This window comes from Salvelinus alpinus, chromosome 5, assembly GCF_045679555.1.
Source record: "Salvelinus alpinus chromosome 5, SLU_Salpinus.1, whole genome shotgun sequence".
Taxonomy (NCBI): domain Eukaryota; kingdom Metazoa; phylum Chordata; class Actinopteri; order Salmoniformes; family Salmonidae; genus Salvelinus; species Salvelinus alpinus.
Genome location: NC_092090.1, coordinates 52,861,929 through 52,920,551, shown reverse-complemented (window position 1 = coordinate 52,920,551; position 58,623 = coordinate 52,861,929). Strand labels below are relative to the sequence as shown.

The 58,623-nt window shown below is 40.3% G+C and overlaps 2 protein-coding genes across 2 annotated transcripts; both read right to left on the bottom strand.

Moving 5' to 3' along the window:
* Nucleotides 1–1,221: 1,221 nt before the first annotated feature.
* nudt12 (nudix (nucleoside diphosphate linked moiety X)-type motif 12) lies at nucleotides 1,222–12,210 on the bottom strand. Its single transcript, XM_071400080.1, has 7 exons — nucleotides 12,055–12,210; nucleotides 4,893–5,116; nucleotides 3,733–4,301; nucleotides 3,464–3,631; nucleotides 3,203–3,316; nucleotides 2,912–3,111; nucleotides 1,222–2,744 (listed from the first exon to the last, which is right to left on the bottom strand). Exons 2-7 carry the CDS (start codon nucleotides 5,096–5,098, stop codon nucleotides 2,634–2,636), a joined length of 1,368 nt encoding a protein of 455 aa, XP_071256181.1. The 5' UTR covers nucleotides 5,099–5,116; nucleotides 12,055–12,210; the 3' UTR covers nucleotides 1,222–2,633.
* A 110-nt stretch (nucleotides 12,211–12,320) lies between these two features.
* Nucleotides 12,321–47,862, bottom strand: LOC139575075 (solute carrier family 12 member 2-like). Its single transcript, XM_071400058.1, has 26 exons — nucleotides 47,196–47,862; nucleotides 42,675–42,806; nucleotides 42,333–42,408; nucleotides 41,819–41,914; nucleotides 40,764–40,903; nucleotides 40,536–40,646; nucleotides 40,277–40,385; nucleotides 39,868–39,995; nucleotides 37,933–38,017; nucleotides 37,652–37,803; nucleotides 36,285–36,392; nucleotides 34,523–34,646; nucleotides 34,246–34,347; nucleotides 26,291–26,446; nucleotides 25,945–26,044; nucleotides 19,450–19,561; nucleotides 19,168–19,308; nucleotides 18,473–18,579; nucleotides 18,175–18,254; nucleotides 17,661–17,810; nucleotides 15,568–15,690; nucleotides 15,222–15,333; nucleotides 14,907–14,993; nucleotides 14,367–14,502; nucleotides 13,689–13,756; nucleotides 12,321–13,543 (listed from the first exon to the last, which is right to left on the bottom strand). The coding sequence occupies exons 1-26, from the start codon at nucleotides 47,664–47,666 to the stop codon at nucleotides 13,408–13,410; spliced, it is 3,342 nt and encodes a 1,113-aa protein (XP_071256159.1). The 5' UTR covers nucleotides 47,667–47,862; the 3' UTR covers nucleotides 12,321–13,407.
* Nucleotides 47,863–58,623: the final 10,761 nt, after the last annotated feature.

The following is a 58,623-nucleotide window of genomic DNA, read 5'->3' as shown; positions in this document are numbered from 1 at the left end:
ATAGATTGAATCAGGTGTGTTAGTGCTGGGCTGGAATAGAAGCCTGCACACCCAGCAGGGTTTGACGGCTCTCTATACTGTGTCTGAGGACAGAAAACATTACAAAGAAACAGAGATGTTGCTATATCCTCAGTTTTTCTCGCTAGGGACTGGAACTGGGGAATAGTTTCATAATGTCCTCCCACAAAGTTACCTGCCATATCCAGGGTAACAGTAGCCTACTCTCCCTTCTTTGACCGCGGGAAGTGCTAGCTAATCATTTCACCCTCTTCCATGGCTGTTAGCTAGCTACCTAACTACAAATGCATTTGGAGTAACAATGATAAATACATCAAGATAGCTAACTAACGTTAGCTAAAATGAAGTTAGCAGCTGGTGACATTGAATTCACGTAGCTAGCTACTGTAACTATAGAGTATGTAAAGTTAGCTAACTAGCGAACATAATTTACATGTTAGCATTTGAGTTAGCCTGGGTCCTTAGAAAAACTAAATAATGGTCAACGTTTCGGGTGGTAGCAAAACACAGCAAGCCATGTAGACGATTGGAGGACTTTCAGACTGACGCTTGGTGCGGTTGCTAAATGATTTGTGACGCAACTGCAAACCCTAATTGACTGCATGTACAATATGTATTTTTGACAACAGGGGTAATATTCTTTCATATGAACAATTTATAACATTGAATGAGTTTACAATACCTTTCAGAGAGTTTATTTCTGTGATCAAAGCCATTCCCAGTGATTTAACTACACTAATGAAAACTCATCTTAGCTTTGGTGATGATCACAGAGCTTATCCAGAAATCAGTTTGGAAGGCGTGGGCTTACTTGAGAAATCTTGTTGTACACTTACACAAGGCACATTTTCCATTCACAGAAACAATTTACGCCTAGAGGAAACATTTTCTGGAACATGCTTATTCCTGACATTGTCTGGAAAAAAGCTTGCTTGACGCCTTACAAATATTGTATATATACACATTTAAGGAAGTGCACTTTAAGACTCTACATAAGATATATCCATGTAATTCTATGTTGTCCACATTTGTTGATATCTGCACTTTCTGCTAAAAAGAAGGTTAACATCTGACTCACTTGTTCTATGAATGTAAATCTGTGATCGATTTTTGGAAAAACCTTGCAGAAAACGTATTTACCCTTTTGAACACTACCTCTGTTTTTGACATGAAGAATATGTTACAATTGCAATGATAACAAGATTATTGAAATGATTGTGCTTTTTTTATTTTATTCTTGTTGTCAAATACTTTATACACAAACAAAAATTCCAGAATTCTATACCAAAATTACAAATATTTTTGATCGAATTTAATCATCTTGTCAAGACATCCATAGTGAAAAACAAAAATAATATCTTCCTGAATCATGAGATTTTTTTCTGAGTGAATACAATTGCACTAGAATTGTCATATTTAAAAAAAAATTTTTTTTTTAATGTTATTTCTATGAATCCAATCATGATAATGGCGCCGAAGGATGTGTTTTGCTGATAAATGTTTTGCTGATAAAACCACTAATTCCTATGATTAACAGTGTTAATATGTGATATGTGAAAACAATATTTGTTGTGAAACTTTTTTACATTTTGTTTTAATTAGAACGTTGGTAGAAACATGTGAAAATCATTGTGGAAATATGTTGTAGCTTAAGTTGACGACACAACCCAATGCTCTCTCTGGGCTAGCTAGCAAATATAAAGTCAATATCAGCATGTGAAGTAGCTAGCTAACTGTAAAATCGCCTAAACAAACTGTACTATCAATTTAGGAGTCCATGTCACAGAGTTCAACTTGCAGTTCGCCTCTGCCCAGAGCAGTGGATAGTATGTTGCCATAGCAACATACTATCCACAACGGCCTTTTCCCATGTTTCCCCGACACAAAAAGCGCATTGCGAGATGGTACTCGAAAAACTGAGTTGAATAATTTGGTACACTGTTTAGATTTAAATATTTACTTTGTAATGACCATATAAACGGATAGATGTGTTCTAGACAAGTAAGCACATACCATCTATTGGCTGATTTGGCGATCTGGAGTGCAGGTATTTTTTTCCCTAAGTGTTATGAAATGTGATAGTGTGTTATCTCCAGTGACGAGAACCATGTAGCTATGACACGTTCCTACACAATTTCCTAATTTCACAGTTGGACCACTTGGAAGTTAAATCATGGGTAAGATTTTTATTGTACTCACTGATAGAACATAGGCTTTCACAAAATTGACTGGAGTTTCATTTTTTTCTGGGGGTCGATTATCCCTTTAAAATGCCTACTTTTTCTTGACCTACTTTTAATCCAATTAAAATACTGCAATGATGAAAAAGTATTCCATATAAAATGATAGATTAGTCGTGTTCATATCTAAGGCACAGTGGAATAGTGGAAATAAAATAAAATCTACTTTGATCACTTTATGCCAAATTTTACACAACCATTATAATGTCTTAAATGTGATTATGCCTTAGGCGTTATAGTAAACACTACTTTGATTGGATGGAAAATCAGACATGAGAATGTTTTGATAATTCATTCATAGATTTTTCTATTGTATTTCATTATTAATTACATTTAGTGGTGTAATCCATCCTGGAGAAGTGCCCTTCATTAGGCTTAAAGATTTGAGCTCATACCAATCCAATGTTTCACCAACTGATGTGCAATGGCCTGTCTTGGTGGCATGGTAAAGGCTGGTTTTGTTCCCTTGACAATGACATCTATAACCTGCATTACACAGACATAGCACTGAGTTAATACATTGTAATAATACAAGTTCACCGACATAGTTTACATGACTTCATTCACCTCTTATTACATTCAGGTGATGTTTTGTTTCTATCTAGGCCTATGTTATAACATGTAAATCACAGATTAGGAAAACTAGCATTTACCTGTTGCCGTGTAAACCAACGAGCTTCTTCAATTTCCTTTTCATCGACTTTGATGTCTGTTGACATGGCAACAGCCAGGCAACCAATCATTAGTGAGGAGGGCATTGGCCAGGGCTGACAGGACACATACTGAACAGGACCCACTTTGACCCCACTCTCCTCCTCCGTCTCTCTCCTTACTGCATCCTCAATGGCCTCACCTGCATAGAGAGATGTCACTGGCATCTATCTGCACACTCCAACATCAGAGTAAATGTTAAGTGTTTTGTTTAGTGTGTTGAGATCAACTACCTGGTTCAATGAATCCAGCAAGACATGAAAACATCCCAGCAGGAAAAGTCTTCTTTCTGCCCAATAAGCATTGGTTGCCATCTGGGTGAATGACCAACATGATCACCACAGGATCTGCATGGATAATACGACACATAACATTACATAAGTTAGATCATTTTGACCTGATATTGAGGTTAGAACATTATAATAATGATTAAGATAAAAAACATGCAGTAGTTCCGTTTCAATTAACAAATTCAAAAACAGGAGGCTCTTTACCAACTCGTGGGTAACAAGTGTTGTGTATGCCTTGTCGGCTTCTGCAGTCTTTGTTGAAGCAGGTCCTCTTATAGCCTCCTTCCTCCACATTGGTGTTACTCCCACATGTTGGGCAGAAGCTGTATCGGTTGTGCCAAGCGAGGACAGAGCTGGCTTGAGCTATGATTCCTGAGGGGAAAAGGGATCATAATTTTTTTTGGGGGGGGGTCCACATTTTGTATGCTGTTTCAATAATATTTTGATGAAGAACCTCCCAGAGAAATACTCACCAGCCTCAGCCTCACTAAGTTTCAGAAGACCTGGCATGGGTGGTTTGAGGAAGAAGCTATTTGGATTGGTGAGTTGGAGATGATTCATGGGATTGTCATCAGTATTGAGAGCAAACCAAGCAGTGGGTTCATTCCCTTCGTTTGGAGGAGAGGATGAGGAGCTTCTCTGCTTCTCTACCCCGAGGAAGATGACTGTTGTTCCAGATTTTTGAAGTAGTTCTTTATTAACCGAGCTTGCATCAAGTCTACACAGTTTTATACCTGGATGGGCTGTGTTGCTCTCCTCGGAAGCAGACACAAGAGGGTTCAAGTTAAAGAACAAGATGAACACTGTGTCTGGAGAAGACTGTTTTGCTTCTAGCCACTTTCTGTCAGGCCTCTTTTCACTCATTCTGTTGAAAACTTCTCTGTTGAAGTAGTTTTCATGCTCTTCCATTCTGTCGCTGGGTAGAATCCGTTGACATTTGTTCTCAGTCTTTGCCAATAACCTGGCAATATGTCGGTGTCCCCAGAATTTGGCAATGTCATAGGCAGTTTGAGCAGATTTATTGACTAAAAACTTATCACACCTTGAGGGAAAGAGAAGTGTGATCAGTACATCTAACTAGGGTGTTATCTTCCATGTTTACACGATTAATCGTCTGTTATCAGGTAATTAACCTAGGGTGTATTCACTAGGAACCAAACGGAAGCAAACAGGACAAAATGGGGAGGGACATACCTGAATTCATATAATAGAAACTCTTGTTTTTATTACAAAACTTTTTCCATTGGGAAACATTTTGCTACGGTGTGCCCTAATGAATACACCCCTGCGGTTATTTTAACCATATGTTTAGACATTTAAAAGGCACCCTCTCTAAGATGTGAATACTCAGTGGGCCAACATAAAAACATAAACAAACAAATGCATCCCATGCCATTTTCAAATACAAAAATAACTTGATTTCTATGATCTATCTGTTGTGTTCAAGAATGACATTCCATGAGCGCATCATTACTTGTTTGAAATATGATTTTATCCTAATAGACCTACAATCTCCTGTGACAACAAAAACATACAATGGAGTAATAGTTCTTACTTACTTAAACAATGTAAAACAGCTGTAATAATCTCATGTATCCATGTCATTTTTGTTCAGTAATGTTTTGATATTTACCCATTTGAAAGTAGGTTGTCTACAATATCAGTGTGTCCATTCCTTGCAGCTAGCATCAACGCAGTCCAGCCATTCTTCCCACTTTCATTGACCAAAAAGCTGGAATGAGAGATCATCCCAGAGACTTTTGCCAGGTCTCCTCTGGAAGCATAATCCAGGAATCTCTCCAACAGCTCCTCTTTGGGACTCATCTGAATATTTGCCATTTGAGTGTGATAGTATACCTGTATGAATATGATAGAACATACATTATGATAGTTTATTTTATGTTTTGCTATGCTGTGTATGCACTGCCATGTGTTTAATATACTGTATGTGTTTTTATTGAACTGGCTTCTTGGCCAGGTCTCCCTTGTAAAATAAGTATTCTGACCTCAATGGGACTTCCTGGATAAATAAAGGTTAAATTAAACAAATCTTTACTCATGTGTTTATGTGATATTTGGTTATTTGAGACTGAGATTGAATGAAAGAAGTGGGCCTACATCAATTTGCCTATGTCTAGCAATTTACTGACTGGGATTAATGCCACGTTCACGTGCTGGTCGGAACTATGAACCTCACAAATTTCCGACTTGCTAACTGGTTGTACTGAGTTCAACCAGTTAACAATTTGGAAATGTCCTAGTTCTGACTAACACGTGAAAGCGGCATAGAGAGCAATAGCAATGGCGTCTTTTTGTAAGCACCAACGGAGGCTAACTCCGCTATGGATCGTTGGCCAAAGCCTATGGGGAAATGAATGGGGTTTCGGAGGGTTTTTGGATAAACGCTGAAAATAAGGTCTGTGGAAACACAGGCTTAAGAGAGCTTATATGTTTTGTTCTATGAGATAATCTTCATCAGCTAACAATAATTAATAATAATAAATTACATTTGTAGAGCGCTTTTCTTTTACAGACGTCATTTTTTCAGTATTTTGAAGCATTTATGTAATCAAAATAAGCACAGAAAGCACAAAGGCTTCATAATTCTGTCATAAAACTGACTGATATTCAGGGTCATAATTTGGGTTTGAAAAGTTGAAGCTCATTTGCTGCATTTCTATACAATTAATTAAACTTTAATATTCCATTATCACCTTGGCTGCTGTAAGTTCATTCACCTCAGACGATCTACAAACACATAGCCTATTAGCTATACTATTGTAATGTTATACCCTTAAGGGAAAGCTTGGCTGGAGCTGTCACCAAAAAAATGCACCACCCAAAAATGCACCACAAAAAAAATGCACCACCCTCTCCAATAGGGCTGGGCGATATGGCAAATAAATTATCATGATATATATATTTTTTTCATTCGATAACAATAATTATCAAATAATATTTAAAAGGTGCTTCAGACTCAAGAATGCCTAATGCTTGCGCATTAGAGCGTTGGGCCAGTAACCGAAAGGTTGCTAGATTGAATCCCCGAGCCGACAAGATAAAAATCTGTCATTCCACCCCTGAACAAAGCAGTTAACCCACTGTTCCCCGATAGGCCGTCATTGTAAATAAGAAGTTGTTCTTAAAAACTTCTTATGGCTGGGGGGCAGTATTGAGTAGCTTGGATGAATAAGGTGCCCAGAGTAAACTGCCTGCTACTCAGGCCCAGAAGCTAAGATATGTATATTATTAGTAGATTTGGATGGAAAACACTCTGAAGTTTCTAAAATTGTTTGAATGTTGTCTGTGAGTATAACAGAACCCATATGGCAGGCAAAAAAACTGAGAAAAAATCCAACCAGGAAGTGGGAAATCTGAGGTTTGTAGGTTTTCAAGTCTTTGCTTATCCAATATACAGTGTAAAATCTGGTCCGATTGCACTTCCTAAGGCTTCCACTAGATGTCAACAGTCTTTAGAACCTTGTTTCAGGCTTCTACTGTGAAGGGGGAGAGAATAAGAGCCGATTGACTAATTCTATACATCGTTTGACATGTTTCTATGAACTGTAATGGAACTGTCGTCTGAATTAAGTGCCTGCGCCGTGTGAATTTGGATTTGTGAACTAAACACGCAAACAAAAAGGAGGTATTTGGACATAAATGATGGACTTTATCGAACAAAACAAAAATGTATTGTGGAACTGGGATTCTTGGGAGTGCATTCTGATGAAGATCATCAAAGGTAAGTGAATATTTATAATGTTATTTCTGACTTCTGTTGACTCCACAACATGGCGGGTATCTGTATGGCTTGTTTTGGTCTCTGAGCGCTGTACTCAGATTATTGCATGGTGTGCTTTTTCCGTAAAGTTTTTTTTTAAAATCTGACACAGCGGTTGCATTAAGGAGAGGTTTATCTATAATTCCATGCATACCACTTGTATCTTTTATCAATGTTTATTATGAGTATTTCTGTCAATTGATGTGGCTCTTTGCAAAATCACCGGATGTTTTGGAGGCAAAACATTACTAAACATAACACGCCAATGTAAACTGAGATTTTTGGATATAAATATGAACTTTATCGAACAAAACATACATGTATTGTGTAACATGAAGTCCTATGAGTGTCATCTGATGAAGATCATCAAAGGTTAGTGATTAACTTTATCTCTATTTCTGCTTTTTGTGACTCCTCTCTTTGGCTGGAAAATGGTTGTGTTTTTCTGTGACTAGATGCTGACCTAACATAATCGCATGGTATGCTTTCGTCGTAAAGCCTTTTTGAAATCGGACACTAGGGTGGGATTAACAACAAGTTTATCTTTAAAATGATGTATAATACTTGTATGTTTGAGGAATTTTAATTATGAGATTTCTGTTGTTTGAATTTGGCGCCCTGCACTTTCACTGGCTGTTGTCATATCGATCCCGCTAACGGGATTTCAGCCGTAAGAAGTTAACCTCTTGACGCTAGGGGTCAGATATATATATATATATATTTTTTTTTTAATAACGTTCCCAAGGTAAACGGACTATTTCTCAGGTCCAGATCGTAGAATATGCATATCATTTACAGGTTAGGATAGAAAACACTCCAAAGTTTCCAAAACTGTCAAAATATTGTCTGTGAGTATAACAAAACTGATTCTGCAGGCGAAAACCTGAGGAAATCTAACCCGGAAGTGATTTTTTTTATTTTTTTATCTGTGTTTCCTTGCCCGTCTTTCTTCCATTTAAAGGGGTATCAACCAGATTCCCTTTCCAATGGCTTCCTCAGGCTGTGACCAGGCTTTAGACATAGTTTCAGGCTTTTATTTTGAAAAATGAGCGAGATTTTTCAAAAGTAGTCAGGTGTCCTTTGATTAGTTCCTGCGCGCCAGAGGGGTAGCTCTCCATTTTCTTTCTCTCTTTTATTGAATAGGTTACAGTCCGGTTGAAATATTATCGATTATGTTTATTAAAAACAACCTGAGGATTGATTATAAAAAAACATTTGACATGTTTCTACGAACATTACGGATACTTTTTGGAATTTTCGTCGAACGGAACGAGGCTTTGGTTTTCTGAACATAACGCGCAACCCCAAATGGCGTTTTTTTGTTATAAAAGTAATATTTATCGAACAAAAATAACATTTATTGTGTAACTGGGAGTCTCGTGAGTGCAAACATCTGAAGATTATCAAAGGTAAGCGATTAATTGTATTGCTTTTCTAACTTTCGTGACCATGCTAATTTGGGGCTAGCTGTTCTAGCATTGATTGATACACTCACAAAAGCTTGGATTGCTTTCGCTGCAAAGCATATTTTCAAAATCTGACACGATGCATTTTCATCAGAATGATATTTGACAACATGAGTACAAAGGAGGAACTACTCGCCATTTTGCCACTGAAAGGACATACAAGGGGCAAAGATATTTTTCAAGCTTTTATGGAGTTTGCTAGGCGAAGAGCCCGGATCTCAATCCCATTGAGCATGACTGGGACCTGTTGGATCGGAGGGTGAGGGCTAGGGCTATTCCCCCCAGAAATGTACGGGAAATTGCAGGTGCCTTGGTGGAAGAGTGGGGTAACAACTCACAGCAAGAACTGACAAATCTGGTGCAGTCCATGAGGAGGAGATGCACTGCAGTACTTAATGCAGCTGGTGGCCACACCAGATACTGACTGTTACTTTTGACCCCCCTTTGTTCAGGGACACATTATTCAATTTCTGTTAGTCACATGTCTGTGGAACTTGTTCAGTGTATGTCTTAGTTGTTGAATCTTATGTTCATACAAATATTTACACATGTTAAGTTTGCTGAAAATAAACGCAGTTGACAGTGAGAGGACGTTTCTTTTTTCCTGAGTTTGTTATTTCCGTGGCAAAATGGCAAGTAGTTCTTCCTTTGAACTCATGTTGTAAAATACCATTCTGATGCAAATGCATAACTGTGCAACATCTACCATATCTGTGGACTGTTCAAACTGGAGGGAATAACACTCGCAGTTGTCAATATCCTTCTTTAGTTGATCTTCGAGGTTCTCCGCTATTCCCTCCCATCTTCTTGTCACCGTATTTCTGGACAACTGAATGTCATTGATGGCAGCCACAAACTCAGTCTTATTCTTAAAATCCCCAAACAGCGAGTCTGCAGCCTTAGTTAAGAACAATGCTGCAATAGTTTATATTTTTCTAGGGGCCTTGATCAGCTTGCCTCAGCTGGTGTACTGTGTTTTATCTGATGTAACAAAGCATGTTCCCACTAACCCCCTTATTTTGTCCTTTTCTACATCTAATAACTCCTGGATGTGCCTGGCCCAAACCTACCTGGACGTGCTGCTGATCCTGGACTGGGGCTGAGGACCCTTGGCCCCAGCCCCTCCCCGCACCCCCTAGCATGCTTGTACCTAAGCTAAATACTGTATATTCCATCTCACCCTCTTCTTCTCCTCTTCTGTCTTAAGCCTAGTCCAGGACAAATAAACAATTTTATATTGAATTTATATTTAACATGATTTTTTGTCAAGGACAAGGTGTAATCTGAGTCTGGGAAACCAGACCATACTGTAGACAATGAAATTATTCCAGAATACTATCAAAATAAAGATTGTTTTCTATGATTATCTATGGTACATTAAACATTTCCATTCTACAATATGGCATCTGACAAAGAAAACTCTCAAAATCCTATTATATTTGTGGTGTGGTCTGTCCCTCACAGAACAGGAGGCAAAGGAGAAAAGCACAAAAATAAAAAAATAACATCAGTGGGAGTTAACACACACATCTAAATACAGCAGATAAAGCACATTTAGGACTACAGACTAACCAATCAAACAAGGGTTAGGGTTGTTTTAGCCATTATCATACTACTTAAGCCTATCCAAACATCTCCACAAATTCATAGGGGATAGGTCTAACATATCCATCTGCAGACACAATTTTTTACTTTTCAGGAGAAGAGAAAAGAGAAAACATTTAGGGGGAAGGTAGGAGAGGAGTGGTGAAGAGAAAACAGAGATGATGGGGTGGAGAGTGTTCGACTTTATATTAGGAGAGGGTTCTTTGTTGTTTTTGGTGTTTTTAAAAGGAAAGATTTCATTTTAATGATTTTAAGCAGCCAATGACTTTGTTTCCCCCCCCCCCCCTCTCTCATGCCATATTCCCATTGCTAACGTTAGTTATTGCTATCCCATTGCTATAGTTTCTGTAGTCTAGTGGCCAGTTTGTATATGGGAAAAAATGCCATTCTTCCCATTATGGACTAACGTAAACTCACCTTATTCCGTACAAATGTGCGCAACCGCAACATTTAAACAAGGCTACAAAGAGAACTAATGGGACTGTAGCAACTGTGTTGACTTCAAAATCGGGGGTGTGAACTAGGTTTCTATTCAAGTGTTGATCGACATGGTAATGGCTCTATAGTATTGGAGAAAAGTTGAAAAAACGGACCCTCCGTTATATCGTGACGTGTCATGTCGTAACGTACAGCACGCATAAAGCAACTATTTCTGTCTTACAATCTCTCTCCACCAGGTGTAGCACTTCTCTCATCGTTTAAAAACAAGAAATGGACAGTGACGGGGGTAAGGGGGGGTACCTAGTCATTTTTTGCATCATCATTGCATGTGATCATCATTCTCAAAACAGCTGTTTTACTTCTAAGATCACTTTAGCATCGCCCTAAAAACCAGATTCAAATTCGACACAAACCTTCAAATAGGTATGTAATGACACATTATATAAACTCTTTATAGTGTTTTATTTACATTTTAGAGGCGATTAGTTTCACTTCCCCACCCGCCATATTTAAAAAGACCCGACGGGGCTCATTGCCTGCTTGAATTATGCAAAAACGGGCAGCTTTTAGGTCATGTAATTGATAATGTTGGAAAGGGGAGAAATTGTGCTTTACAATGTTATTGACATTACAGTTGATCTGGAACTATTACGTTTTTGGGGCGCTAAAATAAGGGCAATTGTACGGACCAAGGCGATGTACGAGTTTACGTTAGTAGACCTGGGACACCAGGTGGGTGCAATAATTATCAAATTGAAAGGGAAAACAGCAGTACTCAGAACCTCTAGCCGCTGTAATCTAAATTCTACGAGGGCAAAATTACTATCTGATAACACAATTCATGTTTGTATTACATCATGTAATGTATTGCTCAGTAAAAATTATATTTATTGTCGAATTGTAGCTAGATTTTCCGCAATGGTTCCGCTAGCCACCACGTGTGATTCTGTGGAAATTAAGAACAGTCTGCTGTAGAACTCGACGCTGTGTAAAACGCAAACTCTCGTTGTAGTGAATGGGACTATGACCCCACAACAGTGACAGAGTAGTAAATGTAGAATTTAGCTATAAAACAACGAAGTGCAGACTAACTGCTACAGTAGGCGTTTTTTTCCACATTCTCATTGGTCCATCCGACGTCAATCAAATTGAATAATGCCCTTTCACATGATGTAACTTTGTTTATATTTGGTAGCCATAGCCCCTTCAAAATATATGTTGCGAGCTTTTAAACACATGGATATTTCAAGATTCTTGTATTGCTGCCTGTCCGACAACTATAACAATGCTGTACTGCCTTTGACAAATGTTATTATTTTGGCTACAGGACTCCGGTTATGTCACAACTCCATGTTTAAGCTATAGGCGATACGAGAGGAACTATATATATAAACAAATGCAACTTGTCACGCAAAACAATCATATAGCTTTCACCCGACATGTAGCCTATATCGAGAGTCACAAGATAAAACCAACGGAATAAGGCACTTTCAACCACTAACCTTGGTACGTGCCTGCGGTCTGTAGTCTTCCTGAGACTGGCCCAAATTGTTGAATAAAAGATTGAGGAGCAAATGAAACAGCGACGCTGGCAAGACATGCGTATTACACTCAAACACTATCCAACTGGCCCAAAGTCTAAGCTTTAGAGCGCTTATTTTCCAAGGCTTTTGATGCATATGCCTACCTACATATTCAATGTTATGCTTCATTGATACAAATTCATCAGATACGAAATACATTTCAGACTGACGTACCACACAAATCCTAGTATTGCAAGTGAGCATGATTTATTTTGTGGCCTAACCAGATTACAAATCACACAATAGGCTACTGACTGTTTGTGGTGGATGTTAATTTCATAATGTACAAAATAGGCTATAACAATGTTATTTAAGAATATAGAGGCTTTGCTTTTAAAGATTGTTTCACCTTTTAAATAAAAAATGTATCGACTGTCATCAAAAAGACAAGACAACACACAGAAAACAACCATTGTTCAGATACAAAAGAATCTATTGGAAGCTTAATTATTGACCAAACAAATATTTAACATTTTTAAGAAACACAATGTAAAATGAAAATATTTCAATCTCAGATAATACTAACAATCTAGCTATCGTCATCAAGGGGGCAATGAAAACCAACCGGTGTCAAATAATACATAAAGACAAACAGCCACAACAATTTCTCATTGGCCTGTTATATCCCCCCATCCCTTACATATTAGTTGACTAAATGTAATTTAAAATAAGCATTATATATAAATAAAAACAAATCAAAACACTTCTGACTGCATTCAAGTCGGCTAACTGGTGTGTGATTTTATCATGGAATAATTTAGTTCACCACAGCATTGAACACAAGTCTTGAGGCTCCAAGAGGATGCGACCTACTGCATTCTACATGTGTAACTAGCCTGGGTACTAGTCTGTTTAGGTTACACTACACTCTTTGTACTCCATGTCATATGCCAAATCTCAGTACAGGTGTGTTTAGCTGGTGGGGAAAAGGAGTGGCAATGACTGGAATGATAGCTAAAAAGACAGGTACCCAGACTAGTGTATAACTACATAGATTAGCAAAATGTGTTTATTTAGACACTCCGCAGTATTGTTATGTGACATTACAATTAGGCCTACTGTACATGTGAATTGTTATGACAGACCATTTATGGTACTTTAGCCTACTTCTACTAATACTTGATGTAAAGAGAATGCAATTAGTACACAATTAGTTCCATAATATCCCCATGCACTTTAAGCACACTTTTTAACCCCCCCCCCCCCCCCACACCATTCTATAAATTCCTAATATAACAGTTTTGGTCAGTTAAATGGAGAGTGCGAGGAATTTTAAGAGTAAAAAGTAAGGACACTCTGGTGGTTGCCTCGCACTAGGAGAATAGGAGGCAGGTCTTTCGACAGGGTCTCCAACCAGCACATGTAGAGGGCACTGGACACCGTTCCCTTCCGGGCCAATGGCATGCTCCTGTTGGACAGGGAGCGAGTCAGTCAGAAGGACGGACGGACAGACAGACAGTATTAAATAGATAATTAAATAGATCAACAGTCCATTTCAATACCATCACTTTATATTTGTGTTCTAGACATAATGTAATATTATAACTACTTACATAACGATGAGTTTTGCTGAGTTTGAGTGTTCTTTCAGCAATTCATTCAATCTGATCTGTCGGTTAGTCTGGGAAAAAAGAAATAGGAACAAGCTTATATTAGTTATATATATATTAGCTGAGGTTGAATCAAAGGCTAGTTTCTCAAATTATATCTTGTTCCTTCCTAGGACACTACGCAATGGCACCCTCTCAAATAGCTTTCTATACTGCCAATGTTTAGGGACTGTAGTACAACATATGGTCAAACCCTGTAGGCTTTCTTACTTTCTTACTGTGTAGCACTGTATGCTATATGTGACTAAAACAAGGCTTATGTGTTTACTTGTGCAACCTGTATGAGAAATCAAAGAAAATAATTTTTACAAAGAGTAGAAAAGTATTCCATTCAAAATTCTATTCAGATTCCTGTGGTGTATACTATAATAAGTAAAGGACAGTGGACGCAGGTTGTATTTGCCCCACTGTGTGGCAGTAAGATCCAGAGTTTTGTGGCCGGGCTGGTCTAGCGGTAATGCCGTAGCCTCCCGCACACATGTCTTGACGTCAATATAGCTTAGAATCTGGCCTATTGCCCTTTGACACAACCTCTAACTTTCCCCAGTGTCATCCTCCATCTATATCTGTTCAATAAAATCAGAAATTAACTTAAAAATCATTTTTTTTAAAGATCCAGACCTTGGCCCTGTAGAGCTCCAGCTCGTTGTCTGAGATCCTCCAAGGCTCCTCAGCCTTCAACCTTTCTGCAGCCTCCTGCTCCATGTCGTCCTCCTTTAGCTTATACGGCTCGATCATCTCCTCAAAGCTAAGCACACTACAAGAGACAGGTAAACGGTACACAGAATGAACGTCATTATTATTGCATTATAATTATGATTACATTGTCATTATAGTCCTAGGCTAATGGGTTTCTTTGTACTTCACATATTGCACAGTTTCTTTGACGGAGGCTTCTCAGTGACCTATAAATGACTTCATGTTGAACATGATCTTGTGGCCTGGCTGGTTTAGTGGTAATGCCGCATCCTCCAGCCACATATCTACAGTGTTGGCATAGGTTTGAATCTGGTCTACTGCCCTATGATACAACCTCACCCTATCTTACCCTACTGTCACCCTCTTTCTCTATCTGATCAATCAGATCTGAAAATACATTTAAAAAAAAATATTTATACAGTATGTAAATAGAGCATGATCTTGACACAGCAGGCATCTTACTTGTGTTTCTTTGGCTTAGTGTTGATGTCCCCGAGCACATAGATCGCAGAGAAATCTATCCTGAACTTGCTGAGTAGAGCAGCCATTCTATTAAAAAACAGGAGAAAGTATCTCAATTTTTCAGACTCAGTTGGTAGAGCATGGCGCTTGCGATACCAGGATCGGAGGTTCGATTTCGGCTGGGGCCACCCATACAAATAATGAATGCATGCATGACTGTAAGTCGCTTTGAATAAAAGCAGCTGCTAAATGGCATATTTTATTATATTATAGATTCCTCAACCTCACATCATGACTGAAGGAACGATAACTCACGCCCTGCGATCATGGTCAATCCTGTTGATCTTCCCACCAATAAAAAGACGGATTTTGCAGTCCTTCCACTTCTTTTTTTCCGTGAGCAAGTACGGAATCAACAGAGCCAAGCCTGTAACATTTGGAAACAGATAAATAAGGGATGATGGTAATAAATGACGACTCTTTGGGGTCCAATCTGATTGTTGACACTTGGGTCATATTCATTGGGGCTGCTCACTGTAGCAAAGCGTTTTGCAACAGAAAATGTGCTTTTCCTATTGGATATAATGCCTATTTTAGTCCGTTTTTATTCATTTGGTGCTTATTAAGAACATAACCACAGCATTGACTTGCCATACGGTACCTCCATCATCAAACAGCCACCACACATCCACTGTGCCTTTGCACTGCTTCTTCTTGAACTGCTGGCTGGCCTCCAGAAGCCTTTGGTCTGTGAGGCTCAGTGGCTTAGCACTTCTCTTCGTCTCTGTGGAGTAACCACATCAAAGGCAGTCACACAGTTATTATCAAAGACGGTAATTGACTGTGGACTGTTAGAATTTCCCATAGGAAAACATGTCTCACTAGCTGGGCATGCACAGTTGTATACTAGGCAGTGCATCCATGATTTCACAGTTTATTTGTGATATTTGCGGGCAAAAATGCTCGATTTTGCTGTGGCAATTCTGGCATTTTGTATGGCAACAAGGCACATGCACAGAGGCACATGCACTATCTGTGCAGAGCACATGCCCATTTGCCCTTACAGTTTTTTTGTATACATTTTTTGTCGTTCTTGCTCTGAACCCACTGCCTGCATGTCATCGGTAAATTCTCATATATGCTTCAGAACTAAAATGTTGCACGTCTTGAATCAGCATTGGCACGCAAAGGCGGGCACGCTGCGCATATTCAGATTAGCGACCAGAAATAACTTGTTTAATTTACTCAAGCCAGTTTTGCCCGGGCAAAAACAGAGTAGGCCTACATTTATCATCCAAATAAAATACCGTTTAGCAATCTACTACTGACTCATCTTTGCCAGAACAATATGCTAACCTGCTGATTTGATTGATAATTTACATATTTCAGATAGGCATAGTTTGGATTTTTGTAGATAAGCAGCTGTAACATTGCACTGCCTTCAATATTATGGGATGAAGATGTAACATATTCTGGTAACATATTCTGGCAAATGTATTACAATATTTGTGAGGAAGAACAGGGATACCCAGCTGGCCAACAACTGCTCCCTTGGCGCCGATGACGTGGATGTCGATTAAGGCAGCCCCTCTTTGATTCAGAGGGGTTGGGTTAAATGCGGAAGACACATTTCAGTTGAATGCATTCAGTTGTACAACTGACTAGGTATCCCCCTTTTATTTCACTGTGCAGGGAGGCTGCCATTCAAAGTGATGGCACAGTGCAAACAGAATGCTTTCCATCTGATCCTGCAATCTCTGCTACAAGTAGGCCATGTGATTTTTCTTGCTCTGGACTCCAGAGAAGCGACGTGATATATCCCTAGTTGACATTGGCTGCTAACATTAATGACTTTCAGCTCCTTTCAGCTTAAAACAGAGTATATTTCTGTAGCCTATCTTGCGTTTTGAAAATACATAACCGTTTATGGCGGTACTTACAGGATACATTTGCAGCAGCAATTGTGCTCGCATGTTCTGGTGTACACATGTCCATGTGCGTGCGCAGGGGTTGCACGTTTTGTACCACTTTTTTTTGAAAACCACTAAGATACATGATAGTGGTTGTGGCAACAAATGGAGTTTGGTTGGATATAGTAATGGTAGGCTACAGTATTTCATACAATCTTCTGTTTTGACTGGAACTGTGTTGGTCATTGTTAATAAGTGCAGCATTTATTCCAGTTCAAAATAGTAATACTTTACTCATCAGATTGTGCTGCTTTCCCCTCTTCTTAATAATGGCTTAACGAGTCATGGTTGTGAAAACATTTTTGGGGGATGCCCTTTTTTTGTTTGAGCACATGCCTCCAAAAAGGTCTGAATTTGTCAAATTTGTTTTGAAAATGCGCTGTTAAGGGAAAAAGTTTGTTGATGTGTCGCTGATTGAACCATATAATGCAGTGATTGTTTGAAATTGCGAGCCCTCTTTTTGTACTGCAGTGATGGGTCAGTTTTATGAGATAATATTGCGATGATTTGACTGTTTTGTGAGGAAATAGGAATTAGAAAATCCTGGAGGGACTGACTAAGACACATTGTAGCTTTCAACAGAGCATAAACAGTAGACATTAATTACTTTAGTGCGAGTTAGGCCTGTTTATGGTTGTTTGGAGCTGGTTTCCTGAACCCAGGATAAGTCAACTGGACTAAAAGTGGACTTCAAGACATGAATAGGCTTAATCTGAGTATTTATGTTTCACAACATTACCCGTGAAGCACTGTGCCTATGTACTCATTCTAGTCTAAAGATTACCTCTGAGAATGAGAGGGCTGTTTTGAGCACTGGTGATCAGGGATGGAGGAAAGGAGTTACTGTCCTCGGAGTCTTTACCAACCATGTTGACAGACACCACAACATCCTTCATACCCGCGTCCTTCTTCTCATGGGATGACAGGAGCTCATCTGGAGGGGCAATCAGACAAATCTCAGAGCACTTTATCTAGTCCTTAGGCTGCGTCTGAAATGGAACTCTATTCCCTATATAGTGCATTACATAGACCTCTGTTCAAAAGAAGTAATAATAACAGAAAGAAATCTCAGCGCTTTATAAGTGCACTACAGGGAATAGGGTGCCATTTCGGATGCACCCTTACTACTGTGAAGAAATCCTTAGAACAGCTAGAAAGGGGATGTGTGCTCAATCCATCTGAAGCTATCCACTTTATGTCTGTACTACTAAGGAATGTTAAACTTGATTGTGAGGAATGAGTGTGTTGAATGAGTGTTCCTGGGAAAATGAAGAACACAGCATGACACAATACTGTACCTGGGTCTTGAATATGGGAGATATCAAGACCCTCTTGTAGTCTGATGAGGACAACACCATGCTGCAAGTCAAAGGCGTCACTGAAACACAACCGCACAGCTTGTTACTAACACTGAAGAGGGAATATAGTATAACCATAGATGGCCAAAGTGCATCTATATGCTGATCTTGGGTTTAGCATTTTCCCGTCTAATGGTTAAGGTCAGGATTGGGAAGGGGAAGCTGATCCTAGATCTGTACCTAGGGGAAACTTCACCCTAGAGCAAACCATGTAGTCAGTCAAACTAGATACACTTACTGGATGATGTTGATATACATTTCCACATCTTTCATCTCGCCATCACTCCAGTTGTTCTTAAAGCCCATCACAAGTGTGTTGGGCTTCAAACGCCCCAAACCTGTAGCCTTGAAGATGAAAGAATGACTTCATTTTACATCAACATATTAATATTGGAAGGCCATTACCTGACTCTCTCAATAAAAATCCCTTGAACAACACGCACAAAGTTTGGTCATAACTACCTCCTTATGCGGCAGGTAGCCTAGTGGTTAGAGCATTGGGCCAGTAACTGAAAGGTTGCAAGATCAAATCCCTGAGCTGACAAGGTAAAAATCTGTCGTTCTGCCCCTGAACAAGGCAGATTAACCCACTGTTCCTAGGCCGTCATTGTAAATAAGAATTTGTTCTAAACTGACTTGCCTGCTTAAATAAATAAAAATATTTTAAAAATGCCAGTAATACTCAATGATTATTATCGATATTCAAAGCCAATATCTCCTGTATCAAGGTTAGATGGTGATTGGCACATTGAAAAAGATCATGATAGACAAGAGCCTGGGAACCAGTTCATTTGTGCCATCATGCCACTCCTTTCCACTCCTGGTCATGAGAAAGACTTAACATGATAGCATAAACAGATCTGGGATCAGGCTAGGCAGACACCATACTGAGGATACACCACATATTATAGCAGTGCACTGCAGAACAATCACCTGTAAAAGGTACTGAGCTCCATGTCTCAGGTCTTCAGCAAACACAGGGGTGTAGAAGGCCTTGATGCGGTTCTTCAGCAGCCAGCGCTGGTAGCGGGCATGATCAAGAGACATCTCCTTGAAGTTTGGCCGACGGGACACCTTAGGACAATGAAACAATCAAAGCTGTTACTCCTAAAAATATGAGTAAGCTGTAAACTATATGTAAGATGTATACTGTGTATGTACAGAGATGCTTTGTAGTTGATAAGGCTTAGCGGCTAGGCTTGTAATGATACGTACCATGCGGACGTGGCCACACACCATAAGGCCTACGTTCTTAGTGAATGCGTTTACCAGATGGAGTAAAGCAGGCCGGGCATTGGGGTATCCAGTCATCACCAGACACTGGGGTCTATCCCATATGAAGAAAAAAATAAAATAATCGATACGTTTTTCAGGATACATGTGACATTTTTAAATTGGCCAAATAATGTATTTTTTTAAATGTATTTACTAGATTTTTATACATTCCAACAAATATTAAGTATTGTATTTACAGTAAAATCTATATATACGCATGTGTAAAATTTAAATCACAATATCTGTTAAATGGATCAGAAAATGCTTTTAAAAATACATTCTGAAATACATGAAAGAATGTATTTTAGAATATATTTTTACATGTATAGTAGGTAAATATATTCAAACATTTATTTGGAAATGTTTTGTGAAATATATTCCAACAGGCACTTAAAAATTATTTGTAATTTTATTTATTTTTTAAATGTATGGCAAATATAGAAAATGTGCCAAATCATATTGTAACAAAATGCAATGAAACTTTAGTAGGCGCAGTGTACAAACATAACCTTTAAAACACATAACACAACATGACACATTAAAACCCCCTAAAGTCTAAGCCCTGTCTACTAAGCTATATGGAATTGTTTTAAGAAGGTCATACCAAGGATCATTTAGCGATTTGATTTGGAATTTTAAGACCACTTGAAGTATAAAAAAAAAAAAAAAAAAAATGTTTGATGAAAAACAATTGTGGGCCTTACTGCTATTAGTCCATACAAAAGCACTGAATAACAAATTCACTACAACAGTCCCCCAAAAAATCTAAAGGAAATTTGTTCTGAAGTGAGACAGGGATGTTGCTAGGCCTGTTAATTAGCCCCCCTAAATAAATCAATATATCAGTCAATATATTTTCTCTGGTTTTTTTTCTCCGTCAAACTTTCCATCACATCTTCTTATCGGACGGGCACTAGGACCTGGAGGAGGCTGCTTCTGCAGAGGCTGCTGCACGCGCTTGTGACTGTTAGACCTACTTGTAGCTAACATTTTGGTTAACGTTAGCTACTTCTGTGGCTTGAGACTGCTAGCTAACAGTAAACGGACAGGAAAAGGCTCTGACACAACGAATTCATGCAGATAGGCTACGATGTGAATGTGTGGTAAGTTAGAACAGAGCGAGCGAGAGAGAGAGAGAGAGAGAGTATTCACTACTATAGACTTTGGTCATAATCAAAGCTTTGTTAACCAATACGTTTTTTTTCCCCCGTTTTTTTTCACCTTTATTTTACCAGGTGGGCCTGTTGAGAACAAGTTCTCATTTACAACTGCAACCTGGCCAAGATAAAGCAAAGCAGTGCGACAAAAACAACAACACAAAGTTACACATGGGATAAACAAACGTACAGTCAATAACACAATAGAAAAATCTATATACAGTAAGATTAGGGAGGTACGGCAATAAATAGGCCATAGTGGAAATAATTACAATTTAGCATCAACACTGGAGTAATAGCTGTGCAGATGATGATGTGCAAGTAGAGATACTAGGGTGCAAAAGAGCAACAAAAAAAAAACAATATGGGGATGGGGTAGTTGGGTGGGCTATTTACAGATGGGCTGTATACAGGTACAGTGATCGATAAGCTGCTCTGACAGCTGATGCTTAAAGTTAATGAGGGAGATATGATATAAGTCTCCAGCTTCAGTGATTTTTGCAATTCGTTCCACTCATTGGCAGCAGAGAACTGAAAGGAAAGGCAGCCAAAGGAGGTGTTGACTTTTGGGATGACCAGTGAAATATACCTGCTGGGGGCGCGTGCTACGGGTGGGTGTTGCTATGGTGACCAGTGAGCTGAGATAAGGCGGGGCTTTACCTAGAAAAGACTTACAGATGACCTGGAGCCAGTGGGTTTGGTGACTAATATGTAGCGAGGGCCAGCCAACGAGAGCAGTGGTGGGTAGTATATGGGGCTTTGGTGACAAAACGAATGGCACTGTGATAGACTACATCTAATTTCCTGAGTAGAGTGTTGGAGGCGATTCTATAAATGACATTGCCGAAGTCAAGGATCGGTAGGATACTCAGTTTTACGAGGGTATGTTTGGCAGCATGAGTGAAGAATGCTTTGTTGCGAAATAGGAAGCCGATTCTAGATTTTATTTTGGATTGGAGATGCTTAATGTGAGTCTGGAAGGAGAGTTTACAGTCTAACCAGAGACCTAGGCAGTTGTAGTTGTCCACATATTCTAAATCAGAACCGTCCAGAGTAGTGATGCTAGTCGGGTGGGCGGGTGCGGGCAGCGATCGGTTGAAAAGCATGCATTTCATTTTACTAGCATTTAAGAGCAGTTGTAGGCCACAGAAGGAGTGTTGTATGGCATTGAAGCTCGTTTGGAGGTTTGTTAACACAGTGTCCAAAGAAGGGCCAGATGTATACAGAATGGTGTCATCTGCGTAGAGGTGGATCAGAGAATCACCAGCAGCAAGAGCGACATCATTGATATATACAGAGAAAAGAGTCGGCCGAGAATTGAACCCTGTGGCACCCACATAGAGACTGCCAGAGGTCCGGACAACAGGCACTCTGATTTGACACACTAAATTCTATCTCAGAAATAGTTGGTGACCCAGGCGAGGCAGTCATTTGAGAAACCAAGGCTATTTAGTGTGCTGATAAGAATGCGGTGATTGACAGAGTCGAAAGCCTTGGCGAGGTCGATAAAAATGGCTGCAAGGTACTGTCTTTTATCGATGGTGGTTATGATATCTTTTAGGACCTTGAGTGTGGCTGAGGTGCACCCATGACCAGCTCGGAAACAAGATTGCATAGCGGAGAAGGTATGGTGGGATTCAAAATGGTCGGTAATCTGTTTGTTAACTTGGCTTTCGAAGACTTTAGAAAGGCAGGGTAGGATGGATATAGGTCTGTAATAGTTTGGGTCTAGAGTGTTTCCCCCTTTGAAGAGGGCAGCTTTCCAACCTTTGGGATCTCAGACGATACGAAAGAGAGATTGAACAGGCTGGTAATAGGGGTTGCAATAATTGCGGAAGATAATTTTAGAAAGAGAGGGTCCAGATTGTTTAAGATTTGTAGTGGTCAAGATTTTTCAGCTCTTTCAGAACATCAGCTATCTGGATTTGGGTGAAGGAGAAGCGGGGGGAGAGGAGGGCTTGGGCAAGTTGCTGCGGGTGGTGCAGAGCTGTTGGCCGGGGTAGGGGTAGCCAGGTGGAAAGCATGGCCAGCCATAGAGAAATGCTTATTGAAATTCTCAATTATCGAAGATTTATCAACGGTGACAGTGTTTCCTAGCCTCAGTGCTGTGGGCAGCTGGGAGGAGGTGCTCTTATTTTCCATGGACTTTACAGTGTTCCAAAACTTTTGGGAATTAGTGCTACAGGATGCAAATTTCTGTTTGAAAAAGCTAGCCTTTGCTTTCTTAACTGACTGTGTATATTGGTTCCTGACTTCCCTGAAAAGTTTCATATCGCGGGGGCTAATTGATGCTGATGCAGTACGCCACAGGATGTTTTTATGCTGGTCAAGGGCAGTCAAGTCTGGAGTGAACCAAGGGCTATATCAGTTCTTAGTTCTACATTTTTTGAATGGGACATGCTTATTTAAGATGGTGAGGAAAGCACTTTTAAAGAACAACCAGGCATCCTCTACAGATGGGATGAGGTCAATATTCTTCCAGGATACCCGGGTCAGGTCGATTAGAAAGGCCTGCTCGCTGAAGTGTTTTAGGGAGCGTTTGACAGTGATGAGGGGTGGTCGTTTGACCGCAGGCCCATTACAAACGCAGGTCAATGAGGCAGTTATCGCTGAGATTCTGGTTGAAGACAGCAGAGGTGTATTTAGAGGGCAAGTTGGTCAGGATGATATCTATGAGGGTGCCTATGTTTACGGATTTAGTGAGGCTGCCTGTAAGTTACAGTGTAACAGATGTTGCGAGATAGCTAACGGTAATGTTTACGGTGTCTTTTAAATTCGACATAAGTTATGTGGCGATGATATCTAATTGACATTGTGTTTAATGTAGTTTTGCTATCTGTGCCAGGCTATAAATGAGACAGATGACGTAACATCATGCACATATCTTTTCATACTCAATTGCTTTCATTCAATAGGCCATTGCAAAACAATTATCAGTGGGTCATGTGTAGAAAAGGTGACATAGTGTTGATCACAATGTCATTGTATTATCCTCAATTTCTCAACTGTAGGCTAGCTAACGACTAACGTTAGATGGATATACGGATATTCTTCGAGAGAGGCAGTGCCAGCAGCTCTGTCGAAGGCCAATCCGGTGAGAAATGAAGATTTTACCAGTTCAAACAAACAAATTAAAACTGAAACTGATTATCACATATTAAGCCTTGAGTTATTGTAAATATGAGTTTAATAACAATACATGTCAAAACACAGCAGACAAGAATGAGGGAAAGAAGCTGGAGGCTGACAGGGCTGAGAGGTTAGTGATTAAAAAAAGCAAGTAGATATTAAGCTTTCAGTTAAATTTGTACAGCATATGACAGCATATGTTTTACTTTTGTTAGGAATAAATACATTTTATTAATATCTTAAAGGGTCATGCAGAAAGAGAGGCTTCTGTGCCATGCAGAGATCAACATGCGAGCTGTATAAGTGAGAGTAAGCCCAGACCCCCCTAAAAGAGGCTTAGCCCCCTATCCATGAATCTTTAGTGACGTCCCTGCTGAGAGATATAAGAAGATCAGGAAACTTGAGTTGTTGTTGTTTTTTTGTTGTTGTTTTTTTACATGTATTTAACCCCTTATTTTTAGCACTAAACAGTCTCCTTATACATATACTTCCATTCATTTTTTAAACTGGTACCGGGGTACCTTCAGACGAGTCTTGTGAAGCCTGTAGGCATCCTAGAGCAAAACAACCGACATGTACTTGTTCGTGAGATTCTGACCTTTGCACATATTCGTGTGTAGCCCAAACTGTTCGGACACTACAGACAGAAGTTGGCAGATCGTCTGTACTGACTTCAGACGAGTCCCAAGACGCTTGTGGGTGTTGTAGAGCAAAACGAAGAACACCATCGTGTTCGTGAGAGTTTTGTGAGAAGACCGATTTTTGGGATGTCTCAAGGTCTGACAAAACACCACTCTAGCTGTGTCACCTTTCACCGCAGATGCAGAAGTGTGACAAATGCAACAAAAACTTCAACTGACACTTTTTTTTATGGTGATTTTTTTTTACTATACTATACTTAGATTTCTGCAGGGCGAAAATATCGACTCTAGCTTTTTTTTTACTGGCTTGAAAATTAGTCTCGTTGGAGGCCAAAAAGCACTACACCCCCAACAAGCCAATACTTCTAATAGGTTGCCGCCGCTACAATATATTTAGTCAGAATGCATTTTTATTGTACATGACACATCCAGCCACTTTAATAATGGGAATTGATGGAAATTGATGTAAAAATGTATCACTAGCCACTTTAAACAATGCCACTTAATATAATGTTTACATACCCTACATTACTCATCTCATATGTATATGTATATACTGTACTCTATATCATCTACTGCATCTTGCCATCTTTATGTAATACATGTATCACTAGCCACTTTAAACTATGCCACTTTATGTTTATATACCCTACATTACTCATCTCATATGTATATACTGTACTCTATACCATCTACTGCATCTTGCCTATGCCGTTCTGTACCATCACTCATTCATATATCTTTATGTACATATTCTTTATCCCTTTACACTTGTGTGTATAAGGTAGTAGTTGTGGAATTGTTAGGTTAGATTACTCGTTGGTTATTACTGCATTGTCAGAACTAAAAGCACAAGCATTTCGCTACACTCGCATTAACATCTGCTAACCATGTGTATGTGACAAATAAAATTTGATTTGATTTTTAATGTAAATGACTACAAAAATGAGACATGTTAATGTTACTTTTCTTTTGTGAATCTTGCATTCAATTGCACACAACAAGCTTCCATTCCCCCGTCACAATGGGATTCATGGCTGATTTATCTCATAATTACCAGTTGTGTAGGGCCGTTCAGGTGTATTTTTCCCAAATGTGGTAAATTAGTTACTGCTTGGTTATGCACGCACCATAACACCGCTAACCATACACTGTATAATACCACTCATTGGAAGCACAATACCAACATATACACTTTCACATATTGTGGAGCATTGCACAATGTATAGTTTTTGTTTAAATTGATAAAAACTGAAATAAAAGAGTAATTTAAGATCCCGAATTTGCATTTGATGATAATGAATGGACAGGGGGACCTGATCCTAGATCAGTACTCTTGCTCTGAGACACTTGGTATAAATGGGCCCTGATGTTGAATGTTGTCGCTGAAGTACACAACATCAAGGTGCAAGGTTCATTCCATAGTACGCGGGTATTTTTTAGTAGTGTGCAGTATGATGTGTAACAGTTATGCTGATGCTCCTCTAAAGGACTTGCTGCTGTGCTACCTGAAGTTTTTGACGTGGTCCTCTACACCAGTGAGAAGGAGGCAGTGTGTCAGGGCATGGTTATAGATCAAGGCTTGAGTGGAGGAGCCCCAGTTAACATCTGTGCGAGAATAAAATGAAAAATGAAAAAAGAATGAAGAAGAAATCAAACAGTAGATTAGAGACGAATATTGAACAGAAGTGTAACAACAGCCGACATCAACACTAGAATATAGTGAAAATACATGTAGCATTATAATATGTGTGTATGATAAAGACACAGTGTTCTTACAGCAAAGAGAAAAGACTGGCCATAGTTTTCTGTCCCAGATACACTCAAATACTATGTGAGAAGAGGACCATTTACCTGGTTTCTTATAGCTGACATATACATAGAGAGCCAAGACAATGATATTGGTCATAAGGGCGGCCCACCAGTTTACAACAAACATGACAGCACAACAAAGCACGGCTCCAGCCAGCGAGACCCACTTATTGAAATATTTGAAGCTTGGCCGCCATCCTGTTTAGAAGGGAGAGAGCACAATGTACAGTCGAACAAAACATTAACAATACATTCATATGGATAAAACACATACTGGAAATATATATGTAGTGACATCAGTGTGTAACAACAACAACAGAGTTAGAAAGTCATTTAACCCTTTACACTCGCGGGAATTGGCCTATATGGACAGGGCTGAATTGAAATGTTTCTTACGGAAGAAATATAAAATCATTTGCATAACCACGGTAGCCATTGAAAGGGAACAGTTTGGAGATAATGGGAAAATGATTAGACCAAAGGTGAAGACAGTTCACCTGACACAATGATGAATCCAAACATTACACTGTTGAACTTATGTGCATTTTACATTTATTATACTTTTCACCGCATTCGTTGATAACGAAATCTGAAAATACTCTGGATACATGATAAGAATATTCCTGGAAAGACAAAAAATTACAAAGGTTTGAGTGAGAGGACTAACTAGTGTCGCCAAGTGGCCAAACACCTCTCCAAAGTGTGCACAGTTCCTAAGTAATTTTAATGCACTTTTATGACTCAAAGAAGAGTCTTCAACTATAAGGTGCCTTTTTGAACACTCCTAGCTGTGCCGTTGAGTATCTAGAGCAAGCACGCTTGTAGTTGTTTTGTTTGGAACACAGCCCTACATCGCCGCCATCACAGAATTACTGTTGTTGCTTACACAATCCAAAAACGGTACATTATAAATCGCAATCTGGGTAAGTTGGGAATCATTATAACTTGTTTTTCAACCACTCCACAAATTTCTTGTTAACAAACTATAGTTTTGGTAAGTCGGTTAGGACATCTACTTTGTGCATGACACAAGTCATTTTTCCAATAATTGTTTACAGACAGATTATTTCACTTATAATTCACTGTATCACAATTCCAGTGGGTCAGAAGTTTACATACACTAAGTTGACTGTGCCTTTAAACGACTCGGAAAATTCCAGAAAATGATGTCATGGCTTTAGAAGCTTCTGATAGGCTAATTGACTTAATTTGAGTCAATTAGATGTATTTCAAGGCCTACCTTCAAACTCAGTGACTCTTTGCTTGACATCATGGAAAAATCAAAAGAAATCAGCCAAGACCGCAGAAAAAAATTGTAGACCTCCACAAGTCTGGTTCATCCTTCAGAGCAATTATCAAACGCCTGAAGGTACCACGTTCATCTGTACAAACAATAGTACGCAAGTATAAACACCATGGGACCACGCAGCAGTAATACCGCTCAGGAAGGAGACGCGTTCTGTTCCTAGAGATTAATGTACTTTGGTGCGAAAACTGCAAATCAATCTCAGAACAACAGCAAAGGACCTTGTGAAGATGCTGGAGGAAACAGGTACAAAAGTATCTATATCCACAGTAAAACGAGTCCTATATCGACATAGAAGCCACTGCTCCAAAACCGCCACAAAAAAAGCCAGACTACGGTTTGCAACTGCACATGGGGACAAAGATCATACTTTTTGGAGAAATGTCCTCTGGTCTGATGAAACAAAAATAGAACTGTTTGGCCATAATGACCATCATTATGTTTGGAGGAAAAAGAGGGAGGCCTGCAAGCCGAAGAACAACATCCCAATTGTGAAGCACGGGCGTGGCAGCATCATGTTGTGGGGGTGCTTTGCTGCAGGAGGGACTGGTGCACTTCACAAAATAGATGGCTTCATGAGGCAGGAAAAGTATGTGGATATAGTGAAGCAACATCTCAAGACATCAGTCAGGAAGTTAAAGCTTGGTCGCAAATGGGTCTTCCAAATGGACCATGACCCCAAGCATACTTCCAAAGTTGTGGCAAAATGGCTTAAGGACAACAACGTCAAGGTATTGGAGCGGCCATCACAAAGCCCTGACCTCAATCCTATAGAAAATTTGTTGGCAGAACTGAAAAAAGCTTGTGTGAACACGGAGGCCTACAAATCTGACTCAGTTACACCAGCTTTATCAGGAGGAATGGGCCAAAATCCACCCAACTAATTGTGGGAAGCTTGTGGAAGGCTACCCAAAATATTTGACCCAAGTTAAACAATTTAAAGGCAATGCTACCAAATACTAATTGAGTGCATGTAAACCTTTGACCCACTGGGAATGTGATGAAATAAATAAAAGCTGAAATAAATCATTCTCTCTACTATTATTCTGACATTTCACAATCTTAAAATAAAGTGGTGATCCTAACTGACCTAAGACAGGGATTTTTACTAGGATTAAATGTCAGGAATTGTGAAAAACTGAGTTTAAATGTATTTGGCTAAGGTGTATGTAAACGTCCAACTTCAACTGTGAGCATAGAGGTCGATACAATAAGTAGACACAGTGGCAGAATAAATTCAACCACACCTTTGTTTCGTCACCAAACCGGAGAACAACCTCTGTCCATTGAAGTCCACAAAGCATATTGCATGGAACAAACAGTTACATGACCTACAGAATGGTCAAGCAAGTTAATGTTTCTGACATTTTCGTACCACTTAACAACTATTGATTTAGAACCACGGAGAGTTACCGCAAGTCGCAAAGAAAACAGGAGCTGCCTCCACTATTCCAGCACCATCAACTTCAACTTTTCAACATCATCAAAACACCTTTAGTCTAATACAGTGACAACTAAAAGATACCAAAAACAATTTAGTCCAGTCAAAGTAAGCAAAATATGATGTGGCTGTCCATGTTTCGGATTTCTGTGCGTGTGTGCGTGCATGTTCATACAAGTAGAAAAACCATGTTGACTCACCCTACTTGTAGAGAAACGCCAATGCCATCCTCCTCTCTTTCATGTTGACGCCATGGTCTATCACTCTATCATACAATACACACTTTTATTTTTTGTTGTCTTAGGCTACCAGGCTAAAATGCTTGCTCGCTAGCCTAACTTCCTTTCATGGGCAACATTAGCTAGTTATCATTAGCCTTCTACATCTAGCTACATATTGAACTTCCATCCTCTCCGGCCAGGGGCACAATGTATGAATTACTGGTTGGATCAGAATCGCTGTTATAATCATTGGCCAGTATGGAGAATTAAGTAAAACCACAAGTCCAGATCCATATTTCCATCCATGGCTAATTTAGGAAAGGGACAATTTTAGCTACCTAGCCACCAGAAGACAACAACACGAGATGAAACAATTTAAGTTATTTCTGTCAATGACGCATGCTCTCAATGCGATTTGATAGGAGTGAGGCTAAGTCCAAACTGTCTTCCCGTAACACTTTTTTTGGTGCGCCAGGACCATTCACAGTTGAGCTCACTCAGCTCACTCTAATGCTTTCTCCGGTGAGATACATTCAGCCACTTGCGAATTGAAGGAAAACGATGAAACACAGAGAGAGGAAAGCTAAATAATTGTATGTTTTTTTCATGCTCATTTTGGTGGGGAAGCCTGGGTTCCCTTGGCATCCATGAATACATGCCACTCGTTATTCAAAGTTCAAATGGGAAGACAATGTCAGATATTTTGTTTATTTATAACCAAATGACCTGGATTGCAGTTGAGGTGACATTTAAAAGTACATGGTGCAAGGGATCAATGCTGTTCGAGATTACTCACAGATTATTACAGCAATTGTGAAGATATCCACAAACCTGACACAACCTTTGCATGCTATCTTGAACATGCACACTGTATATGATTACTTAAGAAGAAATGTATAGTTACAGTAACATCTAAACAGCAAGATGGCGCCCGCAGACATGGCAGCTCTGCTTCTAGCTCCTTAGCAACTTTGCAGTATTTAGTTTCTTTTGTTTGTTATTTCTTACACTATTATCCCAGAATGTTTTTTGTGTTATTACATACAGACGGAAATTGCTTTTGGATACCAGAGCGTCGGTAACTCACCAGCACTACGACCAGGAATACGACTTTCCCGAATTGGATCCTTTGTTCCCACCCCCCAGGCCAATTGAACTCATCCTAGAGGCTCCTTCAAGAATCCGCCGGCGGAGAAGAGGTATTCGGAGTGGCATTCTAGTCCGACTCTGGAGGCGGGCACACCATCCACCACTTCCGAGTATATTACTTGCTAATGTTCAGTCTCTAGACAATAAAGTAAATGAGCTCAGGGCGAGGATCTCCTTCCAAAGAGACATCAGGAACTGTAACATACTCTGCTTCACAGAATCATGGCTCTCTCCGGATATACTGTCCCCATCCATACAGCCAGCTGGGTTCTCAGTACATCGCGCAGACAGGAATAAAGAACTCTATGGGAAGAAGAAGAGCGGTGGTGTATGTTTCATGATTAACCACTCATGGTGTGATTGTGATAACGTACAGAAACTCAAGTCCTTTTGTTCACCCAACCTAGAATAACTCACAATCAAATGCGACCGTATTACCTCCCAAGAGACTTCTCTTCAGTTAGTCACAGCCGTGTATATCCCCCCCCCCCCCCCCCCCCCAAGCCGATACCACGACGGACCTCAAGGAACTACACTGGACTTTATGCAAACTGGAAACCACATATCCTGAGGCCGCATTTATTGTAGCTGGGGATTTTAACAAAGCACATTTGAGAAAAACGCTACCGAAGTTCTATCAACACATTGACTGTAGTACTCGCGCTGAGAAAACACACGACCACTGCTATTCTCTCTTCCGGGATGCCTACAAGACCCTCCCCCACCCTCCCTCCGGCAAAACAGATCACAACTCCATTTTGCTCCTCCCTTCCTATAGGCAGAAACTCAAACAGGAAGTACCTGTGCTAAGATCTATTCAAGAGCAATTGGAATCCATGGTTCAAGATTGTTTTGATCAAGTGGACTGGGATACATTCCGGGTAGCCTCGGATGATAACATTGATGTATACATGGACACGGTGACTGAGTTCATCAGGAAGTGTATAGGGGATGTTGTTTCCACTGTGACTATTAGAACCCAGGCAAAACGTCAGTACAGAGACAAAGTGGAGTCGCGAATCAACAGCTCAGACACGAGACATATGTGGCAGCGTCTACAGACAATCACGGATTACAAAGGGAAAACCAGCCACGTCGCGGACACCGATGTCTTGCTCCCATACAAGCTAAACACCTTCTTCGCCCGCTTTGAGGATAACACAGTGCCATCGACGTGGCCCTCTCCCAAGGACTGTGGGGTCTCCTTCTCCGTGGCCGGCATGAGTAAGACATTTAAACGTGTTAACCCTCGCAAGGCTGCCGGCCCAGACGGCATCCCTAGCCGTGCTCTCAGAGCATGCGCAGACCAGCTGGCTGGAGTGTTTACGTACATATTCAATCTCTCCCTATCCCAGTCTGCTGTCCCCACTTGCTTCAAGATGTCCACCATTGCTCCTGTTCCTAAGAAAGCAAAGGTAACTGAACTAAATGACTATCACCCTGTAGCACTCACTTCTGTCATCATGAAGTGCTTTGAGAGGCTAGTTACAGATCATATCATCTCTACCTTATCTGACACTCTAGACCCACTTCAATTTGCTTACCGCCCCAATAGATCCACAGATCCACAGACAATGCAATCGCCATTGCACTGCACACTGCCCTATCCCATCTGGACTAGAGGAATACCTATGTAAGAATACTGTTCATTGACTATAGCTCAGCCTTCAACACCATAGTACCCTCCAAGCTCATCATCAAGCACGGGGTCCTGGGTCTGAACCCCGTCTTGTGCAACTGGGTCCTGGACTTCCTGACGGGCCGCCCCCAGGAGGTGAGGGTAGGAAACAACCCTTCCACTTCATTGATCCTCAACACGTGGGCCCCACAAGAGTGCATACTCAGCCCCCTCCTGTACTCCCTATTCACCTGTGACTGCGTGGCCACACACGCCTCCAACTCAATCATCAAATTTGCAGACGACACAACCATAGTAGGCCTGATTACCAAAAATGACGAGACAGTCTACAGGGAGGAGGTGAGGGCCAGGAAAATAACCTCTCCCTCAACGTCAACAAAATGAAGGAGCTGATCGCGGACTTCAGGAAAAAGCAGAGGGAGCACGCCCCTTTCCACATTGACGGGACCGAAGTGGAGAAGGTGGAAAGCTTCCAGTTCCTTGGCGTACACATTCACTGACGATCTGAAATGGGCCACCCACACAGACAGTGTGGTGAAGAAGGCGCAACAGCGCCTCTTCAACCTCAAGAGGCTGACGAAATTTGGCTTGGCCCCAAAGACCCTCAAATACTTTTACAGATGCACAATTGAGAGCATTCTGTCGGGGTGTATCACTGCCTGGTATGGCAACTGCACCGCCCACAACCGCAGGGCTCTCCAGAGGGGTGTGTGGTCTGCCCAATGCATCATTGGAGGCACACTGCCTGCCCTCCAGGACATCTGCAGCACCCGATGTAACAGGAAGGCCAAAAAGATCATCAAGGACATAAACCACCCGAGCCACGGCCTGTTCATCCCGCTACAGTATCATCCAGAAAGCGAGGTCAGTAGAGGTGCATCAAAGCTGGGACCGAGAGACTGAAAGCTTCTATCTCAAGGCCATCAGACTGTTAAAAAGCCATCACTAGCCAGCTATCACCCAGTTAATCAACCCAGCACCTTAGAGGCTGCTGCCCTATATACATAGACATGGAATCACTGATCACTTTAATAATGGAACACTAGTCACTAATAATGTTTACATACTGCTTTACTCATTTCATATGTATTTACTGTTTCTATTCTACTGTATTTTAGTCAATCCGACATTGCATTTTAGTGAATCCGACATTGCTCGTCCTAATATTTATATATTTCTTAAATTCATTATTTTACTTTTAGATTTGTGTGTATTGTTGTGAATTGTTAGATATTACTGCACTGTTGGAGCTAGGAACACAAGCATTTTGCTACATCCACAGTAACATCTGCTAAATATGTGTATGTGACCAATACAATTTGATTTGATTTGAAAATATGGCCATGAATGTCTTACTCATTTTAAGATTGAATGTTACATTAGTTTGTAAGATAGCTTTGACTTTAGGCAATTTATTTACTGTATTACAAAAAAAATATTGAATTGTGTTTGTTTGACAACACAACCAAGTATCAATTTTTAAAAGAGCTGTTTCTTCTGCTTGGATAGTTGCATCTGAGCCAGTGACTCAGTGGCGAACAGTCATTCAGGGTAGAGCACCAACTGTTTGGACATCCACCAGTTTAAATGTTTTTCATGTAATTCTGGCATTAATTTGTGTCTGATATCAGTTTAGCAAACAATGTAAAAAATAAAAATATAGTTGACAACCAACCACAATTCAATATCACTAAATATCATCACATGTTAAATAAACCAGAGCTTGAAACACATTGGTTAATTTGCTTTGTTAAACCTACCCTTTGGAATGACTTCGATAGCAACAGTGAATCTATTTGTTTGGAAGTGGAGATCTCTAAACAATTATTCTCATGATAGTATATTGGTAATAATCAGTGACAAATATCATAGCAGGGCTTGATTAAAACCCAGAATGGGAAACCATAGGGTAACTATAGATAAATGATCCAGTAGGAGGTGCTGCCCAGTGTATTGTTTTTTTCTGATAGTGGATATAATAGTGGATATGTTGAAGATCTGACATTGTTTTAAAGGTACAAATTCAACATATTTTACACAAGGTTTGTCTATGTTGAAATTGGGTTACCGTGATGATGTATAGCATGTTACTGTACAGCCGCTGCATTCCAATTTAGGCTTTATCAGTCAAATCTGCCATTTTCAACCCGTATATGGCTACGAGTGTAAAGGGCTATGATTAATTTGAATGAAAAGACAGTGAGTATATCGGAGAGTACATATATCAAAACTAATCCTTACCTGGAGAGTTGGCCAGAGATGCATGGAACACAGAAAAATTTATCAAGGCATACGAGGCCAGAAAGAAGTTTGAAATGATGGGAGCAATGACATTCAGCTCAGCTAAGGGGAGAAATCACAAATAAAACTATAAATAGACTGATACATGAGTGACAGGGAAAGAATGAAGTGGATCTTTTCAAGCATTTTGTACACTGTAGTATTCTGTTTGTTGGCCAGTTTGGAAACTATAATGACTTCATTATCCATAATGCTCAATAATGTACAAAAAACCTACCAATAAGAATGAAGGCCAGACCAATACAGAAGGTGAGGACATAGCCCCGTAAAGGTTCATTGTTCTTTCCATATCCCTTAGCAAAGACATGGAGGCCTGGGTAGATGTTGTCCTTGCACAAAGCCTAAACAGCCACACATACACATTGAGATACCAAATCCAAGCATATAAAGAAAGGAAAGGTCTAACATCCAATTCAATTGACAGGACATACTGTATACTCGTTTTTGACATAATATTGGATATCTAAAATAATGTCTAAGGGGCGGTTTCCCGGACACAGATTAAGCCGTTTACGTGTCTTTTTGTTGAGCAAAACTTTTTGTGGAATGTACTACGCTGCGTACAGACCCCCGCACACTCAAGGTCGTCGAGATATATAGAGTTTCCTTGTAGGCCTATTTGACGGTAAACTGTGAAGCGAGCTGTAGCCTATTGCCTGTTTCTGAGTCTTTTATTAAAGAATGTGAAACAATGTTGTGTTTATTTGCTGCTTTTCATTAAATCATGTAGCTGTTCTTTAGGCTATGGGCAGAATATAATATTTTGTAGCATAGGCTACCGAATTTATGACAATAAACAGTTCATGTGAAAAAGGCAGATATTTGGTTGTTTCAGTTGAAAAAATACTCTTTGTCACATGACAATAGCAATAGCAACATTATGATTTTAGAGACACAAAGTAACAATAGCCTCTGTGATTAAAGGGATCGGAGTCCATCTACTATTGGGCTCTCACCATCATCATCATTATTTACATCATTCAAATTCACCAAATCAGTTTGTTTACAAGCCCACTAGGCTACTCATTTGTTTTCATTAAAAGTCCTGAATGATAGATAGGAAAATACCGTTGGGTGTTTGCCTAGGCTATCTTACACAATTGCACACAATAGCCTTCAGTGTCCAATCCGACGCACAGAAACATATGAAAACATTAACTCATTACCTTGATGCTTTCTTTGTTACATATTGTAGACCCTGCAGCAAATCAAGCAGATAATCAACGTAACTGTTTTTGCATCGCATGCTATCTCACAACAGCTGTTTGTCACTTGACTGTCATTCAGAAAAATATTTCCTGGATCAGCTGATGATGGTTGACAATAACACTAGGTCCTAACTAAACAGCTGGATACCACATCTAACAAGCAGGTGAATTAGCCTACCCATAGCCTATTGAAGAACCACGCAAGTGTGGTGACTTTCGGTAAAAGCATTCGATTTTGCAATTGCATACATCATTTTGGATTTGTGTGCCCATATAAACTGTTTTCACGGCATGGCTCAAATTATCATTATGAACATTTGATAAAGCGGTGCTGCCATTAATAGCGCACCATCTCATAGACTCAGCAAGACTTTTGTCCAACTGATGCTCCATAAGGGGTCAATGGGTTTCTTATTGTATTCATGATTGATTCGAATGAAGCTTTTAGAACATTCACACTTTGCTTACTGGTCAATCATCTCACAGTCATCTGGACACTTTCATATGTGCAGTGCAGGTCAGTTATATTTTTGTCTCCTTTTCATATCGAAAAAATGGTAGCTTATTGATCACAGAGCGACCAGCCAGCTGTCACATTTTTATTTATTTATTTGATACAATATTCTGCCCGTATGAACAAATGTATATACAGTATATTCTCCATTGGCATGCTTTTAGGTCCAGGCCCAATCTGTGTCTGGGAAACCGTCCCTAAAAATGTACTCCTCGAAAATACTCGAAACATAACAAATACTGAAGGAGGGTTCTCACCTGGAATACTTTTGGGGCACTGACGAGAGAGGCCAGGGCTGATGACAGCGTGGCCGAGAAAATACCAGCAGTGATCAGAGGTCCAAACCCAGACACCAAACTCATGACCTAGCCAACAACAAGCCTAGACGTTACTTCACTAGTTGGCACCTTCAATGATATCAGGCAACACACACATTCTCTCACGAACTGAGATTAAACTACAGTTATTGAAAAGATTGAAATGCAAAAACAAAGGTCATGTTATAGAGGGTACCATAGGGGTGCTAAGCCATTAGTGGTAGTGGGGAGACCTCAAGGTCAAGGTACACCTCAAGGTATAAGAGCATGTCAGAGCATGTCAGAAAATACAAAAAGATTAGTACTAACCATGACCAATTTGTAAAAGGCTTGCAGTGTGTATTCATAAAAATAAAAAAAACAACAGCAAGGTGTATTGTTCAACTCTATGTCTGCTGTGCAAACCAATCGACAAGTGCCTTTGTCAGTAATGCCATGTAAGTGCACTTGGCTTTGGTACTGGGTAACCCTGTACCACTTGCCTATGATATCAGTGTCACAAAGAGGGTGGGTGCCTACGCACAGTGGTTGCTGTCAATGGTCTCATTCAAGACCTAGAGAATGCCTTGTGACTCACAACACAAGCACTATTATCCCAGCTCCCATTGTTTACCACTAACTAACACTGCAAGCCCCTACATCTATTGTCAAAAATTAAAGCAGAAAGGAGAATAGCGTAGTGAGGGAAATGCAGCTTCTGAACTGCCATGAGAGACAGAATAATTATTTGCAGCCCCATTTTATCACTAAATTGCCCAACACTAACCCAAATCAAATTCTCAGCGCTCCACATCAAACAACTACCATGGTGTTAAAGGATCATGTAAGGTTACCCTCTCTTTTATAAGGCTCTATGTCAGGTGACTATTTTAAAGAATAATTCCTTTTGGAAAAAAGCATATCTGAAAACATCAAAGCAGAGCATTGTGCTAGATTAGAGGTCAACTTTCAGCAGAGGTAGGAGACCTGCTTCTACCAGTAGTTCGAATGACAATCAGAATTGGGGTGGGGGTTATAATGCGTGAGACTATTTTAAAGGGGATGGTTCACCTAAATGACAAAATTACCTATTGGTTTTCTTCCTGACAGCGACCAGGTAAACAAAACCAAGTGTCTTACCTTGTCCATAAACTGCTTACAGGGTAAGGAAAACAATATGCAGTGTTGTAGTTTGGGTGAACTATCCCTTTAAGTTGTAGGCTCTCTGGCTAAACTTTGTTACATCATGTGAGGTTAGCCATTATTGGAGGTGTATGTTAATGTCAATGTTAAGATAATCCTACACATTACCCCAGGCCCAGACATACTTGGAAATCGTTCATAAGCCCAAACTTGCAGCCTCCTTCCTTACAAATCGAGAAGTCATAACCAAGTGTGCAGGCAGCATCCGTGCAGTTCAAGTCACTGACACTGGAGGTATCATTGTGATCGCCAGTGGCGTCTCTAAGGATACAAGATCCTGTAAGAAAGGATAAGAATATTAACTTGAATCTTCAATTAACTAATTGTGGAATTTTTTATTAATTTTAAACAGTGTACTCGTCTTGCTACTGTAACTTCATGTTAATTTTATAAAGAGAAAGATTACCAGTAGAAACAGTCACTGCCACATAAGTAATTCCAGTTATAAGGATGGCCAAAAGAGTGCCCTTTGGAATGGCTGACTGAGGATCCTAGGGGGACAGAACAACATATTTCTCAATGTTTTGTTGTGAATACATTAAAAACGCATGACAGTTTTTGCTCTATATTGAAAGTGCTCCATCATAAAAACTTCACTACTGACATGCACCCTTTCTAGGGATTATATTAACAGTGGACTAATGAACAAAATGCAAAAATGTAGTTTTCAAGTGTACAATAGTATTCCTTTAAAGGCCCAGTAAAGTCAAAAATGTGATTTTCCTGTGTTTCATATATATTACCACACTATGGAGGTTGAAATAATACTGTGAAATTGTGAAAATAATGATAATGCCCTTTTAGTGTAAGAGCTGTTTGAAAAGACCGCCTGAAATTTTTGCCTGTTTTGGTGTGATGGAGTTTTGGCCTGCCTGGTGACATCACCAGGCGGTAAATTAGTTATTTGACCAATAAGAAAAAGAGTTACCAACCTCTGCCAATAACAGTGAGTTTTCAGTTTCCTCCTCCCCACTCAGACCTAGGGTTGAGTGTACTTTAAAGTACTACTTAAGTAGTATTTTGGGGTAGCTGTACTTTTACTTCACTACATTCCTAAAGAAAATCATGTACTTTTTACTCCATACATTTTCTCTGACACCCAAAAGTACTTGTTACATTTTGAATTCTTAGCAGGACAGGACATTTTTTCAATTCATACACTTATCAAGAGAACACATGGACATCTCTACTGCCTCTGATCTGGCGGACTCACTAAACACAAATGCTTCATTTGTAAATTAATTATTAACAAGAAAAAGGTGCAGTCTGGTTTGCTTAATATAAGGATTTTGAAATGATTTATACTTTTACTTTTGATACTTAGGTACATTTTACCAATTTACCAACATTTTACCATATTTAAAACCAAATACTTTTAGACTTTTACTCAAGTAGTATTTTACTGGGTGACTTTCACTTTTACTTTAGTCATTTTCTTTTAAAGTATTTTACATTTACTCAAGTATGACAATTGGGTACTTTTTCCACCACTGAGTTGCAAAGCTACCGGTAATTTATCAATGTTACCAGAATCTTCAGTAATTAAGGGAAAATATATGGCAATCTATTGTAACTTTGGTAATTTATACTGGAATAACTTAAAACAAATGTATTCATATATAGTATTCTTTTTTTATATATCTGTGTCCATATTGTCCATGAGTTTCTAGTAGACAGACCATTTGGTCCAAGAGAAAATAGCCTAATTAATAAAAAAACATCTAAACAACAATTTTCAATTACTGTACCTCCGCAACTCATCCAACTATTTACTTTCCCCACAACTGCCACCAGTTTGACGCCAAAAAATGTACAAGAAAAACATTGGCATAGTAAAATAAATATAAAGGATATTAAATGCTGAAACCCTCATATCAAACACCAATAGTATTCACTAAGTTGATGGTTTATATTTAGGATAATGTTTTACAGCTTTGCCATTCTATTTTTTATATTCAAATCATCTTATTTAATTATTTCATATATTTTACATGTGATAAGTCCAGAGAGAGGGCCAGAGATAATTGCAGACACGTGATAAGTTTAATCAAGGTTCAATTTCAAAAAATAAAAAATAATCTACCTAAAAAGGGCCACTAGCAGTATTTTGATAGATAAAATCCTTGAAATATACTAAAATTCCGGGAGCTTACTGGTAAAGTTTCCAGTAAAATACCCCCCCTTTGCAACCCTACTCAGACCACTCACAGACAGTCTTTGCAAAATTCTTGGTTGAGAAATTGCTATCTGCTAAGAAGCTATTTTTGTTTCTTTTTGACCGTTTTAATTGAACACAATCACAATCACTGCATTGGACCTTTGAGAGAAGCCAATGTCTTACTGTAAGGTCTCCTGAGATGTTGGCACCTGCCAGGATGCCTGTTGCAGCCGGAAAGAAAATGGCAAACATGGAAAAGAACGTCTCGCCGTCTCGGAAATCCGGTCCCATGTTCTCCATCATGATAGCCGCTTCGGATGAAAAAGAACACAACGTGAGAATTTCATCTTGATTCAATGGGGGCAGTCGTAAGCCATTAAATATAATGCTAGCCTGTGTGCCAGTCTGTTTCCGCACTCTTGCCAACTCCTTATGGAATTGTCCTGCCAAAGATGTTTTCCTTGAAAATTACAATTAGGTAGGCAAAAGCACAAACAGATCTGAGATTAGATTAATGTAATGCATGTTCAACAGAAGGAGAATTACAATTTGGGATATGGAAATGAGTGCATAGTTGAACTATCAGACAAACCTTTGTAGCCAAAGAAGCCTTTGGGCTCTTTTGACTCCATGGTGATGACGGTTCCGATGAAATAGTTGAAGATGGCGGCCAAAAGAATGATCAATAACACAATCTGGGCCTGGAAGGGAAAGTTGGGTCATGAGTGGTACAGAGTTTCAACACGTTTATCTGCCAGAAGTTCCATAAAGTCACTACGACAAGAGTCTAAAGTAAAGCAAGGTTTCCTTGTGTAACTATGTGTGACAGTGCATTGCTCTGTGGGTCTTACCTTCGCCTCCCACTCCATCCCTGCCACTGAGATGCCCAGAAGCAGGATGACAGTGAGGGTGCCCACTATACGGACGTCATTGAGTTCATCTGTCATCAGGGCATCTACATCCTGTCAATCAGGAAACAATCACCCAGGGCTGTTACTGTTGTTGCTATGTAAAATGTCAACATGGCACACAGCGATCCAATCAACGTTCACTATACAGGCATATCAAATGTTCCTTACATTAAGCATCTCAACGACAGTTTCAGCAAAGCCCACAACATACATGGCCACAGCCACAGCATTAGCAAAGGCGAAGATGAGACCAATGGAGCCGCCAAATTCAGGGCCCAAACTCCTTGATATGAGGTAATATGCTCCACCTAAGATAAGATGAAGAATTACAGACGGGTTAGACCAGAAACACACTAGGGTTAGACCAGAATCACAATTCAAGCGTGTTAATGCTCAGCACACTATAACTGACTTTAAAGGTAATTTCCGATTGAGCTGACATTTTCTGCGTTTATTGTGAGTGTGATCTCCGCAAATGCAGGAACATTGCCTTTAAAATCCACAGTGTCAACAGCCAGGGGCGTCTGCCACCACAAAAATCTGAGAGGGCACAAATACGTAAGGATGGCTGGGGGGTGGTCTGAAACAGCTTTTTCCTGCAATCTAGAGCCATAATCATTATGATTAGTTCTATATAAAAAAATATTTATATTTTTCTGCATATCTAAGCATACCTCTTGAGCTGTTTGTATCCTCCTGACAGTAATTCTTTGCAAAAATGTACTAAATATGCTTCTCTGCTTCTCACATCTCTGAGGAAATCCGGGTAAAAGATTGAAAGGAATGTGAGTCTTTTTCAGTATGTTTAATTGCTTGCTTTTCTAGAAAAAGAAAGTCTACCAACCTTGCCCGCTACTTTAACTTGATCGATAGGCTGAAATGCTTTTGGTAACTAGTTATGAGGTTGGGAGATTGGGAACCTATCTGGGTTAGCTAAAGCCAACTTTATAAAATTGATAGGAGGCTGGTAGTATTACAGAAAAAAATAAAAATAAATTTAACACGACAAATCTGAGGGGGCACATGCCCTTCTGCACGGGCATGACACTTCTGTCGACAGTGCTCTACGGATTTAATCCCGGCATCATGAAGGATCCCAATGACTTTACCAAATTAATACTCCTTAAAATCTTTTCTAATACCTAATTTATATAATTCTGCTACGGGATCCTAATGCATTGTTAATATATTAGCATTTCATCAGGAATAAAGCTTTCCCTTACCTCCTCGCACAAACCCATTGGTTGCTATGGCTGAGGTGGAGAGTCCAGTGATGGTGGTTACAACTGTTGCCATCAGAATAATAACACATGTCAGACCTGTTAAAAAAGATGAGCAAATTATTTTTTAGTAGATAACTTTCTCATCATGCTTACAGGTAAAATCGATTGTGACAAAGGCCTGTAGGAATTTGTTTTACCTGACCTGGAAAAGTTAGCTAGTTATAGACCATGTTACTTGGCCCACTTGGTCAAAAAGCATAATAATAATATACCTTCAAGTATATAATTTTATGATAACAAACTTTACAACAAGGGGTGCGTTTATTTTGTGTCACCTGGTGCCCCAGGTGGGTGGAGATTTCACTTTAAGACCAATGGAATGGTCTAAAATGAACAAACCCCGAAAGGGGTTTTGGTGATGCAAAACTAACACGCCCAATGCTCAAGCAATACTATGACGTTTGAAACCTTAAATATTTTGGTCTTGATTGAACATGAGTCATCACCTACGTACCAATGCCTGCCTGTCCCACGATCCACGACATGCGAATAAAGAGCATCACACCCCAGATGTTCAACATGCAACGTATCTGAAAACACAGACACACAGGTGACAACATTCATGTTACCGACACATACTTCTATAGTGGGGGGAAACCATTAATTTGAAAGCTTGTTTTAAGATTTGTGTTGGATGTCTTTGATGGATTTACATTGATGTGCAATTCAATGATTCATCACAGAGCAATAAGGAGAACATGGTAGAGTTTGAATAGTTCTAAAATAAAAAAACGTGATGTTTAAGCCAGAGACAACAAAATGTTTAGATCCCAGACCCAGTTCTGGTCACACTAACCAGGACACCTTTGACCCAGCCAAACTTGATCGTTCCTCCCTTTGCTTGTTCCTTTGTTCCTTCTTTGGCTGCAGCCTCCTCAGCAAGAGTAGACTCCTCCCCAATAGGAAAGCCATCCTCATCCAATGGCTCCTGAAAAATCCCACACATAACAAATGCTGACAAACATTAAGGGCTAGATTCAATCCGATCGCCTATGATCATCTTAAAGGCAACGTTTCCGAGTCTGCGTTCGCTGCATATGTGACCAGATTCATGAAACTAGAGCCGTTTGATGGTCTAAAATATTTTTTTTATCAAAATGTGTTTTTTTGCAGAAATGCCTTGTGAACTTTCATGTGCCTTCATAACAAACTTGTATGCCATCTGTAAATACGAACACAATTGTTAAATTACGAGCCTTGTTGGTTAAGCCACAGAAAGAGTTTGCAACCTTCCCACTAGCCATGATTGGCTACGATATTGAGTGGCCTGGACATGCCGAGAAACAAGTTCAAATTGATCTGCCATAGAAGGCTTCTGTCTATTATTTTGAGCTCATCAGTCTGTGTTGGTAATCCTGTCGAACGCGGCTTTTAATTTTTTTTTATTGTGTAGTGGACCTGCATAAGTGTTGCTCTCCACTTTCTGGAGGATCAAGTTTTGAAATCAATGGAATTAGAGTATGATAGTTAAATAGATGGAGAACACACTTGTCTCCAGATTACATCTTCAAACTAACGGCAACCGTGGTATGGCATTCTTGACAGGGAGATGCGTCCATCATGCATGATGATGTATACACGTAAGATAGTTTAGCGTTAACTAGCTACATTTTCAGATATTACACGTTTCAAATTAGGGGTCACTTAGAAATGTCCTTGTTTTTGAGAAAAAAACAATTTTTTTGTTCATTAAAATAAACATAACATTTATCAGAAATACAGTGTAGACGTTGTTAATGTTGTAAATGACCATTGTAGCTGGAAACTGCAGATTCTTTATGGAATATCTACATATACGTACAGAGGTCCATTATCAGCAACCATCATTCCTGTGTTCCAATGGCACATTGTGTTAGCTAATCCAAGTTTATCATTTTAAAAGGCTAATTGATCATGAGAAAACCTTTTTGCAATTATGTTAGCACAGCTGAAAACTGTTCTTCTGATTAAAGAAACAATAAAACTGGCCTTCTTTAGACTGGTTGAGTATCTGGAGCATCAGCATTTGTGGGTTAGATTACAGGCTCAAAATTGCCAGAAACAAATAACTTTCTTATGAAACTTGTCAGTTTATTCTTGTTCTGAGAAATGAAGGCTATTCCATGCGAGAAATTGCCAAGAAACTGAAGATCTCATACAACTCTGTATGCTACTCCCTTCAAATAACAGCGCAAACTGTCTCTAACCAGAATAGAAAGAGGAGTGGGAGGCCCCGGTGCACAACTGAGCAAGAGGACAAGTACATTAGAGTGTCTAGTTTGAGAAACAGACGCCTCACAAGTCCTCAACTGGCAGCTTCATTAAATAGTACCCGCAAAACACCAGTCTCGACGTCAACAGTGAAGAGGCGACTCCGGGATGCTGGCCTTCTAGGCAGAGATGCAAAGAAAAAGCCATATCTCAGACTGGACAATAAAAATAAAAGATTAAGGTGGGGCCTCCCACTCCCACTCCACCGGGGCCTCCCACTCCCCTTTCTATAATTACAAAAGGGTTTTCTAATGTTCAATTAGCCTTTTAAAATGATAAACTTGGATTAGCTAACACAACGTGCCATTGGAACACAGGAGTGATGGTTGATAATAATGGGCCTCTGTACACCTATGTAGATATTCCATTAAAAATCAGCCATTTCCTGCTACAATAGTAATTTACAATACAACATTAACAATGTCTACACTGCATTTCTGATCAATTTGATGTTATTTTAATGTACAAAAAATTTGCTTTTCTTTCAAGAACAAGGACATTTCTAAGTGACCCCAAACTTTTGAACGGTAGTGTATATACTGTATGTTTTTGGAATGCTTGTTCAAATCGTCGCAGGGAACGGAGGGTGGATTGGGGCGGTTTATCTGGTCTCCTAGCCTCAACCTTAATTTAAGAGTCTAAAAATGGGTATAGCAATTATAGTTTGCCCCTTTAAAGTACAATTCAGTTCCATTTGTGCAATACAATGCAATATTCAAATTCAACTTCCGTTGGCACTAATATCACTCCATATCACGCTTGGGAAGTTTTTGTTTCCTCTGCAAATGGAAATGGAACCTTTGACATGCAGGTATGCATGTACAGTTGAAGTCGGAAGTTTACATAGACCTTAGCGAAATACATTTAAACTCAGTTTTTCACAATTCCTGACATTTAATCCATGTAAAAATTCCTTGTTTTAGGTCAGTTAGGATCACCACTTTATTTTAAGATTGTGAAATGTCAGAATAATAGCAGAGAGAATGATTTATTTCAGCTTTTACTTCTTTCATCACATTCCCAGTGGGTCAGAAGTTTACATACACTCAATTAGTGTTTGGTAGCATTGCCTTTAAATTGTTTAACTTGGGTCAAATATTTTGGGTAGCCTTCCACAAGCTTCCCACAATAAGTTGGGTGAATTTTGGCCCATTCCTCCTGACAGAGGTGGTGTAAGCTTTAACTTCCTGACTGATGTAATGAGATGTTGCTTCAATATATCCACATAAATCTCCTGCCTCATGATGCCATCTATTTCGTGAAGTGCACCAGTCCCTCCTGCAGCAAAGCACCCCCACAACATGATGCTGCCACCCCCGTGCTTCACGGTTGGGATGGTGTTCTTCGGCTTGCAAGCCCCCTCCCTTTTTCCTCCAAACATAACGATGGTCATTATGGCCAAACAATTCTATTTTTGTTTCATCAGACCAGAGGACATTTCTCCAAAAAGTACAATCTTTGTCCCCATGTGCAGTTGCAAACCGTAGTCTGTCTTTTTTTATGGCGGTTTTGGAGCAGTGTCTTCTTCCTTGCTGAGCGGCCTTTCAGGTTATGTCGATATAGGTCTCGTTTTACTGTGGATATAGATACTTTTGTACCTGTTTTCTCCAGCATCTTCACAAGGTCCTTTGCTGTTGTTCTGAGATTGATTTGCACTTTTCGCACCCAAGTACGTTCATCTCTAGGAGACAGAACGCGTCTCCTTCCTGAGTGGTATGACGGCTGCGTGGTCCCTTGGTGTTTATGCTTGCGCACTATAGTTTGTACAGATGAACGTGGTACCTTCAGATGTTTGGAAATTGCTCCCAAGGATGAACCAGACTTGTGGAGGTCTAAAAAATGTTTTCTGAGGTCTTGGCTGATTTCTTTTGATTTTCCCATGATGTCAAGCAAAGAGGCACTGGGTTTGAAGGTAGGCCTTGAAAAAAACATTGTTGGAAAAATTACTTGTGTCATTCACAAAGTAGATGTCCTAACCGACTTGCCAAAACTACAGTTTGTTAACAAGACATTTGAGGAGTGGTTGAAAAACGTGTTTTAATGACTCCAACCTAAGTGTATGTAAACTTCCGACTTCTACTGTATACATAAACATTGTGTAATATCTAGAATATTAGATATAGAAGGCCTAGAACCTGTGGTTTGAATAGATGTTACAATATTTCGGCCTGTGGGCTGGACTGATGTATCTACTCTGTCCTCCATTACTAGTGACCTGCCCCCATGAGAGGCATGTGAGTGATCCAACAGGATAGCGTGGCTATAAAGTGTTAGAGACCAGAGACTGGGACACTGGACCATTGAGTACAGGGAAGGGAGAGAGAACCACGGCAGCATTGTTTGTTGGTGGCTGCAAAGGCTGTCAGTTGCCAAGAGTAGCCGGTGATCAGGGTTTGGGCATGGTCAGAGAGAGCATTGTCTGAGCAAAATGTGTGGGTCATGCCCCTGATGTCACGCTGTCCATTCAAAGGACTGCAAAGGAGAAGAAATGTCCCTGTGGAAGGGAATGCTGTGATTGTGACAGACGAGGTCACTTCAGCTTAGCATAGACACATTACACTGGCAGTTGTGATACAGCATCGATGGACTGGCCATAGGGCGTTCTGGCAATTTTTTTGTGTGTCTGTCTAAATGTAGATTTTTTTGGTGCAGAATGACTATTATTTGGGTAATAACGAGGGGCCTCATGGAAAACAATGGGCCGGGTGGGGGCCTCTAGGAAAAAAATGGACCAGTGTGTTATAAATGCACAGGTTGATTTTAGGTCCCAGTCTGTTCCTGTGGTACAGTGTCACTAAGGCTGAATGTAAGGATGAACTATAGATTTACATACAGTGCTTTCAGAAAGTATTCATACCCCTTGACCTATTCCATATTTTGTTGTGTTACACCCTGAACTCATCATTTTTCTCACCCATCTACACAATATACCCCCGTGTTTTTAGACTTTTTTATACACTTGGCACCAATATAGGCTATCTCGAGGCGTGTGCTATCAATCCCCACCTGTCTGGTAAATAGCGATGTAGTGGCGCGTCAAAACAGAAGGTGGTAGCAGGTTACATACCTTGTCAAGCTCATCGTGTAGCTCCGAAAGAGTTGGCCGTATCAACTTATCTCCAAGAGGCGCTTCTGTTTGTCGGTAGAAATCGATGTTTGGGACAGCATCAATTGTGTTATGGCCAAATGTTCGCATATAATACGTATTTGAGTGGGTATCTGAAATGTTAGTATGACCGCTTGCGGACGAACGATGGCTGCCCGTGCTCCTGACAGTGTCGCCATTCTGAGCCACATCAGATGCGTCCGTCCCTATTCCACCTGAATCAAGAAACTTGACTACGCTAAATCTCCCTTTGGCCTCCTCTCCACCTGCCGACCCCTTACTACCAGCCATACCCGTAGTTCCATCAGTCCCTCCTGACGTGCGCTCTCCAGATGTGACGGGTCCTAACTCCGTTACCTCTGTCACCTGAAACCTGCTTTGCCCTGAACCCGCTGTCTTGAGAGCTGGTTTCTGACCTGAAGGTGATGACATGTCCACTGAGTAGTATAATCTGTATAATCAGATGTATTGCAGAAAATTGTTTTAAATAGGACCATTTAAATTCCTTCCTTCAGCAACGTATGCATCAGTACTCAAGCTGCGCCGTGTGCATCTATCTACCCAATCCACGCTCTCCTGTTCTGGACCCCAACAGTGATGCCTTGAGTGTGGGTCGAATGTTCTGAGAAATTAGCAACTCTGAGTACGTCACTCGCCAACACAAGGTCTAGAGGTCGCAGGGCAGCGTCAGGGAGCAAACAGGCAAATTTGTCCATGCGCTTTTCGTGTGCGCTTTTCAACCGCAGACACCCCACTAAGATTATTAGCTTTGAATGTAAGTGAAATTAATATTTTATTGTCCTGTATAGTTGTTCATTCACAGAACTCTAAAGTCAGGCAACTATTTAACTATTGATTTCAATAAAAAACAAGTGCTACATTGTAAACCTTACTATAACTCCCTAACTCATGAAATAAATTGAGTCGTGGCTACTCAAACATCTCCAACTGTCTGTAGAAATCAAATCATATAAGTGGTACTCACTCAGATGTCAATAAAAAATGTTAGCACTTAATTTTTTGTGAGGAATGTTAATAAATATAACTATAACTTTATTTATCTTTGTTCTGCTAATCTAAAGTTATAACATTTTTGCAAGTTAGGATTATTTAATAGTTTAAAGTCAATTTAACATTTATTCAAAAAGTTGTTCTTACTTAATTCTATTGTTTTACGTCTTCATCATTATAAGTAAAGTATTAGTTAGACACATTAATATTTGAGTAAAACACACTTGATTTAATTTTGTTGTGCTGATACGCAAATTATGAATACTTAATAATGTTATGTTCTTGCAACAACTTCCCTCGTTTTAATAGAGGACTGTGGGTAAATACATTTTTTTGACTTTATGATACTTTTACTCAATGTTGTATGCATGTTTGAAGAAAGATAACTATATTTCTAAAATAGTATTAAACAGTTTGTTGCGCTATGAGGTGTAATGGATCATGATGAACGGATATCAAAACCGTTGGGAAAGTTGACGTTCAATAATGAGACAGACAAGCCACTATCAACAAGGATGTGCACCACTTTTAATGACAGAGGATATTGCAGGATCCTACAATGCTTACAGCTCTACCTCCAATTACTGCTTGAGGAGTGAGCACTGTGCTCAACAATGCCTGCAAGGTGAGTTCAAATTACAAATCGTCAAATACATAAAACAATGTTAAACATTAAGACACGGCCACTGAAAAATACTAATCACAAATGCTTACTTGACTTCTTCACAAATGTACAATACTTGAAGAAAATTAGTAATGAAGGTTAATAATTTAAGTAGAAGGGACCCTAAATGTGTATGTTTTAGACAACAAATATTAATGTTCAAGTAACTTCAATCGTTATAATTCAGAATACATAATGCAAATTAGTGTACAAAAGTTAATAAAACAAAAAAAGTTACAACTTACAACTTAAAAAGATAACCATAAGGAATATTTTGAGTTGGGTTGCTCGAATGGTTCTAGGCAATCGCTTTCCACAAACATTTTTAGTTAGCAGAACTAATTACGTTTTACAGTGTAGACAGATATACATAGTATTTATTTATGTAGAATTATTGAGTTAAATAAAAAGGTTTATAGTTCATGACCTCCGTTCAATAATTATGAGATATACTCAATAAAAACAAAGGTATCTTACAAGCCCCACACTCTCAAATACTCATGCATTCATATTCAGACCCAGTCAATGGAACACAATGTTGTCAGTACTGCAACCATATTAGCATAGTGAACAACAACAGTCTTTCACTGTCTGGTACTTGATGATTGTGAATAGAAAAGCTCTCCATACAATGATTCTATAAAACAAAAGTAAGGACTCTATTTTTATTTAGCCAACTGAAAAATAAGGTAAGGGGGAAGATGACTGTGTAGGCTAATAATACTGTAATAACAATGCAAGTCGATCATTGCAGGTAAATTGATTGAAAAACCGCCATCATGTTTCTGAAACAAACAGAGGGCAGTGTCCATTTAAGAATTGTATTAATGTTTCAATACTTTAACATTTCAGGATTATAATGTTTCAATCAATTGCTTGTAAGAATAGCTTTGAGTTGTCCTCAATTTACTTTTACTTACTAAAATAGATTTTCTGTTTCTGAAGCTGAACTCTGGACATTATATCCCTTAGCATCATACATCAATTTAGAAGAAAAAAATTCAGTGAAAAGTGATGCCTCTTAGCAAGTGTGTCTGTCCATCGAGTCCACAACGGCACAGTACCAGTATTTGTCTATACTAGATACCACCATGTCCAACCCTCTGAGTGAACAATGTGGCAGCTCAGACAATTTCAATCATGGTCAGAAGTGTAGAAATGCTTTGTCCAAGTGGAAGCGACCCCAGAAGTATCATCATGACAATTTAGGTTGCTGTCTGTAGTCCTGAAACTCATAATACATGATTTTGAGGTGAGAAGGACTGCTTTGCAGGACTGCATGGTTGGTTAAGTGGTGACAATAGATGTACATCGCCTCCTACTATGACCAACAAAGTGGTTGCTTACTGCCACCTAATGGACGAACATGGACAAGACTGAAGGAACCCAAGCAGTCTGACAGGATACTCTTATAAGGGTTGGTATTTACATTTACATTTAAGTCATTTAGCAGACGCTCTTATCCAGAGCGACTTACAAATTGGTGCATTCACCTTATGATATTCACGATAAGGATCTGTATAATTACTTTTAGACACATATTCAATTCTGCAACCACAAAGAGCTCATTACATAAGAGTCAACTATTTCAAGCTGTTTAAAGAAAAGAACATTGGGGAATGACATTTCCTTACATATTTATTGAGGGAATAGCTGACTCCATTCCAAATGTTCCCCTATTCTCTTAGGGAGGCTGGTACAGTTGGCGAGCTGTGACCACTGAACTGTTGTACCTGGAAAAGTGAGAGGCGTTGTGAGCCTCGAGGCCTGTCTGTGTTGCACTGAATGCAGAGTGCTCTAATACCCCACCTCTGTCCTGGCCATGACACAGATACACACAGCCCTCGAAACACAGGCTTTCCTCCTGTGGCCCATGAGGAACCTCAGCCAGTGCCTCATTCTGCCCAGGGAGGGATAAACAATATATAGAATAACTTCCATATTCCCCAGAGGAAACTGTATACCTTATGCTCCTGTCTGCTACGCACATATCCATAAAAAATATGTTTAAGGAAAAATACATCCTACTCAATATTTTTAAAGGTAGAGTTAAATAATGACTTTGCAACACTTAATTATATGCTCTGTGAGAATAACGTCAGGAAGTCTACTGATACTAAGTTTTTCACATGTATTTTAATATAATATTTTAGGTTACAAAAAATATAGAATTTTACAAATTGTAACACATTTGACTTCTTACCTTTCACAATGTAAGGAATTTCAATAAATAACAATGTTGTTGTTTTTTATTATGGAGAGGAAATGATGGCCTCAGAAATGATGCCCTCAGCTTTAGCGAGAGTCTCTGGTTCTTCATATCTTGCTTCCATAGAGTTTAGGGATCATTGGATGTTTACTGGAGAACTCTGGGGCATGAGAAAATAAATCCATTAGAAAAACATATAATAACATTATGAGAATGCGTCGCACAGGAAATTTCTCATTATCACACATTTTGTTTTGTACTGAGTGCGCTCTATTTTTGAAAACTTTAAATAACAATGGTGATGTTTGAGCTTATGGGTTTATAATATATTTGATCAGCAAAAAAAGAAACGTCCTCTCACTGTCAACTGCGTTTATTTTCAGCAAACTAAACATGTGTAAATATTTGTATGAACATAACAAGATTTAACAAATGAGACAAACTGAACAAGTTCCACAGACATGTGACTAACAAATGGAATAATGTGTCCCTGAACAAAGGGGGGGTTAAAATCAAAAGTAACAGTCAGTATCTGGTGTGGCCACCAGCTGCATTAAGTACTGCAGTGCATCTCCTCCTCATGGACTGCACCAGATTTGCCAGTTCTTGCTGTGAGATGTTACCCCACTCTTCCACCAAGGCACCTGCAAGTTCCCGGACATTTCTGGGGGGAATGACCTTAGCCCTCACCCTCCGATCCAACAGGTCCCAGACGTGCTCAATGGGATTGAGATCCGGGCTCTTCGCTGGCCATGGCAGAACACTGACATTCCTGTCTTGCAGGAAATCACGCACAGAACGAGCAGAATGGTTGGTGGCATTGTCATGCTGGAGGATCATGTCAGGATGAGCCTGCAGGAAGGGTATCACATGAGGGAGGAGGATGTCTTCCCTGTAATGACAACAAGCTTAGTCCGATGATGCTGTGACACACCGTCCCAGACCATGACGGACCCTCCACCTCCAAATCGATCCCGCTCCAGAGTACAGGCCTCAGTGTAACGCTCATTCCTTCAACGCGAATCCAACCATCACCCCTGGTGAGACAAAACCGTGACTCGTCAGAGAAGAACACTTTTTGCCAGTCCTGTCTGATCCAGTGACGGGTGGTTTGTGCCCATAGGCGACATTGTTGCCGGTGATGTCTGGTGAGGACCTACCTTACTACAGGCCTACAAGCCCTCAGTCCAGCTTATTGCGTACAGTCTGAACACTGACGGAGGAATTGTGCATTCCTTGTGTAACTCGGGCAGATGTTGCCATTCTGTACCTGTCCAGCAGGTGTGATGTCCGGATGTACCGATCCTGTGCCAGTGTTGTTACATGTGGTCTGCCACTGCGAGGACAATCAGCTGTCCGTCCTGTAGCTCTGTCTTAGGCATCTCACAGTATGGACATTGCAATTTATTGCCCTGGCCACATCTGCCGTCCTCATGCCTCCTTGCAGCATGCCAAAGGCATGTTCACGCAGATGAGCAGGGACCCTGGACATCTTTCTTTTGGTGTTTTTCATTGTCAGTAGAAAGGCCTCTTTAGTGTTCTAAGTTGTCATAACTGTGACCTTAATTGCCTACCGTCTGTAAGCTGTTCCACAGGTGCATGTTAATTAATTGTTTATGGTTCATTGAACAAGCATGGGAAAATGTGTGATATGCACACCTCTTGGAGGGAATGCAACACTCTGCTACACTCAACTCCCCGTGGAGTGAAAGAGGTATGTGACTGCAGGTGCAGGTAAGGATGTCAGAGACAGAATATATTACCGTTTACAGGGAATTTATTTCCTTCACATGGTAATTTGGGGAAAATGGGCTGGACAGAACCAAAGAAAAGAAAGTAAAAGTTAGAGCCCCCTCTCCTACCCACAACTTACCTAACTAGCACCAACTGGCACACTAACCAAAATACAGGGGATGGTCCGCCCAGGTCTTACCTAGTGTGCATAGACATAGTACGGCTATATGTATGCCCGCAGGCCCCTTCCCCCCTGGGAACAAATGAAACAGAATAATACAAACTTAAAGTGAACAATTTCACTAATCAAAAACAATGGCATACACAAACGTCAGCAGGACCAGCTACAAAATACTTTACAAAAATATACAGACCAACAACAAAACACATGACATACCCAGACGCTCTAGCTGATAAACAAACAATACAGGACATACCCAGAAGCGCTCTCCCCTAACAAAGGAACACTGGCTTATATCCAGCTGCAGAAGGAGTTTGTAATTGCCGACAGCTGTATCCCCCAACGAGAGGGCGGGATCAGACCTCCAATCATTGATGGGGCTGACCAATCAGCTGCTTCGAATCCAGGAAGCCATTTCCTGAAATACACATACAAACAAACCCAAAACACAGAAACTGGGGAACCTAACAATGAAGATCTGTGAAGTTATTTTTGGATTTTTACGAATTATCTTTGAAAGACAGTGTCCTGAAAAAGGGATGTTTCTTCTTTTGCTGAGTTTACATGTCTCAAGACATCTTAAGACACATTTTAAAAACATGTCTTGAGACACAGCCGGTGTCTCAAGACACTCGATGCCATGTTTTGAGACATTTTGTGTGTCTTCAAGACATGTCTCAAGACACTAATGTGAAATAGTGCTATGTCTTGAGACATTTTCTGTATGTCTTCAAGACATGTAATGTGAAATTAAGGCTATGTCAGACATGATGTTTTAATAATTTATTTAACAGTATTTAACTGGGAGTGGCTCCTAATCTGGGACCGGACCTTTAGTTCTTTTAAATTTTTCTTGCAGTAATTTTCTCATGCTGAAACTGGATTAGATACATAGTTAAATGCCAAAAATATATTATTCGCAATGTTACGAAGCAGTGAACAACAACCATAACATCAATAGCCACTACAATGTTAAAACATGATTTTGTCATGAGTTCAGTACCATTTGCTTGATTTTGTGTACCCATGACTATTGTGTAGCATGTTAGCGACGCTAATCAGAAAGCATTAGTTAGCTTGCTATCCTAGCAAGCTCTAGACCAATGGAAACTAATGTAAACCTGCTGGCTAACGTTACTAGCTAGATGATCAGTGGTGACAGTGAAGTCCCTCTGAGATTCAAGGCTCTAAGTGTCATCGTGCAGAAATAGCAACGAAAATACTGTTTGATGAGCAAGCTAAGTTAGCTAGCAAGGTTCACCAGTTATCAAAGAGAATGCTAGCTAGCTTTGCATGCATGGCAGTGTTGTCAAAGATGGTTAAGTTAGACCGTCTCATGTGTTGTGTCAGCTAACTACACTGCTCAAAAAAATAAAGGGAACACTTAAACAACACAATGTAACTCCAAGTCAATCACACTTCTGTGAAATCAAACTGTCCACTTAGGAAGCAACACTGATTGACAATAAATTTCACATGCTGTTGTGCAAATGGAATAGACAAAAGGTGGAAATTATAGGCAATTACCAAGACACCCCCAAAAAAGGAGTGATTCTGCAGGTGGTGACCACAGACCACTTCTCAGTTCCTATGCTTCCTGGCTGATGTTTTGGTCACTTTTGAATGCTGGCGGTGCTCTCACTCTAGTGGTAGCATGAGACGGAGTCTACAACCCACACAAGTGGCTCAGGTAGTGCAGTTCATCCAGGATGGCACATCAATGCGAGCTGTGGCAAAAAGGTTTGCTGTGTCTGTCAGCGTAGTGTCCAGAGCATGGAGGCGCTACCAGGAGACAGGCCAGTACATCAGGAGACGTGGAGGAGGCCGTAGGAGGGCAACAACTCAGCAGCAGGACCGCTACCTCCGCCTTTGTGCAAGGACGTGCACTGCCAGAGCCCTGCAAAATGACCTCCAGCAGGCCACAAATGTGCATGTGTCTGCTCAAACGGTCATAAACAGACTCCATGAGGGTGGTATGAGGGCCCGACGTCCACAGGTGGGGGTTGTGCTTACAGCCCAACACCGTGCAGGACGTTTGGCATTTGCCAGAGAACACCAAGATTGGCAAATTCGCCACTGGCGCCCTGTGCTCTTCACAGATGAAAGCAGGTTCACACTGAGCACATGAGCACATGTGACAGACGTGACAGAGTCTGGAGACGCCGTGGAGAACGTTCTGCTGCCTGCAACATCCTCCAGCATGACCGGTTTGGTGATGGGTCAGTCATGGTGTGGGGTGGCATTTCTTTGTGGGGCCGCACAGCCCTCCATGTGCTCGCCAGAGGTAGCCTGACTGCCATTAGGTACCGAGATGAGATCCTCAGACCCCTTGTGAGACCATATGCTGACACATGCACATTTGTGGCCTGCTGGAGGTCATTTTGCAGGGCTCTGGCAGTGCACGTCCTTGCACAAAGGCGGAGGTAGCGGTCCTGCTGCTGAGTTGTTGCCCTCCTACGGCCTCCTCCATGTCTCCTGATGTACTGGCCTGTCTCCTGGTAGCGCCTCCATGCTCTGGACACTACGCTGACAGACACAGCAAACCTTTTTGCCACAGCTCGCATTGATGTGCCATCCTGGATGAACTGCACTACCTGAGCCACTTGTGTGGGTTGTAGACTCCGTCTCATGCTACCACTAGAGTGAGAGCACCGCCAGCATTCAAAAGTGACCAAAACATCAGCCAGGAAGCATAGGAACTGAGAAGTGGTCTGTGGTCACCACCTGCAGAATCACTCCTTTTTTGGGGGTGTCTTGGTAATTGCCTATAATTTCCACCTTTTGTCTATTCCATTTGCACAACAGCATGTGAAATTTATTGTCAATCAGTGTTGCTTCCTAAGTGGACAGTTTGATTTCACAGAAGTGTGATTGACTTGGAGTTACATTGTGTTGTTTAAGTGTTCCCTTTATTTTTTTGAGCAGTGTATATTACAACCAGGACGGACTGTTCTATGGGACGCAAAAACGCAGGCAAATACACAGATGAAGCTCTCATGCAATGCAATTATCTTTTATTAGCTGTAGTTAATAACAGTACACATACATTCACATAGGTTTGAGGGAGTGTTGTAAGATGTAAAGTAACTAGCTAGACAGTTAGCTAGATGTGTTAACGTTAGCTAGATGTGTCATCATCCCCATTATAATAACGATTGTTTTGAGATAAAAAAATGTATGCACATGTTGATGCTTTGGGGAAAATCAACCATACAACCCAGCCTGGTCTCATAGAGTAGACGTAACATAGTAAACATACATCTGGGACACTCAAATGTGTATGATGTGTTACTTTTGGTATGGTTGCATAAGTCAGGAGGTTACTTAAGACCAATAATTAAAGGAGGGTGTTTGGTTGGGGTAGATGGATGGATCAGTGGGCATATAACACAAACCAACAAATGACATTAGCATTTTAGCTAATTTGCAACTACTTAGGCCTACTACCTTTAAGCTACTTTGTAACTACTTAGCATGTATGCTAATCCATCCCCTAACCCTAACCTTAACCCTTTACCCCTAGCCCATTAGCCACCTAGCGAACATTAGTGTTTGCCACAACAAATTGGAATTCGTAACATATATCTTCAGCAAATTCATACCATTTTGTGCAAATTGTAATTCGGAACATATCATAGGAATTGTAATTCCTAACATATCACACAAAATGCATGATGGACATCCACAAATTAATACATACTGTACCATATGAAACGTAACATATCATACTAATTGGAGTGTCCTGGATTTACTTTTACTATTTTACCTGTGAGTCCAGGTTGTACGACCACTATTTGTCAATTAACCTAGCTCTTGTGCTCATGTGAACTCTCCAGCCTGCCAGCACAAAAAAAAAGTGAACCCCTGTGCGCTTCTGCAGGGGAAAAAAACATTATAAAAGGGATTGCCCCATTAACCATTATTTTCCTATATGAACAATGTGACACTTCAGGACATGCTGGAGTTTGTAAAATGATCAAAGAGAGCACAATGTGCAGGTGTAGGCTTAACACTAGGTCAATAGCTGCAACAAGTCAAAGGTGCACGAAAAGTAATTGAACCCAGAAATAAAGCATGCAGAAATTGATTTCGCCTCCATCCATGGAAGACGGAAATTTACTTCAGAATAGAATTGTTCTCGGCCCGACACAAGGTAGGTAACCAAAGAACCTCTAGGCCTTAATCTTGTTATTGCCACATTTATGGCTTTATGGACGTTTTCCCTCTGGGTGTGGTCTTGAGCCAAACGGGATCCTCCAAACAGACAGAAATGTTATCCAGAAATGACCCAATTGGACAGAAAGGGGCACACCCATGAGCAAAAGCATGTTATACTGTAAGGGTTTCTATGGTTTCATTAGATATAAATATATTGATGAATGTTATCATAAGCTAAATGCACAGTATATGAACCAGATATGTAATATTTCTCTCATGGTCTCTGTCTTTATTTGAGCCGAGTCTTGGTCTCGATACACAGGGTCTGGTCTGGGTGTTGATAGTTCTGGTATTGACTTGGATATGAATCATGCAGCCAACATTCAAGCCCAAATTTGACAATTTCCATACTGTACATGATAGCTCCTGATGTTTACACTAGTCAACTAGGCATGTTTTTCTACTTGCTGTATGTTCAAAAAGGGTGCCCAATTACTATCAAATGCAGGGTAAAGGATGGACAGAAATGTTTTCTTAAGTCTATGAACCTGTCACACAACCATGACAGTAGTGAGGTGAGTTTTAGGTTATGAATAGAGCGTATTATGTTGCTCTATTCACATTGTTTGGATGATTCATGATACACAGAATTAGGTTCCCTGTAATTTAAAATCTTTCTAAGATGACCAAAAACTGTTATGCCTGTGTATCCCGTACCAGTATTTTATTATGTAATGACTGAACTTAAAATGCTTTTGGTGGCCTACCATGGTCCCTGACGTCTACGCATTCATCGCCGCCTGCACGATCTGTGCGCAGAGTAAAACTCATCGGCAAGCTCCGGCTGGTCTCCTTCAACCACTTCCTGTCCCTCACCGTCTCTGGTCACACATATCCCTGGACTTCGTCACTGGTCTTCCCTGGAGATGACTTTTCGCTGCCTGGTCTCCGCCAACCCCACCACCTGGAGCCAGCAACTAGTATGGGTTGAGTACGCCCGCAACACCCTCCCCTGCTCTGCCACTGGTCTCTTGCCTTTTGAGTGTTACCTGGGATATCAGCCCCCGCTCTGCCCGGAGCAAGAGGTAGAGGTCGGCATACCCTCTGCCCAGATGTTTATCCGTCGCTGTCGCCGGACCTGGAAGAGAGCTCGTCAGCTCTTCTCTAGACCACCTCCAGGTATCGATGACAGACGGACCGCCACCGGACCCTGGCTCCCCCCCCCCCCCCCCCCTGTTTTAACGTCCCTTTCCCCATCTCCAAGATTCTTAGCCCCTCTGCTGTTCATCTTCTTTTGCCCCGCTTCCACGCTCTCAGCGGAGATGACTTGAAGTGTCAGGTTTCAGACCCCACATTTGCATAGGGAGTGATGTTTCACATTTTCTGGCCTATCCAGACAAAGAATTGATTTGTTCTTCCTCTGAACTCCTGT

Coding starts and splice junctions, on each gene's coding strand:
- LOC139575075 (XM_071400058.1), bottom strand. CDS start 47,666: ATGTCATCACCTTCAGGTCAGAAACCAGCTCTCAAGACAGCGGGTTCA. Junction 26,045..26,290: donor TGTCAGCTATAAGAAACCAG/GTAAATGGTCCT, acceptor ATTCTCGCACAG/ATGTTAACTGGGGCTCCTCC. Junction 15,334..15,567: donor GTGGCTGTTTGATGATGGAG/GTACCGTATGGC, acceptor CAAATGTTACAG/GCTTGGCTCTGTTGATTCCG.
- nudt12 (XM_071400080.1), bottom strand. CDS start 5,098: ATGGCAAATATTCAGATGAGTCCCAAAGAGGAGCTGTTGGAGAGATTC. Junction 4,302..4,892: donor GACAACCTACTTTCAAATGG/GTAAATATCAAA, acceptor CTTTCCCTCAAG/GTGTGATAAGTTTTTAGTCA. Junction 2,745..2,911: donor GTTGGTTTACACGGCAACAG/GTAAATGCTAGT, acceptor TGTGTAATGCAG/GTTATAGATGTCATTGTCAA.